The 56,837-nt window shown below is 30.4% G+C and overlaps 9 protein-coding genes across 15 annotated transcripts; 5 read left to right on the forward strand and 4 right to left on the reverse strand.

Moving 5' to 3' along the window:
• The first annotated feature begins 229 nt into the window (after window positions 1–229).
• LOC130941588 (zinc finger CCCH domain-containing protein 18-like) lies at window positions 230–4,894 on the forward strand. 3 transcript variants are annotated; one of them, XM_057870146.1, is made up of 9 exons: window positions 230–676; window positions 817–910; window positions 1,303–2,220; window positions 2,315–2,470; window positions 3,258–3,437; window positions 3,784–3,860; window positions 3,983–4,162; window positions 4,249–4,339; window positions 4,432–4,894. In XM_057870146.1, the coding sequence occupies exons 3-9, from the start codon at window positions 1,319–1,321 to the stop codon at window positions 4,496–4,498; spliced, it is 1,653 nt and encodes a 550-aa protein (XP_057726129.1). In that variant the 5' UTR covers window positions 230–676; window positions 817–910; window positions 1,303–1,318; the 3' UTR covers window positions 4,499–4,894. The 3 variants fall into 3 exon arrangements, with proteins under 3 accessions (XP_057726129.1, XP_057726130.1, XP_057726131.1); XM_057870147.1 differs by having other exon boundaries at window positions 230–632; XM_057870148.1 differs by having other exon boundaries at window positions 230–910; window positions 4,435–4,894.
• A 386-nt stretch (window positions 4,895–5,280) lies between these two features.
• On the reverse strand, window positions 5,281–8,199 carry LOC130940693 (transcription termination factor MTERF9, chloroplastic). The gene is made up of 6 exons (XM_057868907.1): window positions 7,767–8,199; window positions 7,369–7,435; window positions 7,178–7,293; window positions 6,424–7,113; window positions 5,710–6,243; window positions 5,281–5,551 (listed from the first exon to the last, which is right to left on the reverse strand). Exons 1-5 carry the CDS (start codon window positions 8,088–8,090, stop codon window positions 5,926–5,928), a joined length of 1,515 nt encoding a protein of 504 aa, XP_057724890.1. The 5' UTR covers window positions 8,091–8,199; the 3' UTR covers window positions 5,281–5,551; window positions 5,710–5,925.
• A 663-nt stretch (window positions 8,200–8,862) lies between these two features.
• Window positions 8,863–9,972, forward strand: LOC130942041 (uncharacterized). The gene is made up of 4 exons (XM_057870717.1): window positions 8,863–9,248; window positions 9,366–9,415; window positions 9,621–9,702; window positions 9,830–9,972. Exons 1-4 carry the CDS (start codon window positions 9,005–9,007, stop codon window positions 9,874–9,876), a joined length of 423 nt encoding a protein of 140 aa, XP_057726700.1. The 5' UTR covers window positions 8,863–9,004; the 3' UTR covers window positions 9,877–9,972.
• A 2,466-nt stretch (window positions 9,973–12,438) lies between these two features.
• On the forward strand, window positions 12,439–14,913 carry LOC130940828 (scarecrow-like transcription factor PAT1). 3 transcript variants are annotated; one of them, XM_057869081.1, is made up of 3 exons: window positions 12,439–12,631; window positions 13,079–13,218; window positions 13,316–14,913. In XM_057869081.1, exon 3 carries the CDS (start codon window positions 13,338–13,340, stop codon window positions 14,664–14,666), a length of 1,329 nt encoding a protein of 442 aa, XP_057725064.1. In that variant the 5' UTR covers window positions 12,439–12,631; window positions 13,079–13,218; window positions 13,316–13,337; the 3' UTR covers window positions 14,667–14,913. The 3 variants fall into 3 exon arrangements, with proteins under 3 accessions (XP_057725064.1, XP_057725061.1, XP_057725062.1); XM_057869078.1 differs by having other exon boundaries at window positions 13,079–14,913; XM_057869079.1 differs by lacking the exon at window positions 13,079–13,218 and having other exon boundaries at window positions 12,446–12,631.
• On the reverse strand, window positions 14,857–15,971 carry LOC130940829 (uncharacterized). The gene is made up of 2 exons (XM_057869082.1): window positions 15,604–15,971; window positions 14,857–15,437 (listed from the first exon to the last, which is right to left on the reverse strand). The coding sequence occupies exons 1-2, from the start codon at window positions 15,818–15,820 to the stop codon at window positions 14,857–14,859; spliced, it is 798 nt and encodes a 265-aa protein (XP_057725065.1). The 5' UTR covers window positions 15,821–15,971.
• Window positions 15,972–19,668: 3,697 nt separating this feature from the next.
• Window positions 19,669–24,837, reverse strand: LOC130941915 (probable WRKY transcription factor 20). Of its 2 annotated transcripts, none has more exons than XM_057870554.1 (6): window positions 24,385–24,837; window positions 22,570–22,746; window positions 21,713–22,247; window positions 21,446–21,611; window positions 21,205–21,363; window positions 19,669–20,505 (listed from the first exon to the last, which is right to left on the reverse strand). In XM_057870554.1, exons 1-6 carry the CDS (start codon window positions 24,628–24,630, stop codon window positions 20,004–20,006), a joined length of 1,785 nt encoding a protein of 594 aa, XP_057726537.1. In that variant the 5' UTR covers window positions 24,631–24,837; the 3' UTR covers window positions 19,669–20,003. The 2 variants fall into 2 exon arrangements, with proteins under 2 accessions (XP_057726537.1, XP_057726538.1); XM_057870555.1 differs by lacking the exon at window positions 24,385–24,837 and adding an exon at window positions 22,902–24,363 and having other exon boundaries at window positions 19,671–20,505.
• A 4,994-nt stretch (window positions 24,838–29,831) lies between these two features.
• Window positions 29,832–33,939, reverse strand: LOC130941851 (FRIGIDA-like protein 1). Its single transcript, XM_057870472.1, has 3 exons — window positions 32,891–33,939; window positions 32,317–32,480; window positions 29,832–32,233 (listed from the first exon to the last, which is right to left on the reverse strand). The coding sequence occupies exons 1-3, from the start codon at window positions 33,816–33,818 to the stop codon at window positions 31,652–31,654; spliced, it is 1,674 nt and encodes a 557-aa protein (XP_057726455.1). The 5' UTR covers window positions 33,819–33,939; the 3' UTR covers window positions 29,832–31,651.
• Window positions 33,940–43,970: 10,031 nt separating this feature from the next.
• LOC130941427 (probable serine/threonine-protein kinase WNK11) lies at window positions 43,971–46,218 on the forward strand. 2 transcript variants are annotated; one of them, XM_057869923.1, is made up of 3 exons: window positions 43,971–44,112; window positions 44,497–45,000; window positions 45,518–46,218. In XM_057869923.1, the coding sequence occupies exons 1-3, from the start codon at window positions 44,110–44,112 to the stop codon at window positions 45,908–45,910; spliced, it is 900 nt and encodes a 299-aa protein (XP_057725906.1). In that variant the 5' UTR covers window positions 43,971–44,109; the 3' UTR covers window positions 45,911–46,218. The 2 variants fall into 2 exon arrangements, with proteins under 2 accessions (XP_057725906.1, XP_057725907.1); XM_057869924.1 differs by having other exon boundaries at window positions 43,981–44,112; window positions 44,474–45,000.
• Window positions 46,219–51,308: 5,090 nt separating this feature from the next.
• On the forward strand, window positions 51,309–54,500 carry LOC130941182 (leucine-rich repeat receptor-like protein kinase PXC1). The gene is made up of 2 exons (XM_057869596.1): window positions 51,309–52,506; window positions 53,629–54,500. Exons 1-2 carry the CDS (start codon window positions 51,309–51,311, stop codon window positions 54,306–54,308), a joined length of 1,878 nt encoding a protein of 625 aa, XP_057725579.1. The 3' UTR covers window positions 54,309–54,500.
• The last annotated feature ends 2,337 nt before the right edge of the window (window positions 54,501–56,837 follow it).

Genomic DNA, 56,837 nt, shown 5'->3' on the forward strand with positions numbered 1-56,837 from the left:
TAATTTTGTTAATCTAAAATATTTTATATAGTTATCTAATTATATTTTCTTATAATTATTTATTTAATAATTATTTTTATTGATGTAATAATTATGTAATTAAGTATTATTTTATATATAAAATTAAATTTTTAATAAAATAATTGAAATTTATATCCTATCTCATCAAATTTTAAAATTTTTATATTTAAATAGATTCAAATATAATAAACTAACCCTGAACATTTTCCCTACAAGTTTGAATTGATATTTTCTCCAAAAAAATGCTATAAAGCCGAAAAAAAAAGCTTTCTTATTCCACTTAACACTGAGTAAGATAACAGATAACTATTGACATTGCCGACTTTGTGGAGCAGTTCAAGAGTGACAATCCTAAATTTAGCACATTGGTTTTTCCGAATTATTACTCAATTTATTATTTTTAATTTTGATTTTAATTTTATTCAAAAAGGGGTTTTTTTTAGTAAATTGAGGCAGTTCCAAGCAGTTATGGTCTTTCGAGGATCAAGCAAATATTGTGCCTAAATCTGTGACTATTTAACAGCTGTGTGTGACTTTGAAAAAAAAAAAAAGGTTCAAACTTTAAAGGAAATCAAATGTATACAGAGCACTGTAGAGTCATTTATCACTGAGTAAGTGCTTTAAGTCTTTTGTGTGAGACAGAGGGAGTTACTGGGTAGGTTCAAATTTTTCATTTTTATTCAATTGGGTTTTTGCTTATCTGCTCTCTGGATTCTTAGCCTTTTTCAAAAGCATTCCTTTGTTTTGCTTTTATTGTGAAAATTTACATGAAACTCTGTGCTTTCTTTCTTTTAGTTTGAGAGAGAGAAACAAGATTGTAGAATGAGCAAGTGTTGAGAGAAAGATAGATTGGTGGTTGAAACAGAGACACAGTCTTTCTGCTTAATGGGTACGTATATTGTTAGTTTTCTGTTTAGTTAACATTTTTTTTTTCAGAATTTTGCACAAAAAGAAAAAAAAAGTTAGCTTTAAACACTCAAAATATAATGTTGAATGCTGTTGCATGTTTGCAAACTTTCATTTTTTTCATGTGTTTATTATTTGTTGTTGTTACTTTTCAATTTTGTTATGTGATTTTGTAGAATGCATGTAAATATGTAATATTGTTTATAATATTTGGATTTTGATTGATATTTGTCCTGCAATATTTTTCTTTTAAATATTCAAATTATTTGCCTGTGATATTTGGATTGAGAGGTTTATTTAGTTTTTTTCATAGTTGTTTTCTGAGTACTAGTGTCTAGATCTTGTTCATGTTGGTTTGAATTTCAAAAAATGCAGTGACAAAATAGAAGCTATGGACATTTCAGAAGTTATGAACATTCCCGACTATACAAGAATTCTATTTGATAAGCTTCAGAAGTTTGAGCCTGAATATGCTTCAAAGATAATTGGAATTCTGCTTTTGCACAATGAACATGACATTGCTAAATTGGCCACATGTCCGGACCACATCGTCCGTGACGTGGCATTCAAGGCCAAGAATGATCTTCAAAGAATGTCTGCTCATAAACCATCCATAATTCCAATTTCAGTCCCTATGAACCCTCCACAAGGATTAAGCCATTTATCAGTAATATCACCTAGAACACCTACCTCTCCACCAAGCTTTCCGGTTCACAATTCTCCTTATTGGGATCCATATCCTGCTACCAATACTAACCCTGAGTTTATGAAGTACTCGGATTCGATTGCGGAACTGCAGAATCAGGCAGAGTTGTATGGTTTGGAGAGTCATGTAGATCCCATTGGCAGTGATTTCTATGGATTGGAAGCTTCGACGCCGAATTTCGGTGGAAAGGCCGGTAGAAGGTATTCAGGCCTGTCTGATTTTCCTGTTAAGACATGTCACTACTTTAACAAAGGTTATTGTAAACATGGTGAAAGTTGTAGATACTATCATGGACAAGCTGGCTCCGAGAGCTTCTCTCATATGTATGGAAATGATTTTGTTAATGATGATCCGGTGGTTTCGCCGGGCTCACTAGCGCAGCTAGAACGGGAGATTGTTGATCTGTTAAAGCAAAGACGACGCAATCCAATTACAATTGCTGCCTTGCCAATGGCATATTATGATAAGTACAAGAAGGTGCTTCAGGCAGATGGTTATTTAACCGAGAGCCAGCGGCATGGTAAGTCTGGCTATAGCTTGACAAAGCTTCTGGCGCGGCTGAGCAATAGTATTTGTGTCATAGACAGGTGGAGCTCTTATTAATCTTGGCGACTGTTTTCTTTCTGGAATTTATTGAATGTTTCTTACCAAATTTGACATTTTATTGTGATTGATTGACAGACCTCATGGGCAGCATGAGGTAGTTCTAGCAGAGGATGCTCCAAAATACACACAGAAGAGAGATTTTGTTCAAAATATCAGTGCATCGCGACAAATATATTTGACATTTCCGGCTGACAGCACTTTCACAGAGGAGGATGTCTCTAATTACTTCAGGTGAATTGTATTTTGGCTGGGTTTGGTAAAGCTTTTCGCGACAAAGTACTTCATTTTGCGTTTGGTAAATTAAAAAGCCAAGTGCTTGTGTTTGCAGCTTTTAAAAGTTAGGGGTGCTTTTGAAAGCATCTAAGAGGGAGTTTTTTAAAGTTGGCTTGTGTTTATAAAAATTAAAAAATCTAATATAATAAATATTCAAAATTACCATTATTAATTATTAACACCAGATTTCATTTATTTTCCTACACATATTTCCTGCCATTATATTGCCATTGAAATATTCATATATTTCTAATTTCTCGACCTAACCTTCACAAATTCTAACACAATCTTCATATATTTTTTATTTTTCAACCTAATCTTCATAATTTCAACACAAATACATCTCTATCATGTATTAGGTATGAACTTCTATCTATTTATATTATTTTTTGTGCGTTGTTTTTGTATTTTTTAGATGTTTGTTTTTCTCTGTTCTTTAAAACGTGAAGAAGGAGACTTGATTTATGGAAACCAATCATAAAATTTTCGTACACCAACTTCATAAACATTAGTCAAAATTATAATAACAACATATATATTTTTAACGTGATTTTACCAAACGCAAGTGCTGTCGCTTTTAAAAAGCCGTCTTTTAAAAGATAGTTTCATAAGCTACTTTCGAAAAGTAAAAGCTTTACCAAACTAAGCTTTTACCAAACTAAGCCTTTGTGTCTATAAGTGAAGTCAACTCTTCATTTCAGCTGATTATTGTTAACAAATTTTTTATATATGTTTTCCTCTACAGCACATTCGGGTGTGTTGAAGATGTAAGGATTCCATGCCAGCAGAAAAGGATGTTTGGCTTTGTGACGTTTATTGATCCGCAAACTGTTAAAACCATTTTAGACAAAGGGAATCCCCATTATGTTCGTGGGTCTCGGGTGCTTGTGAAACCTTACCGGGAGAAGTCAAAGGTTATTGAAAGGTACTTCCTTGTCTAATGTTCCTTCTGTTAATTTACATTTTTAGCTCGGAATTGAATGCTTATACTCTGGATTTAACCTTGAAATGTGGGTACAATTGCACTTGACATTAGAAAGGGTTCTTGTTATAATTTGATTGTTTCTTGGTATAATTGTATCAATACCTGATTATGAAGGTTAATTTAGAGAAATTTACATATGATAATAGTATATATTAATTAATTTACTTTCGTCCTTTGTGTATGAATGAAATTTAGTAATTTAATTTTATCCTTTGATCATGCTAGTTATGTTGACAGATACTTCTTTTTCAAGAAATTTTTCATATCAACTTTAATTTGGTTTCAGGAAGTATGCTGATAGAATTCAGCACTCTATATGTTACTCACCTCACCACATAGACATGGATTCTGAAATGAACTCAAGTGAGTATCATATTATCTTATTTGGAATCTATATTACTGTCCTGTTCATATGACTTGTTCTATGATCAGATTTCTTTCTCTCATTAGTCATTAATATAACCATTTTCAATTTTTTTTTGTAGTTTCGAGAAGTTGTGGGAATGCTAGATCTCTTAGGAGACAACTGATGGAAGAGCAGGAGCAGGCTCTAGAACTAGTAGAAATGCAAAGGAGACGTTTGGCAGCGTTGCAGTTTGCCCAAAATTCTCTGTCTCCTTCACCCCAGTTTCGTTTCTCCACGAATGGAATGAGAGCTTCAGAAGGTATGTAGTAGTAATATGAATTGCATTTATTTATTACGAGTACATTCTTTGTATCATTCTTTATAAGGCTACTTTACATTTTTCAGATCATTTCAATTTCAACTTTCATCCTCAAGAATCTTTCAATGATAATGAGAAACCAAGTAATATAGACACCAATTTCTCTGATGAAAACAGGTAAATGTATCTTATCACAATTTCTTTGTATTGTTGTCTTGGAAAATCTATTTGTACCATCCATAAACAATATTTTTTGTTTGGGCACGCAGCAGCAGCCAAGGGTTTGACCTTCCGGACAGTCCATTCGCATTTCCGGTGGAGAATGAGAATCAATAAGTCTTATACTTTCAGAAACACACACAGAAGAAATATAGAGTTTAAATAGCCCAAGGCCAAAGGCATCAACTTTCTTTTGATATACTATACAGTACCAAGTAGCTTTGAAGTTTAGTCAAAATCTCTGGCTAGTACATAAAAGGCTGAAAAAGGAGAGTTTGAAGACACAACTTGAACAGGTGGAATTAACATAATTCTAATGATACTTGTAGCGAGATTTATAGTTTTATATATCATACAAAATGATAAAAGGTATGTTTTAAGATGAAGGTAGTAGCAGTAAGTTATTAGTAGGACTATATATTATATTATGCATAGCTTTCATCCATATTGTATCCTTGTCTAGACTCTGGCCAACTAGACTATAGTTTTTTTAAGCATAAACAACTTAAATAACAGTTTGTGGTAATTTCAATACCAGTATTTTACATTTTAATTTTTTTTTTTATTCTTTAGGACCAAATTCATGTTGGTTTTATATTCAAGGAAATGATTAGTGCATTCTGCTTCTGCATGAGCAAGGAAGAAACTTTTGCAAAGATTTTTGTAAAGATTGAATTAACAGCATTGTTTGGTTATTTTAGTAAAACTCAGGAATTTAAATAATCCTTTTAACAATTTATTATCATAGAACCAATGAATCTTCAAATTAGTGTCTTATGTAATTTAATATAAAATTTCGATTTTCGTATTCTTATTACTGTCTACACCAGACGAAGACTTATAGATTTTGATCAAAAGAAAAAAGAGAAATAGAAAAAAGGTAGGATTGCTGTAATACAAGTATCTCAAGAGATTGAACATGATATTTTAGCTTGTATCCATGATGACATACAATTTTCAAGTTTGTATCTGAATGGTGATGGTGAAACGTGTAACAAATAAAGTAATATTGATTTGAAGAAAAACTAAATAAATATTAAATAAATAAAGCAGCAAAAACACCAAAGCAGAAATAAATCCTAATGACAGAATATATAAGCTGTAAATTTAACTTGATGCCGCCTCCTTCTATAATTTATACCAGCGTAAGTTTGCAATATTGTCCACAACCTGCAACAAGTTAGGGGTTACTAACAGTATAATGAATGCACTATAAAGAAGCTAACATCAGCATATTGAATGTATATTCCTAATCATGAAAATCAAACCGCTAAAGAAGCTAACAGCATATTGAATGTATTAATCATCAAAATGCTATAGAAGCTCACCTTACGGTGCAGACTGCACTATGATGTGTTCTGTCTTTTCATATCAAAATGCTTTATAAACAACCCGAGAATAATGAAGGAACTCAAAGGATCATGCTTCAGCCATAATGCCGAAAAAAAAATATAGCAACATGTTACTCGATGTTAGATTTCTAGAGATTGTTCTTCCTTCAGTACTGATTGCAAGTATATTAACACAAAATTGATCCTGGTCTGTCACATTTTTCTTTCGAATTTCTCAGCAAACCTTCTGACTAATAATCTTTGACGAAATGCCAAATATTTATCCAAACTAGTTCCAGCCCACTGTTGACAAAAGCATTCATCAGTTGGAACAAGAGATCCAAGTGGAAAGGGTCCTTTTGGAGCTTTCTTCAAGGAAACCAAGAACCTATGACGAGGACGGATTCTTTGGTCCAAAGACAAGCTAAGGTACATTGGGTATTTGGTCAAGGATTGCACCTCGTTGTTGAGTTCATTTACCAAGTACAAATACTTGGGCTTCAGATTGTCCTCTAGGGACAGAGATAGCACCTGCAGGTTCAGTAGTAACTAACGATAAAGACGATTCTTAAGGATCAATTCAATAGTTAAGTAAAAAATTACATAGGACAGAATATAATACAATGGAGCGGGAGAAAGGAAATTTGGAACAATAAAACAGAATATTTTTCATTTATCAATAATGAAAGTACAAAAGAAATGAAAAATTACCTGTGTAAGACTAGTCAATACTTTCAAGATGTCTGAATTTTTCATTCCTATGCTTCTTAGGAAGTTTATCCTTGGAAGTAATCCATCATCTATGCTGTAGTGGAGAAGCTGAGGATGTTTCGTCACCATCTTCACTATGCTATCTTTGGGTGCTCCCAACTCTTTGGCTAGAAACATGTATCGAGTATTCCATGAAACGTCAATGCGCTGGACAAGGATTTGTGGGCTTAGCTGAATGACCTTACCCAAGTCTCTTTCCTTGATTCCAACTTCCTCAACTAAATATCTTACTGTCGGTTTTAATGAATTTTCAACACTGTAAGAAAAAAGCGATGGAGCGACGGCAATGATTTGCCCTATCCTGGAACTTGGTATTCCCAAGCCTGCCAAGAAAGCAACATGAGACTTCAAATTGTTCTCCACCGTATACCCCAGAATCTGAGGCTGCCTCACAAGGATTCTTCTAACATCTCTATGTTTGACACCGACACTCATTAAGTAATCTAACCTTTCCTGTGCAGAGCATACATTGATTTGAAGTGACGGCATGTGCCTTTGATACATCTGGACGAAGTGTGACTCCTTGATTCCAAAGGTGCTTAAGTAATCAAGAAGCGGTAACCATTTCGAATCCAAGATAATCTCTTCCGACAGCCGTGGATATTTCTTCTCCTTTAAGTTCTTATCAAGCTGCAATCAAAATGCAAGTTAAACCTTTTAAAACTGAACAGCTTACTGTAACACCATTTGGTACCTTTCCATTGTAGTTTCGCCGTAAAGACGCCACTCCCTCGCTTCCGCGCATTCCAGTGCTTGGTACATTATCAAAATCTCTTACACCCCATTCCTTTTCATTTTGTCTTTCTTTTCCTGCACAAACAAACAAGATTATGCAACATTCAACTTTCCTCTTAAAACTAGTCAGCAAAACTCTTTCAAGCATACCTTTACTTGCATGCAACTTAGATCTCTTGCCATTAGTGTCCAAGCGAGCAGGCTCAGCAAATTCTTCCTAAGAACGCATTGCACAAACAAGAATAAGATTACAAAAACAAATCCCCAAAAGCATCAACAAGATTAGAAGAACACCGACGTCATTTTCCAGTTGCGCAAAACCAAATTTTCCAAATCGAAATGTTATGAATACCGGAAATGAGAGCTTCATCATCCGTCACCAACGAAAATTTGGATTAATTGCCAGCAAAGTTAACTCATAATAACACATTAACACCTTAAACAATGAACAATAAAAATTTCAAAATTTGTTTTCTTTCTGAAAATTAAAACCGAAACAAATAAATACGAACATGAAATTGAGCTAAGGAGGAAAAAATGAAACTCACATCAGAGAGCCAATCACCGTCCTCGTCGTCATCGTCATCGTCGTCGTCGTCGTCGTCGTCGGAATCGTAGGTAGAGAGAGGGTAACCGTACTTAGACTTGCGGTTGGTCTTGAGAATGTTTGGATTGGAATGCGCCGCAGCAACCACAAGCAGCACCTTGCTGCCACCACCACCACCTCCTCTTCCGTCAATGGATGAAGATGCAGAATTCGAATTCGAATTCGAACTCGGATTGAAATGCCATTCAACAAAGTTCCGAAAGGAAGAAGAAGAAGAAGAATAGAGGAGGGGATTGCAGGGATAGAGAGAGAATATGGAAACCATTTGTAGAGAGAGAATATTCTCCAAAACCCTACTGAGGGTAGAATCTCTTAACGATGTTTCAGTTGAAACTTCAGAGGTTTATCCATTTCTTCTTCTTCTTCTTTCAGCAATAGAGCTAATTTAATTTAATGATTAATGTGAATAATTTTTTTTATTTAACTTAGTCAACTTATCCAAGTATTTTTATTAATAAAAATTATTTGTAATAGTGTCATGCTATTTAAATGAATACTTTTTACTACAACTTATTCTATTAATAAATCATTATCAAAGTTGCTACAAAGTTCAATCTGAAATTCTTAATAACTAATTTAGATTATCAAATAATTTACTTAATTAAGTATTATTTGTTTAAATTTTAAACTCTCAATATTTACTTGAACAAATAGTTAGTTATTTGAGTTAATCGTATGACCTAAGTTAGTTATTAAGTGGTAAATTTTTTTGGTGGTATTTCTTAATTTGACCGATCAAAAATTAATTTATCGAAAATCAAAATTTTATTTAAGAATCTGTCGTTGGCCAATAAGTTATTACATACACAAAATAAATTTAAACCTCTAATACTTACTTAAACAAATGAGTGAGCTACCATCTAAGTTGGTTTATTAAGTGGTAAATTTTTTTTGTTTTTTGCGGTATTCCCTAATTTATCGTTGACCAATGGATTGCTATATGTATAAAGATAGAATTTAAACTCCTAACACTTGCTTAAGTGGATTAATGAGCTAGACCAACTCAATTTAGTTCTAAGTGGTAAATTTATTAGAAGAACCTTATCGAGAACGTGAATCACAGAAGCAGCCCATGGATCAGAGAAAGCCCACGTAGCCTTCTTCATTTTCAATATTATTATTATATTAACGGCTTAGCCGTAGATCTGTGAACCGGACCGGGCTGGCCCGTTGCCAACCATGGAATCTGCACTTGCTTCTTCTCTGCTTTCCTTAGCAACTCCGACCAGACGCACACCCATTTCTTGTTCTCCGCCAAGACATGCAACAGTTCCTCTTTGTGTCAGAACAAGCTCCACTTTTTCAGCTAAGATTGCAGAAACAAGAAGAACATCAACAAAGGTCTCGGCTATCAATGATGTAACCACTGTTCTTGACCCTGCTCCAGTTGAAATCACATGGCAAATCATAGTTGGAACTATAGGTATATTATTCTATCTCATCAAATATTTCAATTCAATAATAGAAAGCTATAAGCCTTTTAGAAAAAAGTTATTTTCCAAAATTTACTATTTTCTATGTGTTGTTTATATTTTTGCAGCTGGGATTACACCTTTTGTGGTGGCAGGGATAGAGTTCAGCAAAAGAATTGTAAGGGAACCTTTTGATTTTAATTCATTTGTTTTCACGTGATGATGATAGTTAAGAATTATTAGATGATAATTTAGTCAAATATATCAAACTATCTAATAATTTTCAATTATTAACTTCATATGAAGACAGTTGCATGCGAGTTTTCACCTCTCTTGTTTTTAGAAAAAATTTTTAATTCATGAGTTTTGGATTTTTATTGCAGATAGCACAAAGGAAATGTGAGGAATGTGGAGGATCAGGGATTGTTTTCAGGGACAAGAAGTATTTTCGTTGCCCTGAATGTGGTATGTCAAAATTTCATACTTCAATTTTAAAACTTGCTAATTTACGATTGCCACTAAAGATTTTGTGATTTATCTGATTTGTTGATTCTATATCTAACTAAGAAACTTCATATTCTGTCTAATGTAGGTGGATTTCTTCCTTGGCAGTCATGGAAGAGATTCTTTTCTGGTTAGAAGCCTTGTGATACATTGCACATAACAATACTTCAACAATCACAACCTTGTTATAGAACATATTCATTTCTCATCCAATCAAATAATCTTGGTTTAGGTTGATTGTTTTCATGTATGTTTAACTTAATATCACTTTTAATTCGTTTATTCTTAAACGTTTCTTACTAGGTAAGGACTAAAGAGTATCACCCTACTTGTCACTTAAAGAAATTTTAGTTTTTTATTTATTATATTTTAAATCAATGGTTTAAATTTAAAGTAGGTTTTAGTATTTGAAATTTAGGAATTTATAATTTAAAATTTAAGATTTAGAGTTCATAATTTAAATTTTAAAATTCAAAGCCAAGTGCACTTCTTACTTTCTATAGAAAGCATTAGCATTTTCCTTTAATTTAATATATTACAAAGTAATTTTATTTCTCTTTTTTTACAAATTAAGATTTTTTAATATTTTTAATTATGATAGAATTCTCAAATTATAAAGTTCATCCTATTTTTTTATAAGTTTAATTTTGATGCACGTAAGATATTTCACATCCATTCTTTTGAATGACAATTCATGTAATTAATATAAAAGACAATTATTTTTATTGATATAATATTATCTAATTAAATATATATATAAAACTATTTTATATCATTAGTGCATTAAAATTAAATTTATTTTTCTACTTGAGGTAGAATTCGTGTATCTTAGCTTCCTTCTTTTTTAATTAGACCTTGTTACCTTATCCTCTTTATTTTTGGAATTAGATATTAGAATGTCAATGTATTACTCACATTAGAAATAGAAATGAACGAGGAGTTTTAACTTTTAACACGGACGGTCAAAAATTCAGAAAATTCCAATGAGTACACGTACAACACATGGAGGAGGTGAAAACAAATTAAAACAGAAAAGAAGAAGAATTTTGAGTTTAAGTTGGACTCAACTTCTACAATCAGATTTGCAAGGATTTCAACGCTCAAAAAACACTACAAACACTTGCCTTCCTACTTGGAAACATAGTACAAGAGTCATTCATTTTTTGTCAAGAAATGTAGCTGTAGTTGACAGGCCAAAAGTGACGCACTTGATTATGTCCAATTCTACACAATAATTGATTAATATTTATTTTAACATTTTTTTTTATCTAAAGTGAGGAGTAAAACTCGAATTTAAAATCTTTAAATAAATATAGAAAGTTTATGTTATTTGAGTTATAATTTTTTTCACAATTATTTTAACACATTTGCCACTTTGAATATTTGAAGAAATATATGTGTAGTACAGGAAAATAGATTTAAAAAAAAAAGAGCTCAACACAATAAGGTGAAGTAACTAAACAAAATAAATAAACAAAAAACAAATACTAATCAAACAAACAGACATCCCTCCATAGTCATATCTAGCAATGCCGTCAACAACTAAAAGATCAAACTCAGTCTATTCTTATACTCCTAATTGATTTGTTAAAAATTTTCGCAACAGTTGAGAAATTTTCTAATCCCCACCAGTCCTCTTTTACCATTTTAAAAAACCCACATAAGTGATCCAAGAATTTAAACTTCGGAATAGTCTCGAATTCTCTAGCAATCTACTATTTTCCACAATAGTATCGAAATATATTGAAATATATCCATTTATATTTACAATCATGTTGCCTATTTGCTAAAAATAAGTTATTAATTAGTTATTGTGTATAAAAATGTGTACTTGTTATTTAATAAAAAATTTTATACTATTGTAAATATTTTTTATTGTTCATTTATTATAAATTTAATTATTTTACTAGTTAATTATTTAATTAAAAATATATAAAATAATATGTATAACGATATAAAAATACATAATAATTGATTCTATAATTAATGTTTTGTATACATAACGTATTTTTGTTATATCTATATTTAATAATGTTCTAAAACTTTTTTAAGATATATAGTGATTATTATATATATAAGTTATAATTATGGACAAATGCACGTGTTATGAAGAATAATATAGAAATAATGGTAATGAGTAGGGTTATGAGATATTTAATGAGAATATAGTAGTAAGTAGTAACACAAGTGTGAAGTCAAAGAAACCGTGTTGACCAGTATCCTATGATTTCATTTCACACGTTGGTAAAAGGTTACGACAATCTTTACCAGCATACCTTTTTTTTTTGGTTTCGCACTTCAAAAATTCGCATAGAATTGTTAATTATTTTTAATTATCAATTTGATTTTGGGTGCATTTGTAAATTATTATTAATATTTTAATAATCAACAACAGCTTTATTATTATATATTTTTTATTATTTTACACAATGAATATTCCAATCGGTCATTAGAAACGTGGAAGAATGCATTTTAATAATTAGTTAATCATATAATCTTCTGTATAAAACAAGTATTATAATAATGTTAAGCGAAAGTGACGTCATGGTTAAGATAAGAAACCACAAAGAGAGGAAATTAAATAATAACATTTGTAATATTTTGTATAAAGTATAAACATATTATAAACATGATTGAAGATTATATAATATAGAAAAGGACAAGAAAAATCTTGGTTTCTTATTAGCTACGCGTCTCTATAAAATATCAACAAATATATGCATTTATTTCAGAGGAATTAGACCAAATTCTCAACCACCACCTTGAACCCAAAAAAAGAAGAAAAAGAAAAGAAAGAAAAAAAAAAACTTCATAGAAATTAAGTATTCATTATTTGTTGTCTTGGCATCGAAGTTCAAAGTTCAATACACACTTTCTCTCCATATCTCTGGTGAGTTTCTCTGAAATTGTTTTAAGTCTTAACTCTTGTGTTCCTGTTCTTAAGTCAAAGATGAAGCTGCATCTTTCTATGCTAATTATTGTGTCAAAACTTGTTGTTGATGAATGAAAATTTTTCATCCCTTTTCTTGTTTACAATTTTTCTGTTCTGGTTTTTTAAAACTAAATGGCTCTTTTTAGTTAAATGAGTCAAAGTTCTCAGCTTGAACTTTGAATCATTTAGTAGTAGTATAGAACATGATGTAATTAAGAATCATTAGTTCAAGTAGAATAGTAATTACTAATGATTATGTTTTTAGCCTTAGAGAGATTCATAGTTAATATTTTATTCATGTGTGGTTTGAAAATAGATTAGGAAAATGTTTAATGCATTATTTGGTTGTGATTATTGTTCCATCAACACTGAAATACTGCATTTTTTTGTCATCTTTTTCTGCAGAATATCTCAAATGTGAACAACATTCAATTTGTAATTTGGGAATTAGTAAAATCATTTTGGTGTTGTTTGCATATATTCAAAAGAACTTATTACCTTTTGAATGCAAACAAACATGTCCTATTCTTGTTACTTCCTTCAAAGTGAGAACCTAAACAATTACCCTTTACTTCATAATTCAGAACACTATTGCACCCTTGAATCTTCTTCTACTAACCAAAACTCCCCATCTTCTCTTAGTTTCTCACCTGAGATTACTCCAATGTTGAAGCAAGACCGCGTCGAACATGACAATGAATCTTGCTTGACACATGATCAAGATGACTTGAGCAACAAGTTAAGGGAATTGGAAAGTGCTATGCTAGGATCTGATGCAGATATTCTAAACACATATGGTGCTGCTATGATTCCACAAGAATATGACTCATTCTTGAGGTGGGGGAAAATGATGGAGGTGATATCGCGAGGCGATTTGAAAGAGATGCTTTGTGCTTGTGCAAAAGCAATGTCAGAGAATGACATGGAGACAACTGAATGGCTGATTTCTGAGCTGCAAAAAATGGTGTCGATTTCTGGGGATCCGGTTCAAAGATTAGGAGCATACATGTTGGAGGCACTTGTTGCAAGGCTAGCCACTTCAGGAAGCACAATCTACAATGCCTTGAGATGCAAGGAACCTACTGGCAATGAACTCCTTTCTTATATGCATATGCTTTATGAGATCTGTCCATACCTCAAATTCGGATATCTTTCTGCGAATGGATCGATAGCCGAAGCAATGAAGGATGAAAATGAAGTTCACATAATTGATTTTCAGATTAACCAAGGAGTTCAGTGGATAAGCCTCATAAAAGCACTTGCTGCAAGGCCTAATGGATCACCAAAGATCAGAATAACATGTTTTGATGACTCTACCTCTGCTTTTGCCAGAGGAGGAGGACTTAACATAGTTGGAGAAAGGTTATCAAGAATTGCAAATTCATGTAAGGTTCAATTTGAATTTCATGCTCTAGAAGTTTCCCCTTCTGAGGTGAAGCTTGATGATCTTGACATTAGGCCTGATGAGTCCATTGCTGTGAATTTTGCCATGATGCTTCACCATTTACCAGATGAAAGCGTGGATAGCCGGATAAATCATCGCAACCGGTTGTTAAGACTGGCAAAGTTCTTGTCACCTAAGGTGGTTACCTTGGTTGAGCAAGATTCTAACACAAGTAATCTTCCTTTCTTCCCACGTTTTGTTGAAACAATGAACTACTACTTGGCTGTTTTCGAATCAATCGACGCAGCTCTTCCAAGGGATCACAAAGAGAGGATCAATGTGGAACAGCATTGCCTTGCTAGAGAAGTTGTTAATCTGATAGCATGTGAAGGCGCAGAAAGAGTCGAACGCCACGAATCTCTGAAGAAGTGGAGATTGCGCTTCGAAAGGGCCGGATTCGCACCATATCCTTTGAGTTCTTATGTTAATTCTTTGATTAGGCAACTTCAAGAAAGCTACCCTGGACAATACACTCTAGAAGAGAGAGATGATGCTTTACTTCTTGGTTGGAAAAATCAATCTCTTATTGTCTCTTGTGCTTGGAGATGAAAATTCAGTCATAGATTCATGGTTAGTTTATGTATGATAATCCCTCCTTCTCTAGAATCCCATGTTTCATAGTCAAATTACCATGTTCTGTTAAAAAGTACATTCAATTTCAGAAAATCTCAAGAGAGGTTAATGTAATTTACCCTAGAAAGAATGGTGACAATATATTACTACAGAACATGTATGTATGTTAGCTAAAAATGATTACAAAGCAAGGAAGTATAGAACTTGGATTTTTCACTACAAATTTTTCTAAGCTAAATTGAATTTCTCCCAAACCATTTGAGACAGGCCCTTCAAATTCACCATCAACTTCATTCATTGAAGTTCCAGCAATTATCCTGCAAACAATTGCAGCTCTTTTCACAATCCTAACTCTTGTAGTGGCAACTGTTTGCTCCTTTCCAATGTCATTATTCAATTGAATCTTGGCATGTTCTGTGTTGAAGTTGAACTGAATTGTTTGGCAGAGACAACATGAAAGATCTTTACACAAATCATGAACTTTCTTCACAGTTTTCCCTTGGAAACACCTCACTGTTGTGGCATAGAATCTCAACAATTCATTGCCATCCACTGTGCTCCTCGGATGCTGCTCGTCCGCGTTCTTCTTCACATTTTCTCTGTACTTTTCAAACCTTTCTAGAACTTGTTCTGAGTAGCTAACTCTTAGAACTGTCTTAATCTTCCTCAGTGGTTTTGATGTGTTCATCCAAGCCTTCTGAAATATCATCTCAACAATTTTCCTTGAAGGATCTCCAACACTAAGCTCTATCACAATTTCCATAATCACAAGTAACCAATTAGTACTAAGTATTCAAGAAATTTGAAGCATGTCTATGCATTACTTTAACTAATTAGTTAATTAGTACTATGCTCAAGAAATTTGAAGCATGTCTATGCATTGTTGATGAGTTATGAAGGAAATTGATTTTACCATGAAGCCTAGCAAGAGTGTTATTTGGCCTTGATAGAACAATGCTAGGTGGAGTTTCCAATGGAGGGTCATTATGGTCTTTGTCTCCATTGATTTTCTTCTCTTTCTCAGAAACACAGAAGCTTCCTTTGCCACATTTTGGTGGCTGCCTTATCACATCACTAAGCTTGCTTCCACATTTAACATTATCCTTCAAAGAAACCCACAAAGCTTGCATCTCTCTCAAATAAGTTAGTAGTACTAAACAACTTTGTGTTGTGAACAAAAAAAGAAGTGCATAGAAGATTATGGTTATTCCAAAATGAATGAGAGAGAGAGATGTGTATGTGTTAAGTCTAGAATTGTTGCAAAAGTTTTCAGATTGAATACTAACTGTCTTTATTCATTTATGATTCTTTTTTTTTATTATTATTATTATTTTGGGGCCACAGGTTGTTCTTTTTTGTCATTGAGTAAAATCTAGTTACAACAATATCACATGCCTAGCTAATGAAATTTTACAACTACAAATATCAACTTCACCTGTTCAGTCAAAGTTTCCTCACTAAATTTCATCATTTTTGAAAAGTCAAAGTTATAATCAAAACCATACAAAATATATCAACTTTTTTTATTTGGTTTTGTTTGTTTGTACTCACCATAAAATATCATCATGTGAAGATAATAATCAGAAATTAATAAATATACCGATATATTTGACTAAATTGTTTAATATAACACTTGTTTTCATTTGAGTTATTATTTTTACATAAAAAAATTTTATGTGAGTAATCGTCCCAAAAATAGTTAGTATACCTTTTTTTTATTTTTCACGGTATCCCCCAACCCAACAGGTCAAGAACTAATTCGTTGCGGATTTTAGCTCCATTTAAGAGTCTGTCGCTGGCCAATAGGTTGCTGCATGCACAAGACGAAATTCGAATTCCTAACACTTGTTTAAGCGGACGAGTGAGCTGACTACTCGACCAACCCAAATTGGTTAAAATAATTAGTATATCTATGTTCACTTAGTAAAAGAGGATAAAAGGAAGAAAAAAATAGCATAAATAATAAATCTATCTAGATAAATACTATTTCTAAAATTTTATCAAATAAAAGATGAAATTAGAGGATTTTATTATACTGAATTTTAGTTTATCTATTCTTACGGCAGTTTCAGTAGTTATGTAAGTATTGTTAGAATTAAAATTATATTTTTTTATATTTTAGTAATATTTTTTAAAATATTATAATTATTGTAATTACCGTAATATAGTTATATTAAAATGTATATTTTATTATTTGTTTATTTTGTCAAAATTTATTTTCAAAATGTGTAGATTCCAACATTACAACAAACATTCTCTCCTAGTGAAGTTCAGCAAATAAAACAAGAGTGTTACTGAAAAAGGAAGAAGCATTATTTGCATTTGGCATAATAACCAAATCTTAAATGCACTAAATGTGATTGTTGATGATAACAATCATTAACAATGAGAAAAAGATAAAAGCATAGCCAAAGAAGAAGGTTCATGAATAGAGCAAGAAGTGGCCAAAGCAAAAACAAAACAAAACAAATAAATTTAAGAAATTTGTACTTTACTTGCAGTGCAATCAAAGTGCCAACGTGAACATGTCAGAACGAATGGTTCCAAAGAAAAAAGAGAACAGAATCCAATCTTCCATCCATATTGATGCACCATTAACATTACTCCTATAGTACTATGAAAAATATGTATATATATATATATTCATAGAATATAAGGTCAATATATTCTTGTATAACTAATAGTTCTTTGTTAAATTTTTATCCAAAAGTGCCATATCACATAAATAAATGCATAAATGTATCAAACAATATACTTAATATTTCAAGTAGGGGTGAACGCGGATCGAATATGGCCAAAATTTCGATATGATCCGCACTAAAATCATCGGATCAGATCTAATATCCGCAATTTTTAAGTTTGGATTGCGGATCGGATCGAATCAGATATCGGATATATCCGCAAAATACAAAAATATTTTTAAAAGCTTATTTTTATTAAAAAATATCAATAAAATTTATTTTTTCTATTTTTTAAAATATGTTTACTCTTAAAATAATATTAAACATACATTTCTTAAATAATAAATTAAAATAATACAACATATATGATAATTTTTAGTTGAAATAAAATATAAAAAGAATATTTATTTATTTATTTATTTATTTTTGCGAATATGCGGATCAGATATGCGAATATCTACACAAAATCCGCAATTCGATCCGATTAGTGTGCGGATTTGATTCGATCCGATCCGATAGTCTTACGGATCGAATGCATATCCGCAATTTTCAAATCGATTTCGGATAAATACCGCGAATATGCGGATTGGATCCGATTCATGAACAACCCCAATCCCAAGTCAATAAATTAGAAAAGGAAATTTAAAGAGCCCAATTTTTTTTATAAATTATAGCTATATTATTTTTAGGAGTTATTAAAATTTGGCACATTTTGGATTAAAGTGTGTGGGGCTAACAGCATGTGAAGAGGCTCGGCGTGACTATAGGAATTGAAATTACCATTTTACACTTACACAGTGTGTAAATTGTAATGATATATACACAGGAAAAGTGTCATAATCTTATCCAATCTCATCATTATTTACCATCCACTTTTCTCTCTTTTTCTTTTTCCCTTCCCCACTTTTTTCTCTTCTCATTAACGGCTTTCATGCGATTTGTGTTGTGTCTCTTTCTTGAAAAATTTGTACATCTACTGTCCCAAAAATATATACATAGATACAAATATATGTAGTTCATTTAATTGTTAAATCATTACTAAAAATATAAACATAATTATCACTAAAAATCAATTTTACTCCAAGTTATTGATAATGAAAGTGATAAAGGTAAAATATGAAAATTTAAAAGTTTTGATAGGATAAAATTATAATAATTTACGTCTCAATTTTGAGTAAAATGCTAAATATATATAATTTGTATGTTTTTATAATTTTATGTATCAGCATTTTTTTTTAAATTTGTGTCTAACTAAATAAATAAAAAGTAAACGCTAAACGTTAAATATGTGTCACTCTATCCATATCTCTAAAAGACATTTACAATAATTAAATATGACTATATATTATGTTCTTAATTTTATAATGACACACATTAATTTGTGTTTAATAAATAAGATGTGATACGAAATTATGAATATAAATATATAAAATAAATTTTATTTTAAGATTTAATTATATAATCATGTTTAATTAGTGATAATAGTCGGTATTAACCTTTATGTTATGACCCTTTTAAAGAATTTCATAAAACATTCTCTAGATATATAACATTAAACTAACAACTCCCTGACATGTTAGAACTAAATAGATGAAAGATCTTAGATTAATGCTGGTGTAAATGTACTAGGAATATATTCAAAAGAAAAAAAATAAAAATCTTTACTTTATTTTTGCTTGTGTCAGATTTCTAGAAACAGCAAGCTCAGCACAGTTGCCAATGCTGCAGTAATGGTTTCCAAAACTACAGTACTGAGAGAGAGGGAGGGACCAATCATGTCCTTTGCCAAAATATGAGGGGGTTTTAGACTTCAATGTTTTCAATTTTGTGGATAAAACTTACAATTATTATTGTTATGTACGTGCACATGATAGACTAAGTAAGTAAATAATAGCGAAATTCGGTACATAAGCATTTTGCGTTAATGCAGAATTCGAACAAAAAGATGTAATATACGCAATTTAATTTGCGTTAATGCAGAATTTGAAGAAGGATCACATTTAAAAGATGTAATATACGCAATCTAATTTGATAATTATATTAGTGACTGATTTTAAAATTTATTAAAGTTGAATTGGGGTTAGGTAATACTAACAAAATGTTCTGAAAAGTGAAAATTCAAGTGTGCTATTTACATGATACACACTTATATTGGTTATATAACTTACCTTAGGCCTTAGCTAGCATTAATGCAGGGATAATAATAGATACAAAATAGTACAAAGCAGTACTGTGCTATTGAATGTGAGTTATGAGAATATCAAACCTAACAAATATAATTCATGGTCCATCACGTGCATTCAAACAGGTCATAAATCATGGGGGCATGCATGTATAGTTTGATATAGCAGCTTTCATATCAGCTTCATATTTTTACAGAATAATTTGCATATAAACTTATACACAAAGTTATTTAGATTCAAAACACAAACTACTGAATATATCATATCAGCTCTTAAATAGTGATGATATATATAAATAAACATATATATAGGAAGAACTATCTGCATTTTCTTAACAGAAAATGAGACTTTTACCATTTAATAAAAAAAAAGAGAAGAAAATACTACTCACAATTTTATTCAATATATATAATATATATAAATATATATCTTTTTTTGTTTTAACAATTTCATGGACCAGTTAGTATTCTTCCCATGTTCTGTGAGCAAGGATATGAGGAATGGTTTAAAGATGGAGCATCATTCCTATTTTCTCTAGAACCATAAGAAATTGAGCTGTGATTTAGAACACCAAAGTATGCTGCTGGAGCTGGAGTGGAAGTATGAACAAACTTGAAATTGTTGTTGTTGGTGTGAATTTGACTTTGACTTTCACCATATTCTGAAATGCCCTTTGATCTATTTTCAGTTGCTGAGCTGATTCCCATACCAAGGTCAAGGCTAATTGTATCACTTTCTTCTAACTTGATTCTTGTATGTCCAATCATTGCAGCTGCGGCCGCGGCCGCGGCTGCAGCCGGTCCAGCCATGTCGTGGCTACTACTCCTTGCAGCCGGTACGTCGTGATTGTGCTTACCTTCGTATGTGGTTATTACAGCTTTTGGATCATGAGATGCCCTCTCCACATGTTTTCTTACAGGGCAACCGGCATTCGTGCATTTGTAATAACTCCTGCATAATAAGCAAGCATGGTAATTAACAAGAATTATGCAGACAAATATCGCATTTAGACCTGAAGAAAAATTCTAGAAGCCATCAGAATTTAGCTATCAACTCAATTTCTTTAGTCTAGTTTTTTTGATGGCTAACTCATGGCCAAAAATAACAAGTTCTGATAGCCCTCTAGCATTTCTCCACCTGAAAATATGTTTTTCGACAAATGCTTTCGAGTTTGAATCAAAGCTATTCACTTGATGTTTGCCATAACTTTTGTTCATACTTTGCTTGGAATGCAAGAAAAGATGGGAACCCTAAACATGGAAAACAAGGCCATCTTTGAGCCGGTATTTTGGCGACAATATACCGGACCTAGAAAAACCAAACACAGTACTAGTGCGAAAACCATCTTGACATAAACCTTATGTAACCTAGTATGATTTTGTAATTATTTCAGATTTGATTTGATGAGCCAGAAAAGCCATGATACTTCAGAAAGTAATGCAAAATGAAACTCTTCTACCAAATCAGAATAAACACCAAATCAGAATCTAGCTTACTACCTTCACTAACATCAATACTAAATCTTGTTCCCCAAAACAGAAGATATATATCAGCCATAAATCATAATCAAAGCAAAAGATAGCGAAAAGGGTTAAACGATGACATTAAGTAGGACATAAGTTAAATTGGAATTGATTACTTCTAACATACCTAGGATTTGGGTTGCCTCTTACCACCTTCTGTCCATACTTTCGCCAGCGGTACCCATCATCCAAAATATCAACCTCACTAAGAGTTTGTACAACAACCCGTGGCTCCCGGATAGGCTTAACAACAGGAGTGATATCAGCATTTCCAAGTTCCATTCTTCTGCTCAAGCCAAAAACAAAAAGGTCAGCAAGTAAACACACATAATGGAGAAACTTCAGGGCTTCGGCATAAACCATCACACCTTCTCTTCAAGAAGGGATCATCGTCATCAACCTCATCATTAGTCCTATTTGACATAAAGCCAGCACCCTCTGGACTGTCATCGTTTGTTGCCCGAGGAGATAGCTCTGGAGTACTGTTGGGATCAGCTGCTTGACATCCCCGACCATACATACCGGATACTCTGTCTAGAATTCAAGAATTGGAAGAAAAAGAAAGTGAGGTTATACTTCTTGGAAATAAGTAACAATAAAATACATATCATTGATAAATATCTGGCTGGTATTACCATCTTGGCCGGCCAAAGAAGCCTTATCAGATCTCTCTTCTTGCACAGACATACCGGTACCAGCAGAGTATCGGCGGCTTGGTTGAGGTTTAGGATGATCATGTGTTCCTTTGTATATTATCTCAGTGATTTGACCGTCATGAGAGCGTTCAAAGAGTTTCTTCACTTCACAGTTAGGATGTGTGCATTTGTAATAGCTGCGGGGAAATTCACTCCCTTTGACAAGTTTCTGTCCATATTTTCGCCAATTGTATCCATCATCCGATGCCTTCTCAGGTGCAATCGGAGCTCCACTGCTTCTAACTTCAACATGTGATGCCTGAAGCCCAGTGGATGTGTTTCCTTTGTGGTTAAACTCATCCAAATCAACTTCAACCGAACTAATCTTTTGAACAGGCGATGAGAGGCTTAACTCATTAGAAGGATCTGCTGGCTCACTTTCGGCTAATGGTGAAGATGCAAATGGTTGAGCTTTTCCTGGACCTTCAATTCGAGGAGACTGTTCACTTTCATGGTTGTTGAAGTCTGAAGGAACCTTAACATATAAGCAAATAGCATCCGATAAGTACTAAGCAGCAAGTAACCTTTAAGATGATATTAATCAGAACATCAAGCATAACAATCAAATTTGTGTCTACCTAACACTTAATCTAGCGAAACAGTTATAACAGAAAGGGATTTAGTCTTGTGTACAAAGTGATATCAACAATGTATCTAACTAGTCATCCTTAGATGTTAATTTAATCCGGAAGTTCGAATCAAAGGATAAAGAAGACCAAAATCCATTCCATGTGTCCATCTGCTTTGAAGTTATATGCAACAAACAAAGTGTCACTAACATGAATTAATATTATTACCATATTCGATCTACCAGGCGGTTTATACTCAAAGAAGCTCAACTTTCTGTCGTCAATGGTATTATTATGGAAGCATACAGAAGTTATAGGAAATGCAGTTGATGCAGCAGAAACCATAGAACCATGTGCTGTTTGATGAATCCTTGGAAGGGAACCTGTAGTTGGTGAAGGCTCTACCTGCAAACGAACCAAAGAAAATAGCATATAAATAAACCATAATCTGAATACACGAAAGTGTCGAAACTATACAATCACCAATCTAAGCTTCTCAAGAGTAAGAACACGAAAAGAGTGTCCGAAAACGATAAAATTATAGCAAGTTCTCTGAATACCTGCAATCCCTATGTCCCAGGTTGCAATCAATCAACCTATGAAATCCGTTCATAAGTAAAATCATCTATTTTTCTTCCTTATCATAACACTAAGTGTTGCATATTTAGAGTCTCAATGACTAAAGGTAGCATAGTACTACATTATAGTCACAAACAGAAGTTATATAAAAAATTAAAATTGCAACTTGGAAAAGCCATTCCCACTTGAATATTGCATACATCATTCTAAAGTCTAAAAAATTTAGGACCATTCAGAGTATTAACTTCTAAAAAACCAAAAAATATCAAAGTCCTTTCAGAAATATCTGGGATCCACAATCTTTCTGACATTCGTTATGCTATTCTCATAGCACACAAAAAATAATATGGATCCACTAATACTTGGCCATGAATTTATTCGTTTGTTCCACTTATTTAATTGACAAAGAAGGAAGCAAAAAACAGGAAAAATAATAATTTTCATTAAAAAAAAGGCTTTTAAGCGCACTCCGGTATACCGTTAAATAAAAAAACAAACAAAAAGGGCAAGCACCAACAAAAAGGAAGATTCATTATGTGAAGAAACAACACTGAGATTAAAATTTTAAAAAGAAAAATAAAATAAAAAAATGGGAGAAGGTCTCTCTCTAACAATCCTCAACTAAAGTCATATTCCAACAGAATACTGCATTGAGCATAAAGCAATCAAATTACATACACAAGTGCCAAACCTGCAAAGAGCAAACGCATCTGAACCTAACGTGGCCCTTATACCAAAAATTCTACAAAAATTAAAAGATCAAACTATTCAAACATGGAAAGAAAGCATATCAGAGGAAACAATTTTGCCACGAGATTGAACACAAGAACATAAAAAAGTTTCCAATTTTAACTTTTTTTGTGGAGTAAAAAAAATAGAAAAACCAAAAACAGCATCTCCTTCAGCTCAGCTCAATAGCATTCAGATCACGTCATGTTGAAGTCATTCAGAAAAAGAAAAGAAAAGAAAAAATCCCTTCCAATAATTACAAGCATTTTTATTTTTGAGACCACCCCAGATAAGCTCTTTATGGTTGCTGAGAAACTGAAAACAAAAAATCATACAGAACAAATTTTTTATGTGTCAAGTGAAAAGCAAAGTATCTAATGAAAAATTCACTAATTTTGAACACATTAATTTAACAACTACAATAAAAAAACTGCATTTTTGTATTGAATTTACTCACCCATTTTCCTTTTTTAGAATACCATTGTAAAAATGTTCTATTTTGAGCATATCCTCTTACTCTAGCAAACCAAAGTTCTTCAATTTGCAAGCTACTGTCACTAAGAAACATGTTTTGCTAGTGAATTCACAAATCCCCATTGAAAAATTTTTCATTTTGAACATACAGTTTCACTCTAACTAACTAGAAACACTTCAATCTGAAGCCAAAGTAGAAGAAGAACCAAAACCAGAGGAAAAAGAAAATAAATTGAAAAGACAGAGAGAGAAAGTTCACGCCTTCATGTTTGAAAGGAGCACAGGAGACTCCAAAAACGACGTCGGACTCAACCCCGGAGGTATGGTTATGCACGCCGACCGAGAGATCGGAAGCTTCGCCGGCGACATCAGCTTGTACCTTGCCCCACCAACAGAAGCTTCAGCATTCAAACCCGACCCGGTTGGATTCGGATCTTCATGGACCCGGGCATGGTGCTCTGAGCCTGAGCTCGAGGTGGTGGGTGTAATGGTAGCAGCTGCGTCCATTGCTGAATGGTGAGAGAGTGGAGTGTAATTGGAGCGAGGAGGAAGGAAGGGTAAAATGGTCAATTTGCAAAGAGCATTTCTTTGTGTTGTTCTTGTTCTGGGGTCATTGGTGGTGTGGTTTTATTTTTTTAATTTTTTTTTGAGATTATTGAAGGTTCTGTCAGAGATGCTGAGAGAGTGGGACTCAGTTGACTTGTAAAAACTTTGGATCTCTCATTCATTTCATTTCATTCTGTGTCATTGGCTTGTCATTTTAAACCCTTTTTCTTCTTCTTCCTAAGCTTTTTTTTTTCTTACTTCTTAGGTGGGAAATAAAATAATCATATGATAATAGTTGAAAGTGAAGTATTTGTCAAAGAAAATTAATAATAAAATTTTTGAATATTTATGTGTTTTGGGTGTTAGGGATAATAAGATGCAATTGTTATGATTTAGTAATTTTTTGAAGTTTGTAATTTATCTTTGATAATAATGGCAGAGGAGATGAATTATGAATAATAAAATTATTTTTTTTTTAATTTGAGTCAAGTTTGTAAGAACAATCTAAAAAACATAACATATGAATAGGATATTATTGATGTGTTTTATTTTTTTTTTGTATTATTAGTTTGGTTTGTAGTCCAATTTAGAACTTTTTAATTTTAATATGGAGAGAAAGTTGGTGTATAATAGAATTATGAAGGTATATAGTGTTTCACGAGGTTATGAGGATTGTGTAAGACAAATCGGATCGTCCGATTAGAGGTACTGAAAACCCTAGGTTCGATTTGTGTATTGGCAGAAAATTCTGGGTCCGATTTCAAAAAACTTGGGTCCGATTTGTGTCTCTCTCTCTGCAATGAAATCGGACGGCCAAATTTCTTCCCACTAAAACAAAAAATTAAAAGCCGTCACAATCGTGTATATCTCCCCAATATTCCATAACTCAGCATAACTCACATGTCAATCTCATATAAAAAAAAATTAGCCTCCAATTTGATGAGTTGAGTTTTTGTTTTTTTTAAACCAAAAAAGAGGAAATTTTAAGTCAAATAATAATAGTAAAATTATCTTTTAGTAAAATTAAAAACCTAGAGAGAAATTAATAAGAATTGAAATGCTCTTGACATATTATGCAAGGCAAATTGTTTGATTTTAATTACTTGTTCATCTCATGCACATTTTCATAGCAAATACGAGATTCATTTTGATAGAGTTGGAGTGTAATATAGGAGTGGTCGAAAAAATAGTGATCATGTCTTAAGATACGTGGGTTGGATTATCTATTTAGCGGCAGAAAAGATATGTTTAATAATCTATATTTCTTTGTATAGTATGGAATTTATGGAAATGTAAGAATAGAAAGGGTTTGTTTGCAAATCATTAGTTGAAAGTAGATTTTACAAGATATTTAATTGAAGACTATCAATAATGGAATAAGAACTAGATTTAGATGAAATTAAAATTGTTAATGTGTAGTTATGTGAAGGAGATAATTAGTTATAAGATTCATAATTTTTATTTTGTTTAGTATAATACTCATATTTTAGTAGTTCTAACATGTCACGGTATGTAAATTAATTTTTTATAAAACTTTACATTATCAAAAAAATTAAGATTTTACATGAATTCTAACTTTATATTTAAGATGAGATCATGAGAAGAAGTGTTTATTACTTTAATAGGTTATATAATGCTATAATATATATTTTTAAGTTTAATTATTCTATCTATTTTTATAATTTTATTAAATTTTTAATTAAGTTGTTATATTTTTTTAATTTAGTTTTTATATTATTTTTAGTTTTATAATTAATTTTTTTAATATAAAAAAATATTAAAATTAATTGAATATTTTTTATAAATTAAAAATATTTAAAATTAAGAATATAATTAAATTTGTTATCACATGTTTTTAATAAAAATATTTTATTAATTTTAATATTTTTAATATAAAAATATCTAATTATAAAATTAAAAATAATATAACGATCTAATTAAAAGATATAAATATTTAATTATAAATTTAACAAAATTATAAGAATTAATAGAATAATTAAATTATATTTTTATAAATTGAAAAAGAAAGAGAAGATGGGATGGAGAGAGAAGAAAAAAATGGCTTGTGTGGATTCAACTTTTGGACTTTCCGAAAAAGCTTCTTTTAGAGCTGTGAGGTGAATGATTTTGTCAATGAATTATATTCGCAGTTTCACACTATTGGACAAAGATTTTGTAACAAAATGATTAGTAGTATTATTTACTATTTTGTTGTTTATCTTACTGTTAAAAAGAAATGATATTTTATTTGTTCTTTTTGCTTTGCTGCCTGATTTTAAGCTCTACGATAAAGACTTTAATTTTGATATACTAAGCGTGTAAAGTATTTTATTTAATCGTATAATTACATCTATTTTTTTGAAAAATTATTTATGTAATTAATGTGAAATATAATTATTTTTACTTATATGACGTTACATAATTAAATAAACGTGTAAAACTATTTTACTCTAATAATGCATCAAAATTAAATTATAATTAGAATAGATTTGAAAGTGAAAAGTGGTGTGCCAAGTACCTACTCTATGTTACTCTTTACCATACACAATCAAATATGAGCGATTGGTGCAAAACTGCAAATCCCTTTCTGCAAGTTGAAAAGCCAAGGCTAAACCAAAATTTGGTTCCACATAAAAGGGTTAGATTCAAATAATTTAATCTCATAGATAAGATATTATTCTAGCTCAAGCAAGCTGACCTCAGTGTATAATATATAGTTCTGTCTATGTTATTTGAACTTTTTTTCTATGGTTCATAGCATTGCACTGTTGTCGGCAAGCCCTTTTGTAACAATCAAGTGATAATTGAAGCAGCATTTGCAATAGGATGAAACCCTGATTGATAGTTTTAAATAGTTATAGTTATTTAGAGGATGAATAGACATAGAGAATTAATTTTAATTAATTAATATCAGTTATTCTTTTATCATAAAATTATTTTTTTAATTATTATTTTATAGAAAATTTAAGATTTATGGTTTAGAGTTTAGGGTTAGTGTGGTCGACCAGTGGTGGCAATGATCGGTTGGCGATGATGGGTGGCCGACAATATAGAGTAAAGTTGTGTTATTGGGAGAAGAAGAGAAAAAAAATATTTAAAGGATAATTAAAAAAAATAATTGATATTAGTTGAAAATTAATTGAGTATCTAGTTAAATTGTTAAGATATTCAAATTAGTAATTACATAGTTCTACTGGTAAAACATTGTGCTAATTTAACTAGAGGTAAGTATGTAATCAATTACATTAAAACACACAAAAAAAGGGTTTTTTATTTAATTTATTTTAGTTGATTTGAATAGAATTACTGATTTACTTCCAATAATTAGAGAATAAATATAATTTTAACAAAAAATTTGGTGGGAATGTAATCATTGCTAGATTTCATTAACCATTTAAGGAGATTAATTGGTTAAATTTACTGAGTGAAGATAGTAAAGCTAGTACCCTATTTATCTAAGAGTTAGAAATAGTGTCAATTCATGCTACCAATAATATTGATTGTTTCATGTGATTTTTTCATTTCTTTATAAACCTAAACTTGTTCATAAAATCACAAGTTGTTTTGGAGGTACCACAAGTTGACTATAGATTTTATTACATCTAAATGTGGTAAAGTTTGACCTACTTACTATATTGGGGCATTGCTTAAATTTTCAGTCACAATAAAATAATGAGAATGTTGTCAATTAACATGGATATGCTGTAAAGATCTAGAAAAAGATTAAGTTGAAATGTTGATCTCACACTATTGAATATGTTCTTTACTGATCTTAGGAATTACTAGTTATAGTTACTAGTAGTTGAAAATGGGTTAAATTCAAAAGATAGAGTATCATATTTGTTCCACTTATAGAGAGTACTATGATTAATTATTGAATTAAGAATTTAGTTAATTTGTGCGGTTATATCTTAAAGGTACATTTTATACATTCAATAAGAGAAGCTTTTAAAAGTTTTTGAGGCATTCAATGTATTAAAAATATTTAAAAATGCAATGCCTATTCCATTGAAATTTGTTTTCTGTTTTAACTTTTTTATTTAACATAGACACAGATTAAGAAAAAGAAGGGTGTACTTGTGCATATGATTAGGTGGAGAGAAAAGGAAAATAGATGAAAATCTCAGCAGTTAACGGATTGAGATGCTGCTAATGTCTAATGCAAATGACTGCTTTTCTCATTGTTTAGATTAGCTTTTTAAAAAAAAAAAATTATTGAGTGGTATCTTTCAACCCAAATTAAATTAATATTATAAAGGAATATTCTGTATATTTATTTATCTCATACATTGAATCAATATACACGTTTAGAGTTCTACCCACATAAGATTATGATGATATAAAATTTATTTAATATAATCTCTCTTTTTTTCTTCGTAAAATCTTAAAAGCAAAAAAAAAAATACTGAATAAAAATAAAAAATAAAAACATAAACTAAAGATAATTGTTACAACCATTTACCCCTCATCAATGCACACGTTTCTTTGTCGATAACGCAAAACACTTTTAAGTTGTTTGAAATTTTTCTATTGGTAATTGAAAAGGATACGTCTAAAATTAGTGTTGTAGAGGAAAAAGATGTCTACTTCGTTTTGCATATCTTACAGATGTTCAATCACATAATTAAAACCATAAAGCCTATAATTCAGACTTCAAATATGTTAACCAATGTTCTTTAGTAAATAAACCTTAGCCGAAAAACTAGCTTGTGACTCATTAACTACCACTTTTTTGAGATAAATAGTCGATTTATATGGTTTACTTAGGTAGTTCATTATTTTTAAGAGTATTTAGTAGTTCCTTGAAAAAAAACAGTTGTAAATTTGGTAATTGAAATTTTGATTTAACTCTTAAAATCTTTAAATCGAACAACTTTGCAATTTAAATCTCGTTACGATTTTATATTTTGCATATTTAATTCACTTTTTTTATTTTGCATAAACTCTCAGATTTTCTCTTTGCAAGGATAGATGGTAAACCTGATATAAAATCTTCATACATAGTATAATTTATACACTAAACTCATCTAATAAAATGTCTAACCTATTTATACCCCCAACCAAACATTACCTAAGAATGAATTTGATGTAAGAAAAACAATTAATGAGAAATAATTCATGAATTACTTGAAAATGAAAATTAGCAAGAAATTGTGGTGTAAAAAATAAAAATGATCACTTCATGATGTAAGAAAATATTTCTAGTTTTTTTTTTCCTATACCAAAGTTAAGCATTCAATTAGTTTCATCAGAATGAAATTTTCTCACATACGATGCATTTTTTATGGAACGCATTGAGAATACATCTCAACCATATAATTGGAATAAACATAATCCAAAAACATGTTAGAAAACGAGGTCTCTTACATGTTACATCACAAAATAAAAAGGATCAGCATTCACCAATGTTCTGAAGAAAGGTAGGAGGAATAATCTACACAACATCATAATAATAATACAGACACATCTTTTCATAGGGTAATAGATCACTATATAGGTACAACAGTTTCAAATTTCTCTCATACATTTTTATCTTTCTTCAACTTTTAACTATGTAAAGGTAAGACTTGATGCCAGTATATCATGAAAAACAGAAAAATGTATGCAGAAAAACATAATAAAATAACAACTCCCTAAAGCTATTAAGAATCTCATTTGGTTAAAGCTTAATTATTTATTACTTATTTTTATTACTGAAAAAGGATAAGAAGGCATGGTCTTGGTGAATTCAGGGCAATCCTGCAAGAAGCTTCCAATAGCAAAAGTATCATTGAACTCAAGCCATGTATTTGCCATGGATGGACCATAGCCAAGTGAGCCAACTCTTGTTCAATTAGATTAATTATGCTCAAAACACATGCTTGGTAATGACACCTTTGTGATATCTAAAAAAATATTGAACAATTTAGAAACAAAATGTTATCTTATTTCATATTGAGCAACTAGAGGGGGAGTGAGTATAATTATACTACACCTCATGGGTTAGTGTAATTTACCCAATTTTTTATTGTCTATTATGACTATCCTCAACTCTATAGACTGACTCAAGACAGCATCAAGGAGGCAGCCCAAGGATTAAATCCAAAAATATGTGATTGATGGTAATCCAAACATATTACAATTTGGGCTGCTATCTAGAAAAACAAGGCCTCAACTATTAGTCTATTATAGACCAAAGCATAGACAACATAGTTCAACCAAATGCCACTAGCTTGATAACATTGAACATCAATTCATTTACATCCTAATTCTACATCTACAAAAGCTAGAAGTTACTCAATTTGAATTGGTTCTGCCAGTGACACAAAACCAATGAGTACATAAATCATGTATTATATGTCTAAGTTGTCAACAGATTACTGCAAGACATAATCTATACATACATGTGGTTTTCCTAGTGAAGTGAAAACCATAGCCACAATAAGCACTCCTCAATATCAAAAGCCCTTAGGTCAAATTTCAAAATATAGAATAAGAATGAAGTTGTATTTGGCTTGTGTTTAAATTAATTTAATTTTGCTTGAAATAATGCATGATCTAAAAGCTTAATAAGGAAGATTGTTAAAACAAAGTGAATATTTTCCTTAAAATCATTATAATCCCAAGCATACTAAGTAAAACCCTAATTCAGGGAATTGCAAGGAAAGCTACAACTAAGGAAACTTTCTATTTGAGAGGCTTTTATTTTCCAAACCATTTCTTAGCCGAAAAAAGAAAAAGCAAGCTAGGGAGTGGAAAAATGCAACCACCAAGAAGTCTAAAGACCATAATTCAAAATTTAACCTAAAAGGAAAACTGTAGACGTAAAATGTTATAAGGAATTAAAATTGTGAAACTAAACATTCCCTTGCAAGTCTTAAATACTGTATCTAGTTCTTGTCCGATGACCATGGAGGTCAACAAAGCAAGCAACGCTATCATAACCAAATTCCAGCAACACAAGTCACCGAGAAACTATAATACCAAAAAGAAAGCTCTTGGTCTACTGGGGATAAGATGGTTGGTAATAATGTTGCAGACCATAACCACCATAGGCAGAGGCAGTACCATCATAATAACCAGATGGTACATGTGGCTCGGAAGAATTCAGATGAGAACCACTTTGACCAGGGTTCACACTGGGACCCATTGGGACACCAGCAAGACCATAAGGCCCAGTTGAAGCACCTTGGTAAGGTGAGATGCTTGGGGCTGGGGCCACCATGCCATAAGGCGTGGCTCTCATGTATGGATTTGAATTTTCTGGCAACAAACCTGTTGAATGGAAGTGAGGTTGTTGGTACTGATGGATGGTTGAACCAGCACTGTTGACATTATTCAGGACTGCTGCTGGCCCAGCTGGAGCAGACATTCGAGGACGCTTGTTTCCACTATGTTGCTGCTTATGCTGGGGAGGCTTTCTAGCAAAAGCTGGTGTGGAATGCTTTACATTTGGCTTCTGCTTCTTCAATTGCTCTATTCGCTGTTCAAGGCCTGCACGCGGATATTCAGCATCAAGGTTATGATTCTCGATAACCTTGATTACTGATTTCAGCGCGTGGATTTCTCTAGCTGTGATCTCACCCTGTAAAAACACCATAATAAGTGTAATAAGAACCGACACCATGCACCATGCAACACAATCAATCAAGGATGAGGCACACATACCATTGACTTCCCTTCCTCAGAAAGTCTTCGAGCAAGTTTTTGAGACTCACTGAGATAAGCTTCCAATATGGGAACCGGTTGTATCTTATCAGTAAGGTTAAACTCAAAAACATACTTCACAGCCAGAATATGTTTGCCCTTATCTATAAGCTTCTGAACAAGAGCTGCAAAACACACATACACAGTGTCTTCCACATTAAAAACCACCAAAATGGTGACATTGGAAATCCAATATCAGTCCTGTCACTATCTCAAATTACAAGCTCACGTCCATTTTCCAAAAGCTAAAGGAAACAATGACATACACAGTTAGTATTATTGCAACTACTGAAAATCTAACGTGTTCCACAACCTATGATGCCCAAACACTTGATTTTTGTTCGACTATGCATATCGAATGTGCATATGCATCAAATACTAACATATTAAACTTCTTACATTGTCAATAACTTTTTCATAAATTTCAGAATATACCTATGGTACCATATATGCAACATAATATACCACTAGTTTAAAGCAAAAAATGGAAACAGAACACAATAAAAAGCCATCGGAAGCTCGAATAAAACCTCACCGGGAACCTTCTCGGTCAAACCAATGATCTGGTACAGCTCAGGGAGCTCATCATTAGCAGCAGCCATAGCCGAGAAAGTGGCAAGCTCATTCAATGTCAGCTCAGGAAGCAAACTATAAGCAGCCGCAAAATGCAAGAAAGCCATTGCGCCCACTGCATCACCACCAGCACCATTCTCACTCACCAAGCTTCCTTTCCAATCATCAGCAATCTTCTTCGCCTTCTTCTTCACTTTGTCACTCAGATTGGGACCCACAGCCCTCAGCTGCTGGAACAACACATTGCAACTCCTCTTCATTTTCTTCATTTCCAAAGTATACCTAGCCGCAACTTCACCACCAAAAATCCCATCCATGGAAGCCAGAACCATATCAGCAGGATCAGGTGCAAGCTTCAACGCAGTCCTAAGCTCAGCTTTGATCACAGCCTTGTCCCTCATATTCTCCCCAATGTAATCCCTCAACGCTTTCCCATTCATGCTCTTGCACAATGCACATAGCGCTTCGGCATGGCTCTTCGCACCAGAAGGAACGTTCTCGGTGGTGCGAATTGGATCTGAAGAGGAGGAAGGATCGTTGGGTAGTGAGGGAAAGTGTGTAACTTTGGGGTTTTGGTCAGAGGAAGATGGTGATGGTGATGGTTCGTTAGGATTAGGATTATTAGGGTTAGGGTTAGGGTTCTTGGTTTGTTGTTGAGATTCGAGAGATTGAAGGTGGAGGAAGCGTTGAGAGAGGGAGTCGTGTAGGGAAGTGAAATGGGAATCGAGTTGGTGCCATGAGAGAGGGAGAGAAAGAGGAGGAGAAGAAGAAGAAGAAGAAGAGAAGAGTTGAGAGTGAGAATGAAGAAGATCATCGAAGGCTTTCTTGAGGTTCTGTTTCTTTGAATCAACGAGTTCCAAAGCTGCTGAAATCGTTTTCAATGTCGCCATTCTTTTCTTCTTCTTTTCTTCCTTGCTTATTATTAGAGACACACAAATTTTATAAGATTAATAAAAAAATTATAATTAATATAACTTTTTAAAAGAAAATGTGTTGAGAAAGGGGAAAAAAGAAAAAAAATGGAAGAAGGAGTGAAAGAGAAGAAGACATAAAGATGTTGAAAAAGAGAAGAGAAAAAAATTTAAAAAAAAAAAAGAAGAAGAATATCGATCTCATTTTTAATCTTTTTTGGATTATTTGTTCAATTGATACTAATAAGAAAATAACAAAAAAAATTATGTGATTTCAGAAAATTTTGTTTCTCATGAGCTTTTTTTTTTTGGTGAACTTGTTTCTCATGAGCTAATGTGCCCAAAAAGAAAAAGAACATTTTTGGTTGGCTGCAACTTTAGGCTTAATCCAAAAATTGGACCCTAATGGATTTCAATTTATTGTCCCATACTTTACTAACTCTTTTATAGCTCAAATTACAAAAAGAAAATTATTGATTATATTTTCGTCTTCTATTTTAGAAATTAAAATCAAGTCTTTAAAGTTTAATAGAATGATATCCGATGTTGCTGCAACTAGAATAAAAGTCGAAAATATTGATCAAGCTATGATTTTGTTGACGTTATTATATCTGTCATATGATAATTTCTGTAATATCATGTTATATGATAAATCTGAAATTACAGTGCAAAATATTAAAGATGTACTATTGAAAAAAAATAAAAAATTAGTATCTGAATTCAATACAGACAATTCTACCAATGAGTTTGTTTATAACGAGAGGTCGTAGTTAAGAAAAAAGATCCATAAGCTCAAGCAAGAGTAGATTGAAATCAAAGTCTCAAAAGCACAAATTTATAAAGTGCTTCTATTGTCACCAATTAGAATACATTAGAAGAAACTGTCTACAACGAAAGAAAAAACCAAAAAACTCTTTTAACATAATAATTGATTGTTCTAGAGATAGTGATATTGGTTCTCCTCTAATTGTATTCACTGGTAACTACGAAGACAAATGAATCATAAATTCTAGTGCATCATTTCATGACACCTAACAAAGATATTTTTATTTTCTACAGAAATAAAGATGGAAATACCCACCTAGGAGACAATATAGGTGAAGGATAAGTTATAATCAAATCATATGATGGAACTAATACGTTACTCCATACATGGCACGTAACAAGACTAGAAAAAATCTGATTTCATTGAGCACCACAGTTAAAAATGGGTACAAATTCATAGGCGAGGAAGATTTCTTGAAGATATTCAAAGGTTTGATGGCGGTGATGAAAGAAAAGTTACACGAAGGGACCTACATATTGCAGAAAAGTACAATAAGCGGAAGTGTTGCTATTCTATCCTCTGAGAAGAATGATAATGATGCTACACTATAGTTCCACCTGAGTCTTGATCACATGAGTAAGAAAGGAATGTCCATATTTGCTAACAGAGGCTTGTTAAAAGGCTTTAAGAGTTGTAAACTTGGTTTCTGTGAAAACTATATCTTTGGAAAGCAGAAATGAGTAAAGTTCAGCACTGGAAAACACAATAGCAATAAAATATTAGAGTATATCCATTCATATGTGTGGAACACCACAGCAAAATGGAGTTGCAAAACAAATGAACAGAACACTTCTACAGCATGCACAATACATGTAAATCAATACTGGTCTTCCTAAATCGTTTTGGGCTAAAACGGTCAATACAGTTATATACCTGATTAACAGATCTTCATCAACTACAATTGATCAATTTTACAAGAGGTATGATCCAGTCGACCCGTTAATTATTCAGATATGAAGATCTTTGATTTTCATGCATATGCCCATGTTAGTGATGGTAAACTTGAGGCAAGGGCAAAAAGGTGCATATATTTCTAGGTATACATGAGAAGTGAAAGGCTATAAAGTGTGTTGTATAGAAAATGCAGGTTCTCTTAACATTATTGTCAATCGAGATGTCACTTTCTATGAGGCGGCAATGATAAATCAGAAGAAGGAGTTTAAAATAGATCAGATAGAAACAGATCATAGTGCTTAGAAGCAAGTGGTGCTAGAAGTCGACAATAGAAAGATAAAGCAACGGAAAAAAGAAATTCATCCCAGTACTTCAGAGACAGCTCAACCTGAAGAAGAACAAGTAGATAAATTCGATGAACGAGTTACTGGTGAAAAAGCTAGAGAAGTAGAACCATATAGTATTGCTACTAGCAGAGAGAAGCGACGAGTTCAGAAGCCAAAAAGATATTAAAATTCATTTTCTTGTTGCATTTTACTCAGCGGAGGAACATCCTATAGCTTTCGCATTGGCTATGGTAGATGACGTGGTAGGAGATGAACCAAGTTCCTATTATGAAGTAATTTGCAAAATGGAGTCAAAGCAATGGCTAGTCGCAATGAAAGAGGAGATCGAGTCTCTTCATAAAAATCAAACATAGGAGCTAGTAGAACTTCCAGAGGAAAAAGACACAATATTCAATTTGGTCCCTGAAATTACACTTGAGCCTCAATTTAGTCCTTGAAGTTTTAATTACCTCAATTTAGTTCCCAAATTTTTCAATTGACTCTGTGACGGAAACCACTGTATGGACTAACGTGATTAAAATTTGAAAAGTTCAGGGACTAGATTAAGGCAATTGAAATTTCAAGGACTAAATTAAGACTCGAGTGTAATTTCAGAGACCAAATTAAATATTTTCTCGAAGAAAAAATAGTAATTAGATTCAAATGGGTCTTCAAAAAAAAAAGAAAGGAATTCCTTGAGTTGAACCCCCAAAAATAGCATAGGCTTTAGTCAAAAGAGGGTATCAACTTTACCGAAAGAGCAATGCTAGGGGCCAACAATTTTTGTGATTGTTAGCCATCAACTAGCCATCAATGATGATTTGATGGTGTGAGATTTCATCCAATGGCTCACCTTTTTCTGCTGGTTACATGCTGGCCAAAATTCAATAAAACTGCTGGCCCCCTAAACTTTTCCTTACCGAAATATTATCTCCTATTGCAAAGCATAGTTCTATTCGAGTCATATTTACTACTGTAAATATGTTTGACCTGGAGTTAAAGCAACTTGATGTAAAAATAGCATTCTTATATAGGGAGCTAAAAGGAAACAATTTACATGAGTCAACTAGAAAGATTCACATATCATGAGAAAAAAGACCATGTTTGTTTGTTGAAGAAGTCATTGTGTGACTTGAAATAGTCCCAAAGCAGTGGAATAAAAAGTTTGATGTATTTATGATCAGTATTGATTATAACAAAAACTAATATGATAATTGCATATACTCTAAAGACTGGACAGGTTTGGAATTTGGTTCATCGATTTTTCGATCCATGCTTAAACAACTATGCTCTAATAAGATTGACTAATGGCTATGTAGCTCAAATTTTTGGTACTAAAAACAATTGAATCGTACCAGGAGACAATTCTGATAAATATTAGAGATATAGAGCAATCGAAAAACACAATGAGAAGCGATGGATTATCAAACGCCAATTTTGATAAGCGAATAAGGGCAAGTAGTAGCAGCAGCAGGGAGAACTATGTAAGCAATAATATTGCAATAGCATACAACGTGTGGCAAGAACGACAATGCAAGCAAGAGTTAAGTTGAGTAAAAGCACTAATAAGAAAATATTGTGGTTGTCATCTTCAGCTCATTTTCTTTTCTCTAATTGACAATTTAAATGAGAGAAATAGAATATAATAAAGATGAACAATAAATAATAGAATTTGTTTTTTGGTTTTGATTTTTTTTGTTTGAGATTTTTAGTTTAAGATTATTTGATTTTGTTGGAACTGCTTGAACTTGAGAAGGGGGTTGAATCAAGTTAGCTCAAAATTAACTTTTCAAGTTCTGTTTTTGCGGAAGCTAAATATGTAGGAGATTTTTTCATTTTCTCTCATACTCAGAAATAAAACAGAGAAGGAAAAAAAAGATAGAGGCCAGCATGTATCCTAATTCGGTTTTTAAGTGCCATGAAACCTACATCTAGTCTCCACCACAACCATGGTGGAATTTTCACTATAATCAAACAGATTACAAACACCAATATTAATGAATTACAACCCAATTCATCTAGTATCTTCCACTAAGCTTTTTACCCCAAAGCCTAACAACCCAAGTGCTGTCCCAACTTAGAAAGAGAACCTAGCTAGATTCAGAAACACCAAGTGCTATCTCAACTTGGTAAGGGGAACTAAACCTTAGTTCACAGAAACTAAATTACACAAAATGAGTTCATTTGGCTTTTTCATGCATCTCTTGCCTCTTTTCTCATGACTTTTTTCAACTCACATTTTCAAGCTTTTTTCTCAAATACAGAAAGATGACATTAGATAGCCATAGCAAATAAAATCATAAATAAAGGACAAATTGAAGGAAAATAATTTCAGCTCAAGTATTTTGAGATGATGCTCTTGTATCACTCTATTTTCCTTACTTTCAAATATTGAAGTGAGGCTTCCTTTATAGAATCAGTTTCCTCTACCACTTTGTTCTTCCTTGCTTCTTCCAATTTCTCGTACCATCAACCCGTTGGAACTGTCTCAGCTGGCATGCAGTTCTTACTCCATTCTGGTCCACTACCGCTGTTAGTCGAGGAGCTGCTCCACCAACTCTATTGTCCTTTGATCTGCTGTCTTCTTTGGCATGTATAGCACTTCCATTTTTGAACCATTCCAACTGCTGTCTATAACTCTGCATTTTTGTTTTGCTCTTCCAAACTTGCTAATGATCTTCTGAATTTTGATTCTGAGTTGTTCTTGGAGTAGTGATATTTTCTTTGTATTTTTGTTGCCTTCCTAGAACCACAACTGTCCCATAATAGTGCCAAATGTCCTTGTGTCTTGTTGCTTTGTTAATCCCCTTTTGTTCCAACTGTCTTCCTTTTTCCATGACGACGACAAATGCCCCTTTATCACTTTGCAAATGCAAAGCTTTCTTCTTTTGCACTAATTTGCTGATTCGTGCTTGTTTAGAAACTTTGGGCTTGTGCATTGAATTGAGGCATTAAAGAAATACTTAAGCAACATTCTTGGGCTGAGAAAAGAATAATGGGCCTGTAGCACTAAAACACATATTAAACCACAATTGGGTTTTTAACCCAATAAATATTTGTCATCATAATTTATTTATCAAAATCAATCTTAACTCAACAGATTTTAACTTTTTATTGTATAAAGAAATTTTTTCATATTAATAAAAAATATCATTTAGTCTTTTAGCAAAAAAAATTTAAAAAATTATATTTATCTTTTTATAATTATTTGTAAAAATATTATAGTATATATAGTTATATAATAATTTTTTTAAAAATAAAAATAAATGCCGATTAAGATAATATAATTTTCGTGACATTTTTTATTCACCTAAACTTTTATCATATAGATACATATTAACATCTTACTAACATCTTATTTATATATATTAATTAGAAAAAAAAATCCACTAATGTTCTGGATGTTGGATCATGTGCCTATTAATTGTATCATTCAATTTTATCTAATCTTATATACTAACGTGGCTCTATAGTCTATATATAATTTTCTTAAGGAGAAAAACAAAAAACTACTATTCAAACCTAATTTGATTATTGTCTATATAAATGCAGTATCAAATATTATTATAAAAGATATAAAAAGAATTTTCAATCCCTAAATTAGGGGAAGCTGTTACCTCTTGTGGCGGTAAACAGGCACTACAAATTGGGCTAATAGTTTAGAGGAATTTTTCTTCTCACTCATATTTGTAAAGGTTAAAATTACTTTAAACCTTCAAGTGTTGAAGACTTAGAGTGCTAATTAAGTGTTAATAACACTAAGACAACAGTCACAACTATATTGGGAGCTTAGTTCTTCACAGAATCAGGTAACAATAATCTTTCAATCCCACTCTTCCAAATAACAACAAATTATTTATGATTTAATTATTTTGTTTTTAATTTAATTTAATTATTTCTTTAATTTGTCTGCGAGTTTTGTTTTTGGATCATATCATTCAACGCACATGCAGTTCATTAGTAGAATAGAAGATATTATAGATTAAAGAATCCTAAACTTTTTGTTGTTTGCTTTGATTATGTGCATGATTATCCAGTTTTCAACCGAAAGAATTCTGAAAACGTAGTTCTTAATCTTATAATTAAATGATGGGGAATCAATTGAGTCATAAAATATTAATTTGTTTCCCTTAAAATATTGTTTCATAAGGAATTTGCTTAAAAAATCATAAATTAGAGGTAAATATTATCCTATCATCTCTAAAGTAACATGTAAATTATCTTTTTTTAATATGTTATATTTTAATTGGGTGTTTATTTTAACCTGAGTTACCTTCTCTACTGTTTTGTCCTCGTTGCGTCTGCCAAACATCACCATCTCATTTATTTCGTTTTCTCTCTCCCAAATCATTCTTCTAAAAAATGTACTTCAACTTTCTCTGCGTTTACTCCTCCCACTCCTTCGTCGTCGCGCATCTCAAACATCACCGCCTCATTATGTTTCTTATTTTCTCTTCCCAAATCATTCTTCCAAAAAAGATCTTCCAAGGATCACCGTCTCATTGGGGGTTTCGTTTTCTCTACTCTAACTCTTTTTAATTGCATTTACTCCTCTCCACTGGACTCTTTTGTCGTTGTTGTTACGCCTCCCAATCATCACTATCTTATTGGTGTCTTGTTTTCTCTTTTCAAATTATTCTTTTAGAAAAAGTACTTCAATTCTTTCTAATTGCGTTTACTCCTCTCCACTCCTTTGTCGTTGTCGTTGTATTTCTTAAGTATCACCGTCTTATTGGGTGTTTCATCACCATCTTCTAAAGATATTATTAATTCTTATGAGATTAAAGTAACTCAAGTTAAAATAATATGACACATCAAAAAATAATTTGCATGTTACTTTAAAAAAATGGTAGAATAGCATTCACCTAAATTAGATATTTTTTTAATATTCAAATTCACTTTTAATTTGAATTTTTTATTAAAATTATATCAAACAATTAGCCATTTATAAATTAGGGTCAATGTCTTCTGGAAAAAAAGGAAGGAAGTGGATCAGGATATGGAAAGAAATCATGAATTCATGATACGTTTCATTATTTCCATTTTGATAAAGAATTCATGAAACGAATTTAATGGTGAAATTGTATACAAAATGTAATTAGTAGTCCATGAATTTTCTCATCTTTATTCCCAAATGGAATAATTGATCCTTCTTTGGATGTAATTAATTCTTTCAATAAATTTTATTTTTTACGAAAACAATGTTATTATAATAAATCACGGTCAAGATATTTTATAGATAATACTTATCATATTATTTAATGAGTTTAAATTTTATACACGACGTAAAACATTTTACATAATTGTGTAATTTTAATAACCATTTTTTTGGATGATCACCAGGTCAATTTTAAAGATAATTGTTTATTAATATAACATTATGTGATTAAATGTACTTATATAAAAATTAAATTATTATTTAATTAGAATAAGTGATGTTGATAACATTTTCGTTTTACAGGATTTGAATTATTGTGATCTAGGTCTTTGGGAGTGGAACTTCATTCTTTATCAGTGCTCACAAACCCTTGTTTTGTTGGTATGTCTATAGCTTCTATAACTAATTGTTGAATACATAATTTTAAGAATAATTTTGAATCTTATAGACAAGGTTTAATTTCATAAAGAAATTTTAAAAGCCTGTTAGGTATACAAACACAACAACTAGTTTATAGTTGACAACTTCATCTATAAAAGATTTCTATTCCGAAAATCCTAGAGATTCGGTAAAATCTGTTTTCGAATTTCCTTAAAGTATAAATGATTCAAATTCGATTAATTCTTTTTTATACTACACTCTTTAATATTATTATTACTATTATTAATACATTTTATTTGTTTTTGTTATTTGTTTCTTTTGTTTAGTATTTAGTGCGACTAAGATTTGATTTAGTAAAATTTTTTAAAAAGGTGTTTGTATTTTTTTATTATTTGAAAAGCACAAATTTTTCATTTGTTTTTTGTAATTTAAAAAAATTATGTACTTGTATTTATAACTTTTAAAAAATATAAGTACTTTTGAAAATATTTAAAGTTGAATTTTTTAAATATAATTTATAGTTATCAAAATTAAAAATTTAATTTTTATACTAATATCTATGATAATATTTTTAAATTTTAAAATATAGTTTACTAAACGTATTTATTGTTGTTCATATTTATTAAAAATTATTTTTAATTATTAATTTTAAAAATAAAATTTTACCAAATCAAGCGTAAGTAGAGAAACCAAAACCTCTAAGTAAATCTTTATTTTCTTTAATCCCACACAATAAAAAAAGTAAGCATTTCTTTTAAGAAAAAGGGGTAAAAGTCCTATCTACTATATCTTTATCTTTTACAGGATTCTTGTTAACAACAATAGAATGTGATTCTTTGAAGTACAAAATAAAGACAACCTTCAATTTAAGAAATAGCCTTGAATTTTCTCCCAAATATATTTTTTGAATATAATCATTATTATTTTATTTATACTTAAGATATTACTCGCATAATATTAAATACAGTATGAATCTCTAATAAAAAAATCAATGTGCGAGCTAATATCTTTTAATTAATATCATTCTTTTTTAAAATTTGTTTTTATTTTAAATTTTAAACTGTAAACTTTAAATTTTAAATTTTAAATTCTATTAATCTTTAATATCTAAAAAAATAATTTTATAATAAAATTAATTAGTATTGAGCAACTAAGGTAGCATTTAAAAGAGAAACGGAGATGGAGATAGAGAAATTGAAATAAGTCTTAGTATTGTATTTAGTGTAAAATTAAAAAAAAATAAAATTCTAATTTAATTTACACAAAAAGTAAAGTTAGAATTAATTAATTAAAATTGAATATTTTAAGTATAAAATCTTATTAAAATTTTAGTCTCCTTTCTCAAAATTTCATCCTTATTTTTTGGAGGTATTAAAAATTTTAAAGATAGAAACTGAAATTTTAATACCAATTTCTGAATCAACAAATATGATATTAAATTTTAAATATAATATTAAATTTTAATCTTTCAGTCTTCGTCATAATACTTCAAAATAAACGCTACGTAAGAATTAGTTTTTTATACTTATATTTATTTAACTATAAAAATATAATTTATATATCAAAATCAGCTATTAATAGTCTAATATAAAATTTATATTAAAATATAAAATACATATTTAAAATAAATTAAATAATATAACATATATATCTATAAATAAATATATAATAATTAATTTTAATAATTAATTTTAGTGCACACATACTTAATTCTCTTAATATAAAATACGATGATGATTATATTCAAATACCCACAATTTTTTTTTCTTTTTCTTCCTAACTATGCCAAAGATTTTTCTTAGAAGGCAAAGAAAGAAAGAGAAAGCAAGTAGTTACTTCCTGAATAGCTGGAAAGCTATGAAGCATCTAAACATGGCTTATGTCATGCCCCCCTTCATTCCATCGCCGCTTCAAAACGTTGACCTTCAAACTTTTTTTATTATTATTTTAATTACAAAAATAAAAACGCCTTTGTTTACCATTAATCCGTAGGTTACTCCATTTGACTTTACTCCAAAACAAAGAATTTAAAAATCAAAACCCACATTACTTAGAAAAAACATGACATTAATCTACCAATTTATGAATATGACTCAAAACGTGTGACAAAGAAAATTCAACTTCACGCTTTTGATTAAATTTTAAAGAAATATTATTAGTAAAAATAAATATCTTATAAAAATATACACGATTGAATTTAAAATTTAAAATGCTTCATTTTGTTTAATTTTAATTCAGATATTTGGATACGATTTCGGTTACTACTTTCTCGAATATACATTTAACTTAAAATAATTGTAGTTTAATATGTTACTTACTCTATTGCATTAATTAAAAGATATTATACTTTTACAAAATCAATTAGATAGGGAAGTTAGAATTGAAAAAAAAGGAATTAAAATCTTGTATAAAATTAACATTTGAGAATTATAATTAATAATCCTAATTTTTTTTGGTGACTAATTAATAATCCTAATTAATTAGATTAGACTCACTCTCCTCCTTTTCTATATATATAAATATAAATTTCAGTTCACTTTGTTTTCTCTCTCTCTCTCTCCTTTCATCTAATTCTTCCACTTACCCTTTTTTTTCTCTCTCCTCTTTTTAGTATTTTTCTGCATAAAGTTGCAGACTTTGGCGTCTCCTCTTTCCCCTTGAGGCTCCAAGTCAGTGAATTTTTTCATGGTAACCATCAACACCATAGTCTTTGATATGCATTATGTTCTGAATTATGATGGTTTTTCTGTTCAATGTGTCAACTACTCTCGTATGCTTCGTTGTTCTTTTTTTTTAATTCTATCGTGAAATTAATTTGTTGAATTTTCCATGTAAAGGAAGAATCTTTGTTTAATGGGGTTGTTCCTTTTTCTCCCCACACGGCATGATAACATTCTGGAATTGTTCCACCAAAAAAGTTAAAAATCTTCACCAATAATTTTAGCTAATATTTGATTTTGAAACCGATTTGATGTTGATGGCTTGATGGCTATTACTTATTATTGTCTCATTATGATTATTATGATCCTTGTTTTTTGATGCGTGGTAGGTGTTTGATGTTTTGTGTCACAGATGCCAAGTGTTAATCCTGATCCAAGTGACAAAGATGCTGAGCCTTTTGTTGAAGTTGACCCTACTGGACGCTATGGTAGATACACAGAGCTATTAGGATGTGGTGCTGTGAAGAAAGTGTACCGTGCATTTGATCAAGAAGAAGGTATAGAAGTTGCATGGAACCAAGTGAAGCTGAGAAATTTCTGTGATGACCCTGCCATGGTGGATAGGCTTTACTCTGAGGTGAGGCTTCTGAGAAGCTTAGCACACAAGAACATCATTGCACTCTACAGTGTTTGGAAGGATGAGAACAAGAACACACTGAATTTCATCACTGAGGTTTGCACAAGTGGGAATCTGAGGGAGTATAGGAAGAAGCATAGACATGTTTCATTGAAGGCACTTAAGAAGTGGTCAAAGCAGATTCTTAAAGGGTTGAATTATTTGCACACTCATGAACCCTGCATCATCCATAGGGACTTGAATTGCAGCAATGTTTTTGTCAATGGGAATGTTGGCCAGGTAAATCTATTTTCCCCTCAAATCTGGTTTTTTGTTGTTCCTTCAATTATTCATTGATTGCGTCTTTCACAAGTTAAAAATAAAAACTTTTCAAAAAAGGTAGCAGTATCCTTGACTTTAGACATGTGTAGGATCTAAATATCTAACTTCAACAAGGCACGGTGTCTCATTTTAGGTTGGCAAAAATGATCAAACTATATAGCTTAAGCTATTGTTATTACGTATCTTATCCCCAAAGTAGTCTCGAAATCAGCCATGACACTAAATTAATCCGCCGAAATTCCAATTGCACCAATTACGTAGCTGAAACTGGTGCAATTGGGATCTGGAAGACTATTTTAGTGTAGGCGGCTAATTTCAGAGACCACTCTAGGGTTAATCTCTGAATATTTCTAATCTTCTACCTAACTAACATTCTTTTGCTTATGGGACTCTTGGTGTATGATTATATCAGCACGAACTGTGCAATTACTTTGTCTCAGTATCAAATTAATAACCAAAGTTCCAATCTTATTAGGTTAAGATTGGTGACTTGGGTTTGGCTGCAATTGTGGAGAAGAACCATTCAGCACACTCGATCCTCGGCACGCCGGAATTCATGGCACCGGAGCTATACGACGAGCACTACACGGAACTGGTGGACATATACTCATTTGGGTTGTGTGTATTGGAGATGGTGACACTTGAGATTCCTTATAGTGAGTGTGACAATGTTGCAAAGATCTACAAGAAGGTTTCTTCTGGTGTGAGGCCAGATGCACTGAAAAAGGTTAAGGATCCAGAGGTGAAGGCATTCATTGAGAGGTGCATTGCTCAACCAAGGGCAAGACCTTCTGCTTCTGAGCTTCTTAAGGATTCTTTCTTTGATGAACTTGAAGATGATGACGAAAATGATGAATCTGATTTGTGATTGTTCATGCTAAATTTTGTGTTCTATGTCAGATATAAAAAATCTTCATGTGTTTTTCTTTACTTTATTTTTTTTAATATAAAGTATTCATTTGTCCCCTTTTCCTTTTCCTTCTAGTTTTTGTGTCAATTTGTCTCTTGGCTAAGACCAAGTCTATTTTTTTTGGGTAGGGTGTGAAATTGGATAAATTTGAACATGGCTTAAAGTAGTTCAACCTAGGGAAGGTTTGATTGGTGATGTTGTCATTTTATAGATTTTGTACATAGGAATTTCTTACTTATAATGATATATAGTTTTCTGTTGTTAAATTTCAAATATTTCATATTAGAAGTTTATACAACAATTGTAAACCAACAAATAGTTCTAAGATTTTAATCATTGAACATATTTTGCATTGTAAACCAACGAAATGAAAAGAATAATTTGGTTTGGAAAATCAAAAGGTTTGTTTCTAATATCAAGCGCCTTATCATTGACATATTCAACTTTGCAAATTAGGGCTTGAAAAAATCAAAAGAGAAATACTCACATACAGCGATCCTAAACGATGACTTGGTGCCTAAACTTAAATCATGTTTTTCTCAGGTCCAAAATTTTGATACTTACCAAGTGAACATATCTCTTACCGACATTTAAATTCAAATATCGGCTAAGTTCCTTATACACACTTCTAAAATCTGTCATCTCCTAACTAACTGAAAGATAAGATAAGATGACCAAACCTATATAAAAAAGAATCGTAGGTACGATATATACACCCCTAAAACTCTACTTCTAAAATCTGTTCTAATTTGAGTGTCGAAATGTTTTTATAAGTCATCCTTCACTATTAACTAGGAGATCGTAAAGCGACTGTAAAACTTATCAATTGGAGAGTTGTGGATTCCTATATTCCAAGTAACTCACAATCAGTATGGAAGCAAGCAATTAAAAAAAAATCTTCATATGGTTTGAAAGTCAATAAATGAAAAGTCAAATGTATTTATTATTTAGCATGATTTGAGCAATATGATGATACTTGTGTCTTGTGGACAGCATACAGAAGATAACTGGCACAAGAAAACTGAGCTGTTTTCAGAATTTAAAATGTGGGACAAACGGCTATTGGGAATAAAGCTACTAATTAAGCTTAATAGTGAAGAGATTTATGTGTGAACCTAAAAAGGGGGCATATGTAGAATATTTATTAGTGGTGCAATCCCACTCAATGTTGTTGGGAAATTATTTCATGGACCCCCTTTGGCCTTGTGACTTGTGTGTGTTGCCACCAATGTTTTTTTTTTAATTTCTTTGCTCCTTAAAGCAATAAACACTATGTATATTGCCTTTAAAGTTTTGTTAACCCTATCTCTTGGGTGGTTGGTTTTCATTTTTTAATATTCTCCTTTCTATCTTCCTTTTCTCTTTAGTTATTTCTCAAAAGTGTGATACTACATTTGTAATTTGGTGACTATTCATTTCAAATTGTTTTCACGTAAATATAATAATTAAAAATTTTAGATAATAATTTAGTTAAATATATTAAATTATGAGTTAATATTTAAATTAATCTTTAAAGTTATACTCACATCTCAATCTGGTCTCTAAATTTTCGACATTCAATTTGATTTTTCAACTTAGTATTAATAACTTAAGTTAGTCTCCGAATTTGTTTTTGTCACAAAACGATTAATGATATGTTGAAATAGACTAATAACTATTTTACTGACAACTTACTTATCTTACAGCTTACTTATGTTAAGTAAGTATTAGGGTTTGAATCTTGCCTTGTCATGCAACAAATCCATTGACCAGCAGTAGACCATTAAATAAAACTCAAATTCACGACAGATTAGTCATTGACTTGTTAGATTAAAGAATACCATAGACAACTAAAAAAAAAGGTGACAATTGAATTTTTTTTTACCTTAATTTGCTCTTTACAAAGCATTTAAAATTATAATTCTAATTTTACTTAAAAATTTTAAAATATTTAGGTTAGAACCAATTTTTGAGTATGATCTCATCAAACTATTTATTAGTTCTCACTTGTTTTCGTATAAAGATAATTCTACGTGATTGATGATCTTACAATCTATAAAGAAAAAGAAAAGTTGATTGAAGGTTTTGACAAAAATCATGATAATAATTTTGGCAGGCTATGTGACCACGTCTTTGATGCTCAGCCCACTAAGCAACGATTGGCTACCAAGACCAAATCAAAATGTACATTACACCAACATCTACAGGTTTTTTTTTTTTGATGACTACTTTACCTCTAGATTTGATTGAATTATCGGAATCTTGGTTAGGCTAATATTATATGTACAATTTTTGTGTATATTTTTTATTTTTAATATTAAAAATAAATATAAAAAATAAGAAAAGATAAAAAAATTATATCATAAAAAAAATGTACAAGAAAAATATATAAAAAAATACAAATATCATTTTTCATTAATAGAAATTTGAATAACTAGACTTTAGTTGTATGAAATTTTATGAAGAAGTTAAAAGATGCCAAAAAATATATACTTTTCATTATTAAGATTTAAAATCGGAAAACATTCGTTAAGGAACCGATATAAAATTATAAATACATCACACATTAGTTTGCTCAAATACCTTTAATAGAAATATCATTTTTTTTTTTTTTGGGGGTCAAACAAATAAAGATCATCATCTCCTTCACATTATATTTTAGTAGGAAGAAAAACATGGAAACATAAAAAATTGTTTAATAAATGATTTTTTTTTTGTCAAACATTTAAATAAAATTTGAGATAAGAGAATGTAGTCCATGCAAATGAGTTAATTCCTAAGGAAGGGTGCCCATAAGATATTCAATTAAATAACAGTTATTGGTGTTATGTGTTGGCTCTGATATTAATATTAATTTCTTCGTTGTCATATCATATATATATAGCCTATGGTAGTGGAATATAATAAAGATTATTCGCTGAAATATGTTCATATATGTTACTTGAAAAATTGTATCAACATAGAGGTTTATACGATATGACTTAAACAGAACTTGATGCATGGTTACAGAATCCAATACATATAATAAAGAATAAAATAAAATATTATTTTAATCTTTAAAATAAATTTTAATTTGATATTTAATATTTTAAATATTTTATTTCAGCCTCAAAAATTTTAAATAGATTTAATGTTGTTTTACGATTAAATTTGACTCGAATAATTCACAAAAAAAATTTATATTAATAATTATTAGTGGATTAATTTTACTTAGTTATTGAAATTGAATATTATATTGATTTTTAAATATATTAATTGTTCATATTAAATTTAATTGTGTGATCATATTAAATTTATTTAAACATTTTTAAAATTAAATTAAAATTCAATTCAAATATTAAAAATCAAAACAATATTTTATACTAAAAAACAAATTAATTTACACATGTTTGACATGAAAAGGTTTAATTTCACGCATTTTTTTATTAATCTATTGTCGGTTACACCTTTTGTGCAAAAATAAATTATTTTTGGTTGAAAAAAATGCACATTCATAAAAAAAATTATGACTTTTTTTTTTAATTAAGAATAAAATTTAAATTTAAAATTTTAAATAAAAAATAATTATACCATTTAAATTATAATTTATTGACAAAATTCTATGACTTCCAATGTCAAAACAAACCTAAAATTTGATCTAACCCAACCAAAAAATTCTTGTGTCAAAAGTCAACTCTTTAAACTCCATCTGAGAAATATAATGATAAATCTTAAACATCTCTAGGCATATCCAACACTATTATATAAAGGAAGAATTATTTAACAAAAAAAAAAAGAAAGATCAATACAAAATATGATAATATTAATGATATTAATATCCAAGAAAAAATTTCCCCCCTTCACTACCGAGGCAAAGGATGTGTATGACCAGTCATGTATATGTAGACGTAGGATATATATATTTATTTATTTATTTTCTAATTTTTTTTATAAGGGAAAAATATCCATTTAGAAACTATGGCCGGCACACGTTGAACTCGATGTATATTTATTGCCATAACGTGTACACCTCTCTATAAGATAATGCATTTATTTGTATAATGTCTTAAACATATTTATTAAATATAATGGTATTCCTATTTATAAAAGATATAAAAGTAATTATAGTATTTAAAATTCTTTATAATATTACATACATCAAAATTAAAGATATTTTGTTTTATATTATCAACGCTGGTAAAATCCTAAGCGAAATGCCAATAATAAACAAATATATAAATTAAATGAAAACTCTTTTTTATATGTAGCTGTGAGAGGAATATGTTCATTATTATATTATAGTTTTTCATGGATGTTTAATTTTACTTTTTCTGTAGTTTATATAATTAAATTGCGTGAAGGTAACATCTTCTCTACGTTAGATTTGAACATTGCTGTTAACCTAAAACAAGTCACTCATATATCATCATCGGTCACATAATATAATTTAAATATTAATTAATTTTTGTGTATCACTACGGTTTGAATAACTACATATGCATGCTTCGGTTATATACGTTTTCCTATCATTAATAATATAATAGAAGCCTTTTAATTTTTTTATTAACATCATGGTAATCTATCAGCACTTATATTAGTTGTGTAACTCATAACTTCAGTTACATGCAAATATATAGAATATTTATTACGTATAATTATTTTTATATAAAATTGATAATTAAAAATTATTAAATAATTTAATACTTGAAAAAATATAAGGAGTCAATAGAATATTTGTACAATATAAATAATAAAGGTTTAAAAAATATTAGAGATATAACAATTAGTGTTACCTTTTTCCATCAGCGTAAACTTTTGAGATGAGTGGTATCATAACATAGTATTGGAGTTCTAGATTAGAAAAGTCAAGAATTTGATCCTTGGTGAACTCAAATTTTAGATATTATATGTTTCACTAATGTTATATATTATTATAAGTGTATTGCTAATAGTTAACAATATATGAATTAAAAAATATTTTATATAAAAATAATTATTAAATTAATCATTATGTATTATGTATATTTATATTTATATAATTTTTTTAACTAATTAATTAGTAATCAATAAAATAATTAAATATATAATAAACAAATATCAAATTTGTTTACGGTAATATAATAATTTTTTAATAAAATATTAAAATTTCTATATGCAATAATTTATTAATGATTTATCTTTAGTATACACGTAATTCGATCGAATGTACCATTATTATTAAAATATGTTTTTCATATAAAATTCAATTATATTATTATGCATGGACATTATCGAAGTATATAACGATAATAACAAGCATTATTAAGCATGTTACGGATGAAACTAAGAAGAGACAAGTCATTATTAAGCATGATCCATTCGAGGAAAACCACAGAATCAGTGTTAGATCACAAAAACAATGAATAATTTTACTATGTTTCCCATTCCAAGGATCCTGTTTTTCTTTGATGTTCTTCTTCTTCTTCTTCTTCCCTTCTTTGGTGAGTCTAATAATTCATCATTAGAATCTGATCCTTTCTTCAATTTCCTTAGTGCTATTGACCCAAAAAATGTTCTTAACATAAGTAGTAGCAATGTTATTATTGGTTCATCACCATGCTTGGTCAACTTGAATAATACTAATAATAATAATAACAATGGTGTTATTATTATAAGATGCAACAAAAATGCCACCAATATTGTTGAGATAAGGCTTGAGAATTTGAACCTTAGTGGCACAATTGATGCTGATTCTCTATGCAAGCTTCAAGAATTAAGGGCTCTTAGCTTAGCCAACAACAACATCAAAGGCAAAATCCCACACTCAATTTTGCATTGTACAAGGTTGATGTATCTAAATCTTACAAGAAATCAATTGAGTGGGAATGTACCTACTAGATCCTTAGCCAAGTTGAAATTCCTCAAAAAATTGGACATATCCAACAACAATTTCATCCATGGTGTGATCCAAATTAAGCATGAGTTCATCAAGGGTAGTATTGTAAATTCATCACCACAATCAAGTGTTTCAAGCAATAATGATGATACCTCAAATAATGGTAAAGGATCATTTCCAATAATATCTATGAAATTGTTAATACCATTGATATTAGGGCTTGTAATTCTTTTAGTATCACTTATCTTTGCCTTCAAGAAATTACCAAAGCTATGTAGAGAGGGAATAATAAAAGTACTAATAAGAAGTCATCAAGTTTCTCCATCACAAAAGTCAATCATAACAAGTGATCAAATGGTCAAGAAGGGTGGTTTAGAAGATTCACCATCACTAGGGCTTGTGTTCTTTGTTGAAAAAGAAGAGAGGTTCACCATGGAGGAGTTGCTTCGCGCCGCGGCGGATCTAAGGAGTGAGAGCTTTTGTAGCAGCCTATACAAGGTGAAGCTTAATAATGTGGAGAATAATGTTCAATACTATGCTGTGAAGAGGTTAAAGAATGTTCAAGTTTCTTGTGAGGATGAGTTTGGAGAAACATTGAGGAAGATAAGCAAATTGAAGCATCCAAATATTCTTCCACTTGTTGGATACCGTTCTACAAGTGAAGAAAAGCTTGTCATCTACAAATATCAAACCAATGGAAGCCTCCTCAATCTCTTGAATGGTAACTATATTTTAGTTCATATAACATTGCAATTTTTTCTCTATTTTTTATTTCTTTCAAATGTTGCATTGCATAATAACTTAGTAAAAATAATGCAAATATGCAAAGTGTATACCAAAAATTAATTATTAAATTAATTTTTTGTATATAATATATTTAAAATATAAAATTATATTAAAAATATATAAAATAAATAACATATGTATTTATAATAACTGATTAGTTGGCTACATTTTTATTAAGACCGTTAAAATAGATTAAAACTCAATTTGGGTAAACAACTTAATTAAATTTTTTTTTTGAAAAAATAGCTTAAATAATAAATGGTTATATTAAAAATAGCTTATAAATAAGTTATTTTATGTTTGGATTAAAAGTTTTAAAAGTGTTTATTTTATAAAAATATGATAAAAAATAGTAGTATTATGAGAGAAATATTTTTTTAACTTCTCTATAAGCTTTTAAATAGTTTCTTAGAAAGCTGTAATTTGATTTTGAAATTTGCACCAAACATTAATACTACAACTTTTTATAAGTAAAAAACTCAAAGAAAATTACTTCTGAAACTTCTCAAACGGATTCTAAATTATATTTATTGGACCAATTCGTTATCTATTTGGATTAACCACATTAACTCGTGAATTAAATGGACAGGTTTTTTTATTTTTTTTAATTAGTATTTCTAGTCAATATTTTTTCGATTTAACCTAAAAATAATATTTTTTGTCAAAATATTTTCTAAAATTTAAAATAAAAAGATAAATAAATCAATCCATTAAACTGGTCATAAACTATTTGAGTTAAAAAATTATAAGTAATAAATAAAATAAATTTAAATAAATTAGACCATTTAATCCACAGGCTTACTTAAATAAAAGGGACTTAAATAACTCAATTTGACCCATTTAAAAAATCTATTATTTATGTATAAATAACTTTTTTTTAATATCACTCGTTTGTTGTAAAGTCAAATATGATCTCTTCAATTTATATTCTTTACAACATATATAATGGTTTCTGTTCATTTATTTCAGTAAAAAATACTTCATAATTTATATTACTTCATTTTTTACCTTCTATATTAATATTCTCTAGTCACGAAATTCTTTATGTTGCAAGCAGATTACATAGCAGGTAGAAAACATTTCCCATGGAAACTGCGTCTCTCTATAGCATGTGGAATTGCAAGGGGTATGGCCTTCATATATAGGAAGAAGTTGAATAACAATAACAAAGAAGAAGAAGATAATTCCATTATTCCTCATGGGAACCTCAAGCCATCAAACATACTCCTCAATGAAAACAATGAACCACTCATAAGTGAGCATGGCCTAACAAAATTCATGGATCCAAATAGGTCCGGATTCCTTCTTTCCTCTCAGGGATATACCGCGCCAGAAAAATGCATTTCTGAAAAATCTGATGTATATAGTTTTGGCGTGATCTTGCTCGAATTACTAACCGGCAAGAGTATCGAAAAGAGTCGAATCGATCTCGCGAGATGGGTTCGATCTATGGTAAGGGAAGAATGGACCGGAGAAGTGTTTGATAAAAAAGTTGGGCCAAATGAACATCAATGGGCTTTTCCAATATTGAATGTTGCCCTAACTTGTGTTACAAGGTTCCAAGAAAATAGGCCAACCATGGGAGAAATTTTAGAAAGGATTGAAGAGGTTATGGATGAGCAAGAACATCAAGAACAAATTGCTTCTTCAAGATGTTGCTCTAATGGATCCAAAGATTGTTGTTCACTCCACAAAATCATTCCTGATACATGGGATTCACCAGGGTCCAATTACTAAATTATGTTATTATTTGTAACATTTTTAAAATAATTTTTTTAACCACTAAAAAATTATTTTAAAAAATGTACAAATAATGACATTACTTATTTAGTTTTTAATTTTTGACTCCACTAAACTCCAATTCATTTGGCATGAACTAGGTATATAGTTCGTCCACCTTTATCTTATAATAATAAGCATGAATATGTAGTGCAGCATTTTAGGTATATATATTATCTTTGTAATAATATATATTATATGCAGATATATATAGACATATATATAGTGCTTTGTCTTCAGGTGATGTACATGTAATATAATCTTATGTTTCTTTGTTATAATAAATTAATATATTTTTGCTATGTAAAATGCAGCTCAGCACATTAGAGTCAACGCATATAGATAGTGTAAGTCTAATTATTTTATATATAAAAATTTGTGACCACAAGGCAAAAGTAGTAGACCGCTGGTTTTTTTTTTTAATTAAAAAAATAAAAAATAAAATTAGGTCAAGTGAAAATGTAGACAGCTGTTGATGATAGTTTGATTGTATAGAATCTTAATTACATTGCTTTTCTCTTTCGAATAAATATTAATTTAATCGGCCAGAAAATTAAAGTAGTAAGCAATTGACTCTCAATAAAAAAAAAAATATAGAAGGCAAAAAAAACCTAAAATCTTGTTGAAATTACAATATTTAATGTTTTTTAATAATTTTTTAAGACGCAAAATATTGGTAATTGCATATAGTGGTGAAGGGAAAGGATTAATATATAGCCTCAATTCTTTAGAAAATTTCTCTAATATAGTAAAAATAAGCATGTGTTTTAATAATGTGATATTTTAAATTAGATTTTAAAAATGTGATATTTTAAAATAGATTTAAAAAATGTGATATTTTGAAATCTATGTTAAACAAAACGACATTATTTTGGGTGGAAACTCATATACTATCGATTTTACGTGAAATTAATAATTAAAAACTGTTAGATAATTTGATTGATTTGACTAAATTTTTATTTAATAATTTTTAGTTATCAACTTTACATGAAGTCAACTGTACTTACATCTAAATTTTCACCTTATTTTGGGCGGCTTACTAAACAACACCTTCTGCAGTTTTCACATGTCAAAAATGCAAGTAGCGTTCATTTATAAGAAAATATTAATTAAATAATTATTAGAAGTAGATATTCGATTCAATTAAATTGGTTCTGAAATATATCAATAAATAATTGGATCTAATTCAAACTAAACCAATAACTTTTATTAATAATTAGTTTGAATATCGATTTTTGAGGTGCAGAATTCAAACTAATTTGCAAATTCGATTATATATTAATTAAATAAAACAAATATATATATATATATATATGATTTTTTCATTGGATAATGATTATTCATTATTAATATGTTTGGATTTTAATGACTTTAGTTTTTAATGTATTTGGTGTTTAACCTGTTTGGATTATTTCTATTGATATTATATGTTTATTGTACTTGTTGAATTTTTAAGATAAATTTTTTTTTTATGAATTTCAAAGTCATCGAGTGTCTAATTACCCGAATCGAACCAATTCGTTCTTAATTGGTTTGATTTGGTTCGAATACATGTAAAAAAAAACGCAAATCCAAACTAAACCGAACAAATTACATTTTGATCGATTTAGTTCTAATTTTACTATAAACCCTAACCAAACCGACCCGTGCTCACCCCTTACATCAACAATTGTTATTATTTTTATTATTACATTTGTTAAAATTAAAACTATTCAAAAATTGATATAATATTTTTTTATGAGAAGTGTTAGGGCCAGCACTTGTTAAATTTTGCCCGGCATTTAACTATTAAAAGAAATTTGAATGATTCTATATCATTAGATGCAATCTCATACCATTAAAAACATGATTGATGGCTAATTAATGGCTAAAAACTATAAAATCTGCTGTCTTAGACTTCCTTTTTTTTATTATTAACAGACAACACAATGGAAAAAAATTTGAATTACAACTAGCTTTGTTAACACACACCTATCTAGTATTTAATTGGTATATTTTTCTTATAAATGAAACACTTGCATCTAAAATGTAGTGTTCTTTAATTTCTAAGGTTTACTCTTGTGAAATTTAAAGAATTAGAACTCTACATATAATATTTTACATTATTTGTATCTCATCTCAACACATTTTTTAAATATCACATTCTTATAATATTTTTTTAAATTTTTTATTTCTTGTAATCAGTTTTTTTTTCCTTTATACACGTGAACCAGTCTCAATTCTCATCAAATAATGACAAATTTATATATAGTTACTATATATCTACATTTTTAATTGCATACCCATCCATCTCTAAACAAGGAAGTAAAACAAAATAAACGCAGGACCAAGAATGTAAATGATTAATAATAATAATAATAATAATAATAATAATAATAATAATGTGTATATATATATATATATATATATATATATATATATATATATATATATATATATATATATAGCAAGTAATTATGATAGGTTCAAATATGGCGAATTATGCTT

The sequence above is a fragment of the Arachis stenosperma genome, chromosome 7 (genome assembly GCF_014773155.1).
Source record: "Arachis stenosperma cultivar V10309 chromosome 7, arast.V10309.gnm1.PFL2, whole genome shotgun sequence".
NCBI classification, from domain to species: domain Eukaryota; kingdom Viridiplantae; phylum Streptophyta; class Magnoliopsida; order Fabales; family Fabaceae; genus Arachis; species Arachis stenosperma.

Bases quoted from the DNA above. Each gene is read 5' to 3' on its own strand.
- LOC130941182 (XM_057869596.1), top strand. From the start codon at position 51,309: ATGAATAATTTTACTATGTTTCCCATTCCAAGGATCCTGTTTTTCTTT. The intron at 52,507-53,628 runs GTAACTATATTT...TGTTGCAAGCAG, and splicing joins CCTCCTCAATCTCTTGAATG to ATTACATAGCAGGTAGAAAA.
- LOC130941851 (XM_057870472.1), bottom strand. From the start codon at position 33,818: ATGGCGACATTGAAAACGATTTCAGCAGCTTTGGAACTCGTTGATTCA. The intron at 32,481-32,890 runs GTGAGGTTTTAT...TGTGTTTTGCAG, and splicing joins TTTGACCGAGAAGGTTCCCG to CTCTTGTTCAGAAGCTTATA. The intron at 32,234-32,316 runs GTATGTGTGCCT...GTGTTTTTACAG, and splicing joins CTGAGGAAGGGAAGTCAATG to GGTGAGATCACAGCTAGAGA.
- LOC130941588 (XM_057870146.1), top strand. From the start codon at position 1,319: ATGGACATTTCAGAAGTTATGAACATTCCCGACTATACAAGAATTCTA. The intron at 2,471-3,257 runs GTGAATTGTATT...TTTCCTCTACAG, and splicing joins GATGTCTCTAATTACTTCAG to CACATTCGGGTGTGTTGAAG. The intron at 3,438-3,783 runs GTACTTCCTTGT...ATTTGGTTTCAG, and splicing joins AAGTCAAAGGTTATTGAAAG to GAAGTATGCTGATAGAATTC.
- LOC130940828 (XM_057869078.1), top strand. From the start codon at position 13,179: ATGCAAACAAACATGTCCTATTCTTGTTACTTCCTTCAAAGTGAGAAC.
- LOC130942041 (XM_057870717.1), top strand. From the start codon at position 9,005: ATGGAATCTGCACTTGCTTCTTCTCTGCTTTCCTTAGCAACTCCGACC. The intron at 9,249-9,365 runs GTATATTATTCT...ATATTTTTGCAG, and splicing joins AATCATAGTTGGAACTATAG to CTGGGATTACACCTTTTGTG. The intron at 9,416-9,620 runs GTAAGGGAACCT...TTTTTATTGCAG, and splicing joins TAGAGTTCAGCAAAAGAATT to ATAGCACAAAGGAAATGTGA.
- LOC130941427 (XM_057869923.1), top strand. The intron at 45,001-45,517 runs GTAAATCTATTT...CAATCTTATTAG, and splicing joins TCAATGGGAATGTTGGCCAG to GTTAAGATTGGTGACTTGGG.
- LOC130940829 (XM_057869082.1), bottom strand. From the start codon at position 15,820: ATGCAAGCTTTGTGGGTTTCTTTGAAGGATAATGTTAAATGTGGAAGC. The intron at 15,438-15,603 runs GTAAAATCAATT...AAATTGTGATAG, and splicing joins CACTCTTGCTAGGCTTCATG to AGCTTAGTGTTGGAGATCCT.
- LOC130941915 (XM_057870554.1), bottom strand. From the start codon at position 24,630: ATGGACGCAGCTGCTACCATTACACCCACCACCTCGAGCTCAGGCTCA. The intron at 22,747-24,384 runs GCGTGAACTTTC...GTTCGTTTGCAG, and splicing joins TGCTCCTTTCAAACATGAAG to GTAGAGCCTTCACCAACTAC. The intron at 21,612-21,712 runs GTAATACCAGCC...CTTGAATTCTAG, and splicing joins TTCTTTGGCCGGCCAAGATG to ACAGAGTATCCGGTATGTAT.
- LOC130940693 (XM_057868907.1), bottom strand. From the start codon at position 8,090: ATGGTTTCCATATTCTCTCTCTATCCCTGCAATCCCCTCCTCTATTCT. The intron at 7,436-7,766 runs GTGAGTTTCATT...ATGCGTTCTTAG, and splicing joins ACGGTGATTGGCTCTCTGAT to GAAGAATTTGCTGAGCCTGC. The intron at 7,114-7,177 runs GTACCAAATGGT...TTTTGATTGCAG, and splicing joins GGCGAAACTACAATGGAAAG to CTTGATAAGAACTTAAAGGA.